This window comes from Lutra lutra, chromosome 6, assembly GCF_902655055.1.
Source record: "Lutra lutra chromosome 6, mLutLut1.2, whole genome shotgun sequence".
Lineage (NCBI taxonomy): Eukaryota > Metazoa > Chordata > Mammalia > Carnivora > Mustelidae > Lutra > Lutra lutra.
Genome location: NC_062283.1, coordinates 108,389,190 through 108,450,137, shown reverse-complemented (window position 1 = coordinate 108,450,137; position 60,948 = coordinate 108,389,190). Strand labels below are relative to the sequence as shown.

Sequence of the window (60,948 nt, the reverse complement as noted above, 5' to 3'; positions counted from 1 at the left end):
GCAGCCCGAGAGACTGACCGGGTTCAGCGCCCGGGGCTGGCACTTCCAAGCCAGACGGCGGCGCTTTTCTCTCTCCCTCTCTCTCTCTCTTTTTTTTTTTTTTCCGAGACCTTGTAAGGAAGTGGGCGCGGACTGTGCGCGGTCGGCGCTGCCTGATTGGCTGGACTTCCCGGTGATTGACAGGGCCCCAGACTCCACCCTCGCCACTTTATTGACACTAATGAGCAAGTTCTTCCCACCGCTCTCCTGCCTGGAAGTGCTGACAGATCAAGGCAACAAATTTCAATTACAATCCCTAATTTGTGTCCGCAGAGTGTTTTTTACCCAAGTTAGTCCTCTCTGGCGCATCAGTCGAAGCAGATCTTGGAGCAGCAGGAGGAGGTGGAGGGGGTGGGAACGAAGGAGTGCATCAGTAAGAGAGCGCGCGCGAGAGACCGAGGGAAGGAAACTTGGCGGGCGCGTCGCTGGTTCCTCGGATCCCAACACAAGCGAGAAAGAGGAAACGCCAAATTTGTTTTTGCCCGCGGCAGGGAAGGGGACAGATCGGCCTGCGGGAGGCCCCGAGAGTCGTTCAGATTTTGGTGCGAGAGTAGAGCGAGTGTGTACGTGTGCCCGCTTGAGTGTATATGCGTGAGGGGCGGGCGGGCGCCAGGCGGCGGGGATGGCCGAGAAGCGGAGGGGCTCGCCGTGCAGCATGCTAAGCCTTAAAGCGCACGCCTTCTCCGTGGAGGCGCTGATCGGCGCGGAGAAGCAGCAACAGCTTCAGAAGAAGCGACGAAAGCTGGGCGCGGAAGAGGCGGCCGTGGCGGTAGATGACGGAGGCTGCAGCCGCGGCGGTGGCGCCGGGGAAAAGGGCTCCTCCGAGGGAGACGAAGGCGCTGCACTCCCGCCACCCGCCGGGGCGGCATCCGGGCCAGCCCGGAGCTGCGCCGACCTGGAACGGAGCTGCGGCTCCCGCGGAGCCGCGGGTGAGTCGGCCCTTTCCCGCCTAACTTCTTCCCGGCGCGTCCCTCCCGGTCCCGCGGGGCCGCACGGCCGCGGGGAACCTGAACTTCTGCGAGTTTAGGGCGCGCGCGCGCGCGGTGCCCCTCGATGCCTGAGGCACTGCACCACCAGCGCTTTGGCCTTGGGTGTCCGCGCGCGAAGTTCACAGCAGCCCTGGCCGCTATCGCCGCTCAACTCGGGTCGCCCTCCCGACGTTTAAAATGCAGCTCCCAGCCCCGCTTCTCAGGCTGCCGCCGCCCACTCGGCGACCCGCGCCTTCGGCCGCAGCTCTTTGAGGCTTTCGGCGGTGCAAGTCTGTGCCTTCCGCGTCTGCCTCCCTTGGGGTTCCAGCCAATGGGTGCTCTTTTTTCTTTCCTAACTTTTAAAAGCAAGGGGGTGGGGGGAGCGACTGCATAACCCCCCCCCGAAACCGGAACGAATGCCCTAAACAGTTTGGGCAAACCAGGAAGAGGGCGGCGTATTTGCAAACGTGGTTTCCCGAGGGGTAGCTGAGCCCTTCCCTTCCCCTCTGGATTCCCGCTGGCGAGGCCGTCGGCCCCGGTGGGCTTGCTTTTCGCGCTCTGCTCGCCCCTTCGTTGCTTGGCTAGGGAGCTAAGGGCGGTCGGGGAGTTTGGCGCGAGCGGAGGCTTAAGAGTTTTCTAGAGGATGCCTCCTCCCGGGCCCAAGGCGAGGGGCCTCGGACGCCTAACGGGAAAGGAGGCCCAGGCACTTCGCACCAGGGAGCCGGACGCCAGGCGGTTTCTCTGCGTGCGTTTCGGGTGGCCGGTGTGTCGGGGTCTGCAGTGGGGCTCTGGACTCGGGAATCCATCTCAGCCTCAGTTGGCCATGTATCCAAGACCCCGGCGGCGGCGCGAAACTTACTTGGGGCCTTGACCCGGCAGAGGCCCGGAGGAAGGGGTGGACGCGGCCCTCATGCCTCCGCGGTTCACGGTCCTTGGAGGCCTCGCTGGCACGTCGAGTCCCTTCGGCTGGCAGAGCGGGTGTTTACCCCGGGCCTGTTTGTTAGAAGAATCCGAAGGCACGAAAGTTCCCCCTTTTCTCCTGGTCCTTCTTCGTCTCCCCAGCAGCCCTCGGGGGTCAGTCTCCCCACCCGACTTCCTCCACGAGCCCTCACCGTTACCCCTCTTTGCCTTTGCTGCCCAGGCGGCTGTGAGGACGGGTTCCTGCAGGGCGCTTCTCCGTTGGCGTCCCCGGGAGGATCCCCGAAGGGGTCCCCAGCGCCCCCCCTGGCACGGCCGGGGACCCCGCTGCCCTCGCCGCAGGCCCCGCGGGTGGATCTGCAGGGAGCAGAGCTCTGGAAGCGCTTTCACGAGATCGGCACGGAGATGATCATCACCAAGGCGGGCAGGTAAAGGGTGATCTGTCGCCAACGCCCGGGCCCTGATCTCACCTTACCCCCCCCCGCCCCTCCCCCCCACCATGGGTTAGGAAGGAGAAGGGTCTGCAGAGCTGTGGAGTCTCTGGTTAGCATTTTTGGACAGAAAAGACAAGGCCCGGGTTGTGGTTCACTTTTGAGACTGGCGTTGCCCGCCTACAGCAGAGTGAAGTCGGCGAGGGGCACGGCCCCGCGGCTGTCTTGGACGTTAGGGGAAAATCCGCGTGGCCGCAGACGCGGCTACGCCAGAGGCTGCGGCTGATACTCCGTGTGCTGTGTAGTCTCAGATTTGTGGTTATGTATACGTCCGTCCAGGCATGTGTTTAGGCTCTAGTTATCTTTTCTGGAACTACTGAACAGATGACTTCCCTTAACCTTCCCCACCCCTTAAAAAAAAAAGAAACCTCAGTTTACTCTTTAGAAAACTATGGTTTGTTTTTTTTTTAGATTCCAGACTTCCAGGCTGGTTCTTTATCAAAAGATTTCCTAGCAATGTAAGAACGTGATGTCTTGTGCTATTTTGATATTGTACTGGAATGAAAAGTTACTGGAATCATCAGTAATACATTATAATCCCTGCAAAAATAATTACCCGTTTTTTAAAAAACCATTCCGTTTGTAGATCCGGTTACGTGGTTATATATATATTTTTTTCTAAATGAAATCCAACACATTCGTCTCAATTTGCTGAAGAATACTAAGAAAAATTGTAGGAAGTTATATGTATTTTTTGAAATTGTGAAATTTGCACATTCATTAGTTAGTAAAAAATAGATTTGTTGGCCAGATACTATTAATCTGAAGGAAGCACAGAAATATTTGCATTTTAAAGTTTTCAGTTCATTTAGTGCAGTGAAATCTATGAATAATAATCTTCCTTAAAAGGAACTTTAAAAAGCACAGCAACTCTTTCAGGGAGTACACATGGCAAAAACCTGGATAGCATAAAAGTATCCAAACTTATTAGAAATTACAAAAACATATTTTATTGAATCCATATGCTACCTTCTACGTTTTCACAGAGCTTTTATTAATGATCCAAATTCAGTCTTCAACAACACAAAGCAACAGTTGTCTTATAAAGGATGTAGTTAAAGACCTTTACTCTTTATCTTACAGGTGCACTGAAATAACACTAAAACAGCCAGCATATTAAACTGTTCTCATGCCTAGTTAGGAATAATGGACTTTCTTTTCTCTGGAAGTGGTTTTTAGTGGCATTATTGTTATAGAAAAAGTTTTTGATAAATAACAGTGCTAAAATTTGTGTTATAAGGTTAAATTAGCAAAAATTAAATTAACTGGAAGGGTCCTAGACATAAATCATTAGATGGAAATTAAAAAAAAAAAAGAACTGCTCTATTTGTTTTTCATATACAATAATTTGCTGTTAGATTCTTGCTACTGCATTCTTTTTAAAAGATAGCCCGTGTACTTTAGCATCTCCTTTGATACGCAACTCTGGGAAGCCTAAGGAAATGCAGATTTTTATTTGTTTTAATTAGCAAAGTTTTGAGTAAGTGTGGTTAAATAGGAAAGTATTTCCAGGGTATAGTGGGGGGAGGAATGATTTGGTAAATATACATTGTGTTTAGTTCTGCTTTCAATAAAGAAGTTTTACTATACCTTTCAAATTTAGAGCAACTTTTGCACTTCACCTTTACCATGCTGCAGACAGGAAGTCCTGTCTCAATAAAGAACATATTGTTTGGTTATAGCATGGCACATTGGCTCCTTGTGGTTTTTTATAACCCTTTTAAAATTTCACATTATAATATATTTTATCACTTGTACAAATTCAGATTTTCTATTTCTACTTTGGAACATTTTTATCATTTGTATTATTGAAGTAAATATGCTCATTGATTTTTATTTAAAAAACAAACTGCTTTTTTTTCATGCCATTACTCCTTCAGTATAAAATTCTTTTTAGCTGTACTGACATTTCAGTAAACACAGTGCATGACAGGGTACAGCAAATTACATTTAAAAGCCTCAGTTTTGATGCATCCTGTGTTCTGATTCTTTGAATTAACGTTATCAAAGTGAATGCTATAAATTTGTCCATATGAAAAACAGAGGTTTCCAGGGGTTTCTTCGCTTATTCATTCTCCTTGCTTAGTCACAAACAAAAACAAAACCCATACCCTCTTTCCTCCCCTCCGTGTGCATAGGCGCATGTTTCCAGCTATGAGAGTGAAGATCTCAGGACTAGATCCTCACCAGCAGTATTACATTGCCATGGACATTGTGCCAGTGGACAACAAAAGATACAGGTACAGTGATCCGATGGATACAGCATGATAAGAATACTCTAGGATTTTCCAGGCTGTGCCTATTTCATCTGTGACAACCCTGATGTTTGTTTCCAGAAGCCTGTAGAATTTCTAGATCTATAACCCAACTCCCCGACAGTTCCAGTAGCCCACGCGGTGCCTTCTCTTGCAGTAAATGTGGAAACTTAATTATTGTTTTGCTTCTAATGGATACAGAAATGTCCTTAAAGTATTGAGAACTTTAAATAGAGGCTAGTTTAGGGTTGCTAAACTGTGTCTTTTAAAATGATTCACTCTTCAATTAGAATTTTGGAGGAAATGTTAAGTTTGTAGGTATAGGTAATATTCAACGATATGTTTCGTTTTCTTTGTGATTATTTTGAACTTTAAATAAATTCCCTTTTTCTTGTTGTGTTCAAAAATCGTAACTGTTGGCAGGCTCTTTTACTTTAATTTTAGGAAATTCTTGAATTTAGAAAAATAAAATCTCATAATTCATTAAGCTATTAGGACATCTTTAAACTGGTAATGAATTTGTTAATTTACTGTTGGTTTTTGGTTAGTAGTTAACACAGTAGATTAAAAAAAAAGAACATTGTAAGATTTAGATTTTGAAAGAGGATGTACTATCTGGATATCAAGTAAAGTTGGAAAAGACACACATTCTTCAGTTTCAAACCAACCTTTGCTCTTTTTCTTTTGCAAGTAAGCAAATCAGCAAATTTCAATGGACAATGCTTTTTACTTTCCTGAGGAGTTAAGAATGCTGACATTTAAAAAGAAATTTTGAGTAGAAGATCAGAAGGTGCTTGCTTTAAATTTTGGTCTTGTTTCTATTTTTTCTTTCTTTCTATTTTTTTTTTTTTACTTTTTATAAACAGCTAGAGCAATTAGTAAGTTTTTAAATGAAGTCAGATTTGATTTTTATCACTTTTTAAAACTTAGGGAGGTCCTTGTTTGAAACAGGCTTACCAGTGTCAAAAGTATACAGATTTAATTAGTACAGGCACATATGGAATACTAAAAAAATGGGTAATAAAAAGACAGTTTTATTGTTTGTGTTTTGTATTGTAATTGCTTATTTTAATTAAATAAGTCATTAGAGAGTTTGCTAAAATTATCTATTACAAGGCAGAATCTAGAAGGCACTGTTTAATCTTGAAATATACTTGGTTTATAATCTTTATTCTAATCTGGGTTTCGTGTTGTGAAAGATAATGTAATTCTTAATGAGCTTAGACATTAGTCCTTTCTCTTCCAAATTTCTTTCCTGTTTCTCCAAATATCTTTCATGTATTTTGGATGGTTTATTTTACATTGTTGATTCTTATTATTCTCACATAATGCAAGAAAAATGTCAAGTATTGGTATTAAGATATCAGATTTTAAAAGAGCAAACTGTAAATCATAAATTTGTTTTCACTTATAATGCTTTCCAAGAAATTTGGTTTTAGCAATTGTATTTAGAAAGTTTCACAGAGAATTTGTAACATGTAGCGTTTATTCTCTTGGTGGGTATGGATTTTTGAACTGTTGAGTATGCATACTTTCTCAAGGTTTCGATAGAGCATATTACTCTGTTTATTTTGGGAATAACTATAGTACAGTTTTTCCTTGCATTTCTAAGATTTGCATTTTAAATTTTTAAAAACATTTTAAAAACATTTTAAAAACAAAAAACATAGCAGAAAACAGGCAAAATAAACTTTTAGCTGTAGTAAAAAATAAGTTTTTGGTTTATTCTGTGCTGTCAAAGAGTGGTATTTGGTCAAATTAAAAGTGCTTGTGATTTGTTGTGAGGCAAAATTAATATTCACAGGAGCTCATGCACTTAGGAACTTATACCAATTCAGGGAAGCTTTTTAAAAAATTATTCTCAATTTTGTGATTATGTATTTTTTCCCAAGAAGAGGAATTAAAGAATAGAAGGGATATTGAGCTCAAAAGAGAGTGAAATATGTGACATTAGTTGAAACAGAGGGCCTCACCAGAGATGTTATGAAAATGTTTCATGCTGTTTTTTAAAAGAAATTTGCCTACTACGTAGGCATGTAGAATTTTCTGAGAATATCTACAAATTATTGCTTTAAATTGTATGTCATGTCTTAAAATACAAATGGAAGGAAAACACCTAGGTATATAACTTCATTTTATACCCTTTTCTAAGTGAATCGTCATATACTAGTTTCTAGCTTTTGAATTAGTGAATTTTAAGTTAATAATAAATGATAACCTGAATACACGATTAAATATTACGATATTACCTGAAACATTGTTATTTAAATGTATTATTCTTGTAGAGTCAATATATTTGACACATATAAACAAACAGAAGAGGATGTTTAGTCCCTTAATTAGAAAAATAATCAGATATACCTTCATTTTCAAAGTTTGACGTATATTTGATTAGTGATATTTGCAAACTAAAGACTTTTCTTATAAGTGTTGAGAAAGAGAAATTTAGGAGATAAAGACCTACATTTTTGGATTATACAAAAATGTTAAACTTAATGTATTATCTCCAATTTTTATTTTAATAGTATCAGAAAAATATTCTAAATGATCATAGCTAAAACTCTTTTTCTAATAAAATGAAAGTTATGGAACTTTTGACAATTTCCCCTTGCCTTTCTATCATCTACCTAATTCGTTTGTACATTGCCTAAAATGGAAAGTGGTCTTAAAGAAGTGGGACACTTAAAGGTATAACTCTCAAGTATTTTTGAGATTTACTTAAAGGTGAGCTTGACAACTTTAAGCTCGACAGCAATAGTTTCTTCATGTCAATGGAATATCCAGATGTAAAATGGAAAATACCAGAATTCAGATGGAATGTCTAATGTGAATAAGTGAATCATAAGAATTAAGGTACTTGAATTTATGGAGGTGATAGTGTGCATAAATCCTTAACACAACACTTACTCTGAGAGGTCAGAAGGCCATTGCTGCCCCAGAGAGTTTTTGAAGAGTACTTGAAATCTTATTTTATATGTATTGGATGTAAAGAGCAAATTGTTGTTTCTCAGACTTAAAAATAAAAGATACACAGTTTGTCAGATTCAATGGACTTGGAAATTACCAGAAAACAATAGTCTGTACACTGAGCCTTGTCATTGCCTTGTAGGTATGTTTACCACAGCTCTAAATGGATGGTGGCGGGGAATGCGGACTCCCCTGTGCCGCCACGGGTGTACATCCATCCAGACTCGCCTGCCTCAGGAGAGACTTGGATGAGACAAGTGATCAGCTTTGACAAGCTGAAGCTCACCAACAATGAACTGGATGACCAAGGCCATGTGAGTAGATGGCCTCCCTCATGTGCCCCCATGGAGGGGGGGTCGCCAGACCTATACCCTGTTTGACCAAAGGGCATGAATTTCTCTCTGAAATTTGTTGATCAACGTGTGTCTAATCTGTGCAAAATCAAGGTTGTCGTCACAACAGAGACAATGACTGTTGCCAGAAGCGTCTCCTACGAAACGCGTGATAGGTTAAAACTAGATACTGCGTTTGTATTGAAACCATAGAATCTCAGGCAGACATTGTTAGCCAAAACATTTGTTTGAAAGGCTATGAGGTGCTAATTATTATGCTCCAAATGTGAATACTTGACAGTTGGGTTAACAGGGAGGATGGTTTATTGTGTCCTGCCTGCATTCGGCCCTTTTCCTAGTTGAAGCTCATTGCTTCTCAGTAATGGCCCAGGTTTACACTATTTGTGAATTTCATCTGCATGTTCCCTGCTGTTTTGTGATGGCATCTGATGTGTTTAAATATGTTACAATAACAATTTCTTTTAGTCTTAAACCTGCTGAAACATGATTTATAAGTCAAAGTCAGTCATTCCAATAATACAGTGATTTTTAACCCCTTATTGTTTTGCAATATTATTCCTAGGCAAAATTTCTACGTTATTATTTTAATATAAGTAACTCTGGATACACGCTGATTTCCATCATAAGCCAGCATTTCTATTAGGCTTTTGTTATTTGAGAGGGTTTTGGTTGAGGCAGGATTGAAATGCCTTTTGTAGAGTTAGTGTACATCATACATGCCAATTAGTTCATTTCTCGAAGGGTGACATAGTATATTTATGAGCAAATCTTTTAAAACAAAAATGCAAACTGTCATGAACTAGTAATAAAGTTATGATGGGAAATGATTTGCAAGTTGCTAGACAGTATCTTAAACAATTGGCCTTAATAAAAACATCTAAGTATGAATTTCATTGTGGTACAAATTCAGTATCTGGATTTTTAAGATACATCTATCTTACATTGCTTTTGTCTGTTGCCTTTTATGATTTAAAACAAAATCACAGAAGTATCAACATAGATTTCATTTCTGAATCCAACTCCATGCCCTATATTTTAGTACATTACTTCATTTCTTTTTTTTTTTTTTATTCTTTATGTACATAGTCAAGTAGTAATAGTTGCTTTTCACTTGACTTCAGGGAAGGAGCACTAGTTTCTACTGTTTCATTGAGGGAGCTGGCTGTACTTTGCCAGCATATTCATTCTTTTGTTTTTGGAGTAGAAAATTTAAAAATAATGCCATTAAGTGTGACTTATTTTCAAAAGCTTAAATATCCTCTACTTTTCTAAGTTCTACAGTTTGAGGACATATCTTCTAAAGAGGTAACTGGGACTAAAAAATATACCTGTCATAAGTAAGGTACACTTCTTTAAATAATTTAAATTGGGGTGCCTGGGTGGCCCAGTTGGTTGAGCATCTGCCTTCCACTCAGGTCATGATCCCAGCATCCTGGGATCAAGCCCTGCATTGGGCTTTTAGCAAAAACAAAAAACATAGCAGAAAACAGGCAAAATTTAGAGAAATGTATCATCTATCAGTTAAATTTTTCTTTTAAGGTTGTGGTGCAGGTTGTAATACTTTAATACAGGGAGGTAATTAATGAGTGTAGAAACGAAGAGACAGATATATACCTGTCCATTTTGGAAGGAAGAAAATTGCTTTTACACCTGGTGAAAATGTATGAATCAGTTGATTCTAGAGGAGAATATAGGAGGAAAAATGCTCTTTTCAATTATTTATTTAAAACATGTATTTTTTGAGACTTTGTAAAAGGTAGTATAACATAAAAAGCCATAGTTTCTGCCGTCAGTGATCTAGTCTAGATGGGGAGAGAAGACGTGCACACAGATAATCCTGCTGTTGGCTCAGAGAAGTACTGACGCCACATTACCCTAGCCAGGAGAGACTGGGAAGGTTTCATGAGGAATGTGTCTGTTGTATTTATTTACACCATTTGATGACCCCCAATGAGGTTAGATTTGAGACTAGGAATTTGTTTCTTAGTCCACTGTTGATATGATTCAGCATCTAGGAAGACAGTAGTCCTCTTCTGGTGGGATTTTCTAATTCAGTTTTATCATTTCCTGATGTGGAAACCTCTCAGGGACTCACCCCTCTGCCATCATATGGTTGAGGGTCTCCTGCCCCCCGATATTAAAGGAAGCACCACTAATTTCTAATTAATCAAGCTGTAGACTCAAATGAGAAGTGATTTTCTAATTTACTTTCTAACTTGCTTTCTTACTTTTTTTGGCCTCTCAGTTCCCAGTTCTCAGCACCTGGGTGGCTCAGTCAATTAAGCCTCTGACTTTTCATTTTGGCTCAGATATGATCTCAGGGTTGTGAGATCAAGCCCCATGTTGTGCGAAAGATACAGAAGCATTAAAATAGTGACCTGAGAATGGCATGCAGACATGGGATTTTTATTAAACAGATGTGTTTAATGTAGGAATCAAGTCCTCACAGGGCTGTGACTGGACCTAGACCTGTATGAAACATGAACTTACAAGCCATTGGGTTTCCCTCAGTGTGACTTCATCTTCCCAAATACCAGGGATTGCTTAGAGAGGAATATTGGTGAGAATCTCGAGTGGAATGCCCTATAAGTCCACAACTAACCACTGAATGTTGTAAAGTGGTTGATCATCTCTGCTTACTCCTTGGTGAGTCTGTAGTCCGCTTTCTGTTGGATTGTATACAATCTAAGCCTGGTCCTTGGGCTACCAGTGTACAGACAGTTAGCATGCTTGGGTAAGCTAGCTCCTTCTGATCGTGTGCATGCTTCCCTTTTCATCTGGAATTTGTTGTCTGGAGGGAAACATTTAGATGAGCGTTTCCCTAAGAAATTAGTAAGGGTGCCAGGGTGGCTCAGTCAATTAAGCATCTGACTCTTCATTTTGGCTCAGGTCATGATCTCAGGGTTGTGAGATCAAGCCCCATGTTGTGCTCTATGCTCAGCGGGGAGTCTGCTCAGAATCCTGTCTCCCTCTTGAAGCCTCTATCCTCCCCCCACCCACACTGTTCTCTCTCTCTCTCAAATAAATAAATAAATCTTTAAAAAATTAGAAGACGTTTAATGGTGTCTTTTTTATTTTTTTTATTTTTATTTTATTTTATTTTATTTTTTATTTATTTGACAGAGAGAGAGCACAAGCAGGCAGAGAGGCAGGCAGAGAGAGAGGAGGAAGCAGGCTCCCTGCTGAGCAGAGAGCTGGATGCGGGGCTCGATCCCAGGACCCTGAGATCATGACCTGAGCCGAAGGCAGCGGCTTAACCCACTGAGCCACCCAGGCGCCCCTAATGGTGTCTTTAAACCTTGGCAGGGCTCATAGGGCTCAAATACAGTGCTGGGGTGCTTCGGAAGGAAGCATGGCCAGTCTACCACAGTCAGGGGACTTTCTCAGCTGCTGAAGAGTCAGTGACATAGAGTCACCCCAGCTCTAAGTTTGTCCTCATTGTCTTCCCCTTTCTCCTTGAGAATCAGGGGGAGAGGGATGGTATCACAGGGGGGATTGCCAAGATCTCCTTGATGGAAGGAACTTGGAACAGCTTGGAGATCCAACATGTTTATGTTCATGAGCATATCAGTTTGTGTCTCCGAGGCTTGGTTTTCTCATGTGTTGTGTTAGAACCAGAGAATTCTGAGTGAATCAGGTGAGCTGATGAACTTGAACATGCATGTGTATAAGGAGTGTTTCACACACAGCGCATGTGAAACAAAACCAAGACCATCTTGCTACGGAGCTTGTGATCCAGTGTTACTGTCTTGACCCCTGCCATTTACAGTGAGTCAGCACCAGGTGTCATCAAGAATGCAGGGAGCCAGGGAGCCGCTCCTCCTTGGCCCTTTGCTTGACTTGTTCCCACACCAGCATTTAGGACATCTAGAAAATTTCCAGAGTCAGGAGGTGATGTTTCCTTATTGAGTTGTTCTGTAAGGCACAGCTGGTTTGTCTGTCAACTTCAGGCACTGTAGGCCCTTCACATTAAACATAAATAATATCAGGGCGCCTGGGTGGCTTAGTGGGTTAAGGCCTCTGCCTTCAGCTCAGGTCATGGTCTCCGGGTTCTGGGATCGAGTCCTGCATCGGGCTCTCTGCTCATTGGGGAGCCTGCTTCTCTCTCTCTCTCTCTCTCTCTCTGCCTGCCTCTCTGCCTACTTGTGATCTCTCTTTCTGTCGGATAAATAAATGAAATCTTGAAACAAACAAACAAACACACAATATCATACTTCTTTTGACTCAAAACTAGTGTCTTTATAGTGGATAAAATATGTATTGACCTGCATATGGGACAGCATTCTTGTGTTTATAAACATTAGTCTATGTGACTATCTGTGTTACGAGGTAATGCCAAAAAGAAAAAAAAAAATCCTCCTTTTAAACGGAACAGAGAGCATGGAGCATGCAGATCAGAAAAATTATTTGAGTTTCAGTGTTATCATTGTGGTCTCCTTATTTATAAGGCCAGTAGTTCTCCTAGTTCTACTTGTTTTATTAGATATGTTATTGACCACTCATCATTATAAGTTTGATGGATCATTAAAAAGCAAATAATGTCATTTTATACAGGAGAACTGAAGCTTGCTTAGCATTCCCAGAAAACATCCGGGGGTATAATAAGTTCCAATAGGTAATATTGAAAGCCTGTTATTTTGCTGGAAAGATCCCCAGATTACTGTCCGCAGTTGCCCTTTAATGTGCAGACGTAGGCATACATCAGCTATTTCTATACTCTACCCCAGTATACCCCAACTTATGTCATTTTGGAAATTCTGTAAGGATAGAAAGAAATAAAATTTAAGTATATATAGCTATATGGAGAAATCTGCTTGAGAGAACAAAAACTTCATGAAACAAGAACCTGTGTTCATTGACAAGTAAACAGAAACCAAAGTCAGTTTTTGTTTCCCTCGTACCAAGTCAATTTATTCTAATTTTCTGAAACTAGCTATGTACTTATTTTTGTTTGACATCAAGTAGCTTTCTCCACTTTCTCTTCTACTGTGGAATTTGCTGATCACTAGAATCATCAGAATAAATCTTACACCTATGTTTTTGAGACTTTTTAACCTGACTCACGTAACCAGATGTTCATGTTACATTATGACCTGGTGCAAACACACACAAAGAAAACAGATCCTGTTCTGCAAAACAGTACTTATCCTGGGGCGCCTGGGTGGCTCAGTGGGTTAAAGCCTCTGCCTTCAGCTCAGGTCATGGTCTCAGGGTCCTAGGATTGAGCCCCGCATCGGGCTGTCTGTTCAGCAGGGAGCCTGCTTCCCACTCTCTCTCTGCCTGCTTCTCTGCCTACTTGTGATCTCCGTCTGTCAAATAAATAAATAAAAATCTTAAAAAAACAAACAGTACTGATCCTTACTATAAGGAACATGCTTTATGTTTCTACTTTATCATTTTGTTTATTTAAAAAATTTCCAGTGCAACCTTTTCAATTGATTTTTATGAGCCACTAATGGTTTAGTGAAGTTCTGTCCTTTTTTTTAGACCTGAAAAGAAACTTCTAGAACTTCCACAGTCATGTGTGTATCCACAGGCGACCAGGAGGGCTATTGTATTCTCTTATCCTTTCCTTATACTTGTGCTGCCCCTCATTGAGCATGGTGGTCTGTTGTTTTGTTCTTTTACCCTCAAATTTTCTATTAGTGGAAGAGATGCTCGCATAGCAGATCTAATGACAGTGCCCACCAGACCTGCGTGATGGGGAGGAAGACATCCTCTGGTGGCTGCAAACACATTCTCCAGATATAGGGTTGTTTTGGGCCTGACCAAATATTCAGAATTTGGCTTTGTGAAACTGCCCAGATCCTGAAAAACACGAGGTAGTTCAACCACTGTGTTTTAGATATCTCCTCAACACTCCCACCTCCCCAAACGTGAATTCAAGTCGTGTAACTCAGGGAAGTCACAGCTCCATTAACTAAACTCACTGATGAATACCTCAGTGTGGACTCCCAGCAGCAAATAGACAGTTTCACTGGGTAAGGCTTTTTTTTTTTTTTTTATTCCATATTGTATACCTTGAAAACATAAAAAGAAAAAGAAAAAAAATTCACCCATTATCCCATTATCTAGAAATGATCACTGTTCGTATCTTTCTGTGGGTCCTTTTTACTGTCTTCATGTCATTGCGATTGTTTATAAACAACTCGGATCACTTAAAGTTTAAAAAGAAGCATTTTATTTTGTGGTTAAAAATGTCCCAAACTGGGGCGCCTTGGTGGCTCAGTGGGTTAAAGCCTCTGCCTTCGGCTCAGGTCATGATCTCAGGGTCCTGGGATCGAGCCCCACATCGGGCTCTCTGCTCCGCAGGGAGCCTGCTTCCTCCTCTCTCTCTCTCTGCCTGCCTCTCTGCCTACTTGTGATTTCTCTCTGTCAAATAAATAAAATCTTAAAAAAAAAAATGTCCCAAACAGCACTTAGTAATGGCTGAATAACATCTCTCCCACTGTGTGGATTTTCAGTTACTTAGCCAATCTACTCATGTAAGTGGTTTATAGTTTCTCCACTGTTGTAAGATGGTGCGCTGCCCATCTCTCTGCATCGAGTGCTTTTTTGGGGGGATTTGAAATATGTTCTTGGATAAATTCTCAGAAGAGGAATCATGGGGTAGAAAGTAGTCAGATTTCCCTAGAAGAGTTGAGTGCAGTAGTTTTTCCATGCTCAGGTGCCTGGGTTTGGGAAGTTTCCCTCTGATGCGGACATGGACACTGGGTTCTCCAGGCAAACCAGGGATGTCATAAGCCACATACAAGGCAGACCTTGGGTATTCTTAGAATTCCTTTTGCCCTTGAATAGACATGTTGTTGTCACCAGTGGAGGAAAAATGTTCTCTGAAGAAACCCTTGGTGCACAAATGCTTGTTTTTAGGTGATGGGTATGGTGGAATTTAAATAATCATTTCAATCTCATTTTTAGTTTTACTGTTTTGGACTCTTAAGTTCCATGTGGTTCACTGTAAATAAAATACTGATGAATTTATTCTTATATTTGCATAAACAGAAAATTAGATGTTAAGTTCATGGGTTCGTGGTTGTACACAGTGTTCCACCAAAATAATGATTTTTTTCCTTTTGTATTTTCATGCATATTTTACAAATAACTTCTTAGCTCTCCCTTTCCAATTTTGACATACTTTGTTACATTTGCACTTTTACATCCTTGGAAATTTTCATTTCCAACTGGGATTTATTTTACACATTAAATATTTAGTCATGGCTTTGAGATTGGGCAGAAGTTGTTGATATATTTGGCTTTCTTTCCTTGATACAGATCATTCTTCATTCTATGCACAAATACCAACCGCGGGTCCACGTCATCCGTAAAGACTGTGGGGATGATCTTTCTCCCATCAAACCTGTTCCATCTGGAGAGGGAGTAAAGGCATTCTCCTTTCCCGAAACTGTCTTCACAACGGTTACTGCCTATCAGAATCAGCAGGTATTGTTCTCAGAATCGCTATCTTTCTAGACATTTTGTTTCAGGTGTCAGTGGAAAGCTAGCTATCCTTTTCACTGTATCTAAATATTATGAAGTGTCATAAAGTAAAGCATTTGCCATATAAGACATCCAGGATGTGTGTGTGTGTGTGTGTGTGTGTGTGTGTGTGTGTGTGTGTATAAACAATTTTTTTTATTTCATGATTCTCCAAGTAAGGTACTTCTAGTGAGAATTTCTTTAGAAAAGAATGTGTCTCATGATGGATAGTATAGGTTTGCTTTCCATTTTGGGATGTCAAATCATGATGTCATAATTAAGATTAAAAATCATGTGGGGGCTCCTGGGTGGCTTTGTTGGTTGAGTATCTGACTCTTGATTTTGGCTCAGGTCGTGATCTCAGGGTCTGAGATTGAGTCCCGAGTCAGACTTTGCACTGGGCATGGAGCTTGCTTAAGATTCTCTCTCTCCCTCTTCCTCTGCCCCTCCCCCCCCTCTCTTTCATTACAAAAACAAACAAACAAAAAACAAAAAAAATGTATATTGCTAGGAAATAGATATGTAGAATATGAAACCTGGATTGTATCAGAGAGCATAAGATTTGATAATTCACATTGTCTTAAAACTATAACCCATGTATTATAAGAAATATTTCAGAAGCATTTATCTTACATAGTAATTTTGGTATATATACAAAAATGGCTATTTCTTCAAGATATGCTCTAATTGTGGGAGGATGACACATATGTTTATAGCCTGAGAGATCAGCAGTGATGGAGTAAAAAATTAATAATAATTTCAAAAGTGAAATATTTCTTTCCAATATATGTAAGTGTATGTATTTCTTTAAGGCTGAGTCAAATAGGTGGAAAATTGATTCAAGGCAATTTAGTCCATGCAATTATGGCCAGTTTTCATAAAAAATACTGATGTAGTTGAGGCTGATGTGGTCTGTGGTAGACTTTTTTTTTCCTTTTTTTTAAATTTTAGTGGTCAGGAGAAGTATTTTAGGTTCTCCACTTCTCTTTATATTTATTTACATCTCAGTTAAAATTTAAGGCTTTATAATCTCTCAGCTGTGGTTTTTGTTGTTTTAAAGCTTATGAGGAGATTTGGATCCAGTCCCCTGCGTCTTCCTTGGGGGCTGGGAGGCGCATCTGCCCTCATCCATGTGGAGCCGCCAGCCCCACAGCTGAAGCCGTCCTGTCCTCTCACTCACATTGTTATGCTTTTACATAGACTTTGAGGAAGGAGCATGAAGTTAACCTTTAGAAGGATTGGATAATTAGGAAAATATTCTTAAAATATGTTAGATGCAAAAATGATTTTTTTTCTTTGAGGAAAAACATAACACATGAGGAAAAAAGAGCAGAGACGGTCAGTACCTTTTAAGCAACCTCAGTTTATCTGTCTCTTTTTTTGTCTCTCAAACACAACAGATTAACAATGTCAAATGTGTATTTTTCTCCTAGCCTCTGTGATATAATAAACGAGATGCAGTGGGCTTGTTGGTACATTTTGGTGACTAATACCAATGGACAAACTGACAAATCGATTAATAGGGTAAAAAAATTAGAAGGAATATTGTTATGCTGAAAAAATTAAAAAATTAAAAAAATTAAAAAAAAATTAGAAGAAGGGAAATTGATAATGACCAAATGCAGTGATGTTCATTTTTTAACTTCCTGGCTCCTATTTTAAGAACTCAGGGAAAATTGATAAGCAGCTTAGCTTGGTGGTGTTTAACAGCATGGGGATTCTGAAGCCCAGGGTCCCAGCCTAGGTGTATGGACAAGTAACATTATGATCACAGGAAACTTAAGCCTTGGTTTAAAAGAAAACATAAGATTGGGATAATAACTACATGAGAATAAAATGAAATATGCATATAAAATTCTTAGTCAGCATACATAGTATGCACTCAGTAATAAAAATAATGGCAATAGTAACACATCTCTATTTAGATAAGGCACCATTATATAAATCTCTACTCTTTTTTGAAATCCTATTTTATTTTATTTATTTTTTTTTAAGAATTTTTTATTCATTTATTTGACAGAGAGAGATCACAAGCAGGCAGAGAGACAGGCAGAGAGAGAGGAGGAAGCAGGCTCCCTGCTGAGCAGAGAGCCCGATGCGGGGCTCAATCCCAGGACCCTGAGATCATGACCTGAGCCAAAGGCAGCGGCTTAACCCACTGAGCCACCCAGGCGCCCCTGAAATCCTATTTTAAACGAACACTTAAAGTATTTAATGTTATTTAAATATTGTTTAAATGAACAAAGAATGAAGCTATAATGAACTCACAAGAATTCCTTTGGGATAGTAGAGGGGGATTATGAATGAGTTTTCAGAGATACCCTTTCTTTTCCTTAGTGTTATCCAACAGTGTTCATTTGTACTAAGCCAAAATGGCACTGTCAGAAGTATGTTCATTAACTTTGTAGATTCCACTAAACCAAAGAGCATAGAAAACAAAGCATGATGTACTTCTTAGAGAACAGGCTGTAACTTCCGTGGGGCAAGGTGGAGATCTGTCAAGAAATAGATGAGATGTCGGGGCGCCTGGGTGGCTCAGTCTTGTGATCTCTGTCTGTCAAATAAATAAATAAAATAAAAAAAAAGAAATAGATGAGGTGTTATTAGTGTCAATTACAAGATGGTATAACTAAAAATATCTTTTAATGGAGATGATTAGACCACTTGTAAAAATCCCACCCCCAGATTTCTGTTTAAATTAAAACATTTATTTCTACTACATGAATAAAATTTAATCTCATTAGCGCCTTCCTGTAGTTGTTAGCTCTGGTTAGACATTCACTGTAGGGCTCTGACCAGGTCAGAACTCAACAGAAAACAGAGGAAAGAATAAAATTTTCAGATGAGAGCCATAAAGATGATCCAAAGAGAGACAAAGAAAAATACAGAGGCAGAAAAGTTAAAGAAGTGTGTATTACCTAAATCTGAAGAAGAGAGGGATGCATAGGGGCTTAATGGCATTCAGGTGTTACAAGGAACTTGACAAGGTAGAAGTTGGTTATTAGCTGTTACCCATTTCCAAGAGGAACAGGCATTAAACCATGTGACAGCGTTAAAGGGAAGAGCTTTTAGTTCAGAGGGATTGTCAAACAAAGGACAGGTTATCAACAGATGATTCAGAATTTCCTTCTCTAGTGATATTAAATGCAAAACAGATTTAATTATAGAGTTTAAACAGGGGTGGGGAATTTTTTTTCATAGCAGATGAATGTCTAGGTGATTTCTGAAATTTTCTTCTAGCTTTGCAGCTAAGATAATAAAATACCTGAGAAATAGGGGAGAGGAACACTTTTATAATTTTGTAATTTTGTACTTACTTGTAGTTCTTCCACCATTTCTGTTTTAATGGCCTTACTTGACATTTATAATATTTGATAAGATTTTTTTTGTACTCTCCAGATTACTCGCCTGAAGATAGATAGGAATCCATTTGCCAAAGGCTTTCGAGACTCTGGGCGTAACAGGTAAGACTTAGTGAAGAACATTCTGGTTCTGATAAATACATTCGACTTCTTGTTGTGAATTTTCCATTACAAGGTAAACAGTTAACCACTGACGTGGTTTTGAAATAATTTTCTGATGAGGATTAAAATTTGTCGGTACCGCTGGGCCTTGGATGTACCTTATTTTTTAGCTTAGTGCCATGGCCTGCCCATTTCTAAGGTGAATTTTGATGTGGGATGCTGGGTGAAAAATGCAAGTTCTCTGGGTGCACAGTGCATGCTACCTCTGAAGGGACCTTAAGGAAACCTGTCTTTCCGGCCCCGGGACTTCGATATTCCAAGTCAGTAGCCTCACTACACCTGCTGTTGTTCTTTAATTTACTTAGTGATGTCACAACAATCTATTGATTCTGTCTTCGGAATATGATGGGGTTCCGTTCCCTCAGATTTCCAACTAGAATATGAAACTAATGCCCCATTACCAAGGGAGCTGATGTTCTTTAGTTTCCAAATTTGTCTTGGCTGCGCTGACAGCCACACACTTGTTTATTTTCTCTGTGTCGTGTTTTATGGTGTTTGTACAAGGAGGGAGAGCAACCATAATGAATTCCACTCTGTTACTTTTATCAAAAAGCAGATCACCGTTGTCTGTGTGCCATGGGTTTTTAATTTATGGATGTGATTCTATTCCAATAGAGTTTGGTGCAATATTTTCTAAGATAAGTATTGATAGTAATAGAGAGTAATAACAGACTAACGTTCTCCAGATGCCTTTTCAGGGTAAGACTTTGACTTAAATGTTTTTAAAGCTTTTAAAAAGAAATATTTGAGAAGTTTTTATTACTGTCCTCCAGAAATTATTCTAAGACTTCTTGAAAATTTGGTATTCTCGAAAACTTGGTATAGGCTACCTCTATAGGAAGTTGAAAGCCCCAGTTGTTTTGTTTTAGGGACAGTTTGATTTAAAATTGTAGAGAGAGAACAGTCAGCTGGTAGTCTAGATTTTTAGTCTTCTAGCCGATTATTTGGGTAAAGCTGGTGCAGACAGAGATCTTTTCTCAGAACACTGCCAAGTGCTTGCAGAATATTCTTGTATGCAGGGACATTGTTTAAACACCACAAAGCATGAGGACTCGAATGCAGCTGAAATGCATTGAGAGTAGAGTAGCCTTTAATTTAGTGCAGGTACATCAACAAAACGATTAACAATAGCACTAGTAATTCCCCTGGAATTCTTTATTCTGTAGGAAGATTTGCAGTATTCCTATAATACCTGTTGTCTGATATATTGAAATCATTGTCTTTTTAGGTGTTTTTGATGTGAGAACAACTCTGCATGGCTTTTGTTATGTTCCATTGGCTCTTGGTTAACTTTGCTGTCCAGAGGCATTTCTAAAAGCTGAATAATTTAGTAACTGAGAAGGTCACTCCTGAGGGACTAATGGGAGCCTTTGGGGTGACTTCTTTTCTACCTTGAGAAATGCTTTGATGGAATCTTCTTGTGGTTTTGGTGGTAGCAGTATAGTATTTGTTAAGGGTCTAGCATTTCTTTCATTTCATTATTTTTTTTAAGCAGCGAATACATTTATAAAAATTCACTGAAACTCCATGAAGGCAGCTCTGAGGTTTGAGGAATACACAGCCAGGAACCGTGTCCAGGCTCTCCTGTAGGATTGACCTAGCAGACACCTCACTGCTCTTGACACTAGGGGAATCTTGGATATGAGCCCCACACACTGCTTGGATACCGTGGGTTCAGTTTTGAAGCAATACGTTTGAAAATATTTTAAAAGGTGTATTTGGATAGACACCAATAGTGAATAAACCTACAAACAGAAGTGAGCTGATAAGATGCATAGGAGAAGTTTTCAGGAAGAATTCTAGAAATGTCAGCATAATGAAAAGGCATTTGAATATGGTCAGTGAAGAGAATCAGTGGGATTGGTGAAAATAAACTACTAAGTCCCTTCTTGGGTATCATGAGGTCAGAATGCTAGCTTTCATATGAACTTTTTCCTTCCATTTGTTTTACAAGGTGTGGCATCTGTGGTTTTTGCTACTATTCTTTCCTGACCCTAAAACTTTTAAAAGTTTTAATGGACACACAGAACATAGGAATTATGTTTTAACATTTTTTAAATTTTGTTAAATTTTAAATTTTTTGCCCTGCTCCAAATGTTTAAACAATATCATAGTACAAGAAAATTATGTTGCCTCTATATAGCTTTCTTATTAGTGAAATGAATAATTTTACTTTTTGTCTCATTAAAGTTAGTTTTCCTGCTTATGATAGACAGGTCTTCAGTGCTCATTTTGGAAGGCTAAATATTTATATAATATTTGTATACAATACTATTTAGAAAGCTAATTTTCATATTTTCCATTGATAAATGCAAAAACTCATGTATAGAGAAGAGGGAATTTGGTCAGCTTTACAGATTTCTAACTTATGTATTTTCCTTAAAAAAAAAAAAGTTTAAGTGATATGTAAGACTTGGAGGGTGCATTGGTGTTGCAGGCTTGGGAAAGGAGTGATTTTTTTTTTTTTTCATATAAATAGAGAAGAAAGCCCATGAGAAAAAGTTCATTTTATTTCTTTAATACCCCTGGTCTGTTGTGTGATTGTTACTATTTTTCAATATAAACTGTTTTTATTTTTCCCCATATATGAAATAAGCAAATTAAGCAGCACAAGAAATTAACATGGACTTGTGATTTTTTTTAACTTTATAAAATAATTTGCTTTAATTAAAAATTATCCCTTCCTGGTTATTTATGGTTCTACAGCCTGTTTTATAGGAATCAGTAGCTTCAGCCCTTAAAAGCTCTCCTGCAAGACATTTGCTACGTGAAAGAGAATTTATGTGCTGAGAATAGTTTCATTCTTCAGTTAGGCCTTAGGTTTGACCCTATAAAATTTTTTACTCAGGAAGGTACAGAAATTTCTTTGCTTTAAATACTTCAGGAAAAACATAACCATTTTACTAAATAAACTTGGCCATTTGATAGCATAAATTAGGGTGGTGATAAAATGTGGAAATTGTTCAAAGGCATCTTGTATAAATTATCGCCTTGGCTGCACTCCTGCGGGAGGTGCCTTTTATCTTTCCTTTAACTAGATGGGAAAAGTCTCTATTACTGGAGAAAATGAAGGTCTTTTTTAAAAAGTCCAGATTCAGCTACTAAATATTTTATAACTGTTTCCTGCAAAATATCTGAAATCCTTTCTGGAACTTGCAGCGTGAAACAGCAGCCTCAAGAAAACTGTCAGTAGCTCCAAGTTGGATCACTTGTAGATATGTCATCTTCAGAACCTTCTCTTTAAAGCTGAAGGTTACATGTTTGTGGTGATCAGTAATGTCTCCTCAGGAATTGGGTGTATGGATTTGTCTTTGAAGCATAATGGAGTTTACACTGCTAAAACACATAATGCAGTAACGCTCGTCTCCATAGTTAATGAGTGTCTAAGTCTAATGGATGCTTATTAATTACCTCTTAGCAAGCTCCCCTCGAGACCACTCCATGACCACTTTGGTATCCTTAATATTTAAATCTAGGATTATTAAAACTCATCTATGTGGTAATAAAAACATTCTGTAGCATTTAGAAAAGCTTGTTTCTAGAAAGTTATAAAACCTGACACAAACTAAATAAAGAGCGATCAGATAGATGGTGCCCAGCATTCATCAGTTGAGTATTAAACATAACCTGCAGGAAACATGGGGTTTTGGGACTGAACAAGCGGCCAAACGGCCCCCAAATCAATACTTTAATGTGCATAATATATTGTTGAGTCAATCTGGCTTGCATTTGGCTCATAGTCAGCCACAGATATGATGTCTGGTTTTGGAAAAATCACTTAGGAGCAAACAACTTTAGAGCTAGGAAAGGATGCAGAACTTTCGTAGTCTGCTCCTGACTTTGTGGGAGACTGAAGTCCAGGGAGGTTAAAACATTTACTTAGGGTCATACAGTGAATTTTAAGAAGTTGGAGCCACACCCCAGTTCTCCTGACCCCCAATCCAGTGTTCTCACCATGGAATAGTCCTCTCTCCATAGATCACTGATTACATCCAAAGCTAGATTCTGCACTTTACGCTCCATGCAGCCCAGGTGGAAGGCAGGTGCAGATCCACTTTGTGCCCTGCTCTCCCCTTTGGCAGCCCCGTACTAGCACCTGTGTGGGGCTGGTGATGGCTTTTGCAAGTGCTCCCACAGCAGCACTCCCTGAACTTGTGATTTGAGAGATGAGTCAGGTCCATGTGTCGACTCCTACGAGGGCAGTGTATGTATGCACACGAGCTTGGGCGTGCCCTCAGTACCACCCCCCACACACATACACTGCTGTCTCCTTCTAGCACTAAGTTGGGGTAGTGACGCTCCATGGAGTCATGAAGGACATTAGCACATCAATGGAGTCTATACTCTGAACATTCAGCATGTAAAACCTTAGAACAGTGGGCCAAGTTGTGTAAGGTGGTTTTATCTGCCATATCACTTACTTTGAGTATCTGGAGAGTTTTCACCATGCTGTGTAGGTGGTAGGACTCTGGGGCAAAAGGGTTCCTCTAGCCTTGGGCTCATAGTTCTTGATTTAGGGATGCAAGGTACCCAGAGGAGGTAGCAAGTTGAGTGCAAGTGCTTAAGGACCTGCTCTTTTTATTCGTTTTTTAAAAGATTTTATTTATTTATTTATCTGACAAAGAGAGAGATCACAGGTAGGCAGAGAGGCAAGCACAGAGAGAGGGGGCGAAGCAGAGAGCCCAATGCAAGGCTCGATCCCAGGACCCTGAGATCATGACCTTAGCCGAAGGCAGAGGCTTAACTCACTGAGCCACCCAGGCGCCCCTAAGGACCCACTCTTGAACATTTGCCTTAAAAACAGATTATCTGTGTTGAATAAAACTGTTTCTAACAATCACAAGAGAAGTCTGAATATTGTTTGATACTCAGAATGCAGATATTTTCTACAACAGAGCTGTATGTTTTGTGAAAATCACAATGTTAAGATTAACAAATTGCTTAGGGCTTTGGTAGTTGAGGGAAGACTAACGAGGTCTTAAGAATGGGGCTAGTTGAGTGAAATGCCTCAATTCCAGAACCTAGAGGACTTAGTTTTACTTATATATAAATATTATATAGTGATATAAGGAAAGGCACTCTGGATCACTTATAGGAAGAGACACATACATTTATATATGCAGAGTAGTTACCCTTGTTTTCAAACATATATAGATAGATAGATAAATAGATATAGATAGATATATAGATATATCTGTATATATCATATAAATAATTTACAACCAACTTATCCTGTCTCTTTAAGTATCCATTCACTAAGTGTATGTAGGGACCAGAAAAGAATGTTTGATGCTAATACCAGAGCCATACATGGTATGGTATGCCGGCATGTGAGATCACCTTTCTATACTCCTCCTGCATGTTGGGCTGAGAGGTCAGTGCTGCCCCCCGACCCGCCTGGACTCCCTGTTGCTGAAGGGAGAGACTATCCTGGCAGCACTGGGTGTGATGGAGATTGTGCCCCTCCCCAGAGAGAAGCTGCTTTTCTTTGGATGAGAGCTCTTCTAAAGCTGGCTACCAAGGGACCAAATGATGGACAGAAATGTCTCTTAAGAAAAAACGGCTTTACAGGGTCAGTCTTTTTGTGGAGAAGCCTTCCGCATCAGAGAGAGAAGTAATGTTATGGGGGAGGGGTGGATTCCAGATCACACCAGAGCCTTGGACTCCCATCAGCTAGGATGGGCCTCACCTGAGCTCCTTAGCACAGAGCGACAGCTTCTTCTTCTCCGAGGTTGGCTTAGTTTTCTGAGAATGTTAACAGCATATCTTGGGTGGTTTCCATCATCCTGTGCCCTGGTGACAGAATGGTAGCCCATCTCTGAAGCTTTTCTTTCTGCCTATGCCAAGCTCTTGCCCTACCAATGTGGGGGGACACTGTCAACAACAGTGAGGTGTTCTGAGCTGCTTATTACTGCTGAAAGCTCCAACTGCTCCTAATGAGGCTTCTTTTGTCCACCTCCGTCCCAATTCTTCCATTTAGAATGGGTTTGGAAGCCCTTGTGGAGTCATATGCATTCTGGAGACCTTCACTACGGACTCTCACCTTTGAAGATATCCCTGGAATTCCCAAGCAAGGTAAAACACAAAGTCTCTGGGGTCATAGATGCAGGCGGTTCTTGACTGGAAGCTCAGGTGCTGAAAAATACGCTTGACGTCATTGGCTTCTGCAATGGCGACCTCATCACCAACATCCTTTTGTTACGGGATCCATCTTTTTTCTGTGAGGAATGGGAATGGGGACCAGAAAAATGGCTCTTGTGGTCATAGGTTAAGTCTTGGATGTTTCAGACTGTCAATATATTTCAGGACTTTTACCTCACCCTTAAATCTCTTGTTAGAATTAGAGCCAGACTGTGGGCTCTTGTGCCAAGCCCACCTCACAGGGAATCGCCCGTGCTGGTCCCAGTTCACCCTTCCTTGCCAGCTTCTGTCTTCGCTTCCTTCAGCAGAATGGCCTCTAGGCAGGGTTTGCCTGTTGGATTTATGCTGAGGAGGTCAGGCACGCTCAGGCAGACTTTCCTGGGCTCACCTCTGAGTGATTCCCCCAAGCTCAGGCTACTGGTTCCTCAGAGGGAGCTGCATGCAAAAAGGATGACGCTTCCTCCTCTGCTCAGTAGGTAGGACCCTCAGCCCATTCCTGCACTCGGGCTTTTTACGCCTGATCCTGCCCAGCACCCCAGTGACAATTAACATGCTGGGCTTTAGATAATTATCATTGACTGGATTGGGCTTTCTGATTATTTTGAGAAGCTGTATAAAACACAGTTGCTGGAGCAATGAAGGCTTTACAACCTGTCCAGTCTGTTGGAATTCTCCTCTCCCCCTAAGTTCTGTCAAGTTTGCAGACATCAATCTGCCAGTGAATCCAGAGAGTGGGAGATAGCCACGACCATCATTATTGTTTGGACACAGGGTCAACCACCCTCTCCATGTCACAGGACTGTTTATCTGGCAGGCGTCTGCTCTTGCACAAGCTTGTGATTCACCAACCTGTTTCTGGTTGGAAATGAGAGTTTTGAAGTTCTAGACTATTGCCTTCTTGTAATAGCCCCGTGTGGTCTAGCCATTGAGGCACATAAGCTTTCAGTGGGCAGCTGAAGATAAGTTTGAGGCAGCGTGTGTCTTTGACCAGTTTGGCTCTTCCTTTGGAATTCTTTCCATTTTCACACAAGAAAACATATTGATCCAGAGCAAGGTCTGCTGAAGGAGTGAAATACGGAAAGAAGAGAGGTGATGGCTATACTTTTGGAACAACATACAGAGTAAGATGTAAGTTATAAAGATGCTAGGGAAGTCAGTGTTTGTAATATTTATTATAGAAAATCAGAGAACTCGAGGAAAACTAATGGAGGGAGAAAATGTGAAAAATCTATGAGGCAGTGTCCTGATACCTTCTGCAATTAAGAAAAAAAAAAAACAGTGATTGCCTTGGTCAAGATCATATGCCTTGGAAATATTGAGAGGATTTGTGTCTAAGATATTTCAGTCTGAATTCAGTTAAATTGTAATTCCTTGAGAGCCAAGACCCTCTCCTCTTTATCGTTCAATGTAGGCTTCCTTGTGACAAGCTGGGTCTAGCTCATGTTCACCAAACTGAAAGGAAAACAGGACTGTGGAGTCGCTGCTCTTTACATTTCAACTTCTTTTGTAGGAAATACAAGTTCCTCCACGTTGCTCCAAGGCTCTGGGAATGGCGTTCCTGCCACCCACCCTCATCTTTTGTCTGGCTCCCCTTGCTCCTCCCCTGCCTTCCATCTGGGGCCCAACACCAGCCAGCTGTGTAGCCTGGCCCCGGCTGACTACTCTGCCTGTGCCCGCTCTGGCCTCACCCTCAACCGATACAGCACATCCTTGGCCGAGACCTACAACAGGCTCACCAACCAGAGCGGAGAGACCTTTGCCGCGCCCAGGACTCCCTCCTACGTGGGTGTGAGCAGCAGCGCCTCAGTGAACATGTCCATGGGTGGCACAGATGGGGACACTTTCAGCTGCCCACAGACCAGCCTGTCCATGCAGATTTCGGGGATGTCCCCCCAGCTTCAGTACATCATGCCTTCACCCTCCAGCAACGCCTTTGCTGCTAACCAGACCCATCAGGGTTCCTATAACACGTTCAGGTTACACAGCCCCTGTGCCTTGTATGGATATAATTTCTCCACATCCCCCAAACTGGCTGCCAGTCCTGAGAAAATTGTTTCTTCCCAAGGAAGTTTCTTGGGGTCCTCACCGAGTGGGACCATGACCGATCGGCAAATGTTGCCCCCTGTGGAAGGAGTGCACCTGCTTAGCAGTGGGGGTCAGCAGAGTTTCTTTGACTCTAGGACCCTAGGAAGCTTAACTCTGTCATCATCTCAAGTGTCTGCACATATGGTGTGATGAATCCTGGAAGTTAAAGCATACTCAGATTGGTCTAATGTATTTCCTTTTTCTTTTTTTCTGAAAGCAATATGAAAAGAAACTTATCAGTAGCTTGTAAGATTTACATATAGTAGGAAATGAAGGCTCCCTGAGTGTTTCGACTTTCTCATGGTGAGACTGTAATTATCTATGGTATATATGTAGACCGTACATAGCACGTGGAGTTTTGCAGCCTGCAAAACCACATCCTCCCTCTTTTGTCCCCCCTATTTCATTTAGTTGCACAGAGTATTGGCATAAGTAGTACGCTTAACCCAAATTCTCAGACTCTTTTAAAAACCAAGCACCAAACTTAAAACTTGGCAGTGATACTAACCAGACCAAGACTTATAACTTAATTTATCAGAAAAATGCTCTACACAGTTTCATACTTGAGTGTTGATAACTAACAGTAAAACCAGCACCCAGAGTCTTGTGATTTCTGTTACTCTTGGGCACAGTGTGAGAGCCTAAAATGCCAAAGCCAGCTGAAGTCTAAGTATTAGTTCTGAGCTATCTGTAGTCATGAAGGATTAGCTTTTGTGTTCCTGCTTGCTCTTGTCTGTCACAGGTATTAGATGATCTTGGTTCTGTAAAAATTCTTGACCTATTATTATTTACTTAGGTAAGGTGGAAGAGAGCCTTGTACCTTCTTTCCACTTTCCGCTGGGTATGTAAGAGGTATTTATTCATCTGCAGAGAATAAATGTCCAGTATTTTGGATGTTTTGCTCATTTTATTTAGTTAAAGTACACCGTTAAAGAGAGTTCTGTAAAGATTTTTAAATTCCGGTTTTCACCGGGGAGGGAATATATGATATGAGTGGAATGCCAAAAAGAAAATAAATCCACCTCAAATTCTTTGATTCCAATGAGAAATGTCTATCTTTTTAAATCAAGAGGAATGATATTGTCAGCTTTCCCTTACATTGTTATAATGTGGTTTTTCATTGAGGATATTTTTTACATTTTGTTTTGAGATTCCTGGCCTGCGGTCTATAAGGAAAAAGGCATTTATGCTACTTATTTATGTCTCCCCACTCCTACAAGTTGAAATCTCCCCTCCTCCTTAACCTTGTTTCTCTGTCTGAGTCTTTCCTGAAACAAATAGATTCTAGGCCTTTATGGTATTAAATAACGCTGTAAGGAATTTCAGGGGGTTATCTGCAGCAATCTGTCTTTTGGGGGTTGTAGTGCAAAGGCCAAAGCCCATTACCATAAAGACCCTCTTAGAGGATGAAGGAGGAAGATACTAATTATGATAAAGGATCTATAAAACTTTTAACCTCAATAGCATTTCAGCCTCAAAACCAGAAAAATGAAAGGTAGATTAATTTTTGGAAAAATCCCTAAAATAATGTATACATGGTTTAAGATTTCAAAACAAGTACCTTTGATAGCACATTAGGAGATGACTAGGAAAGGCTAAGAGTGCGTGATAAGGAGCATTACCATATGTCTGTCGAGAAATTAAAAAAATAGTATGTCTGTTCGTTGACTCATTACCTTTCATATATCTGTCAAGCTAAAGCAGACTTCCTTTCCAAGCTAAGTGAGATTTCCTTTCAGTGCTAAACAGAGTTGCTTTAACTCATCTCTAGTTTAGACGGGGAAATGGTGTAGCTCTCATTTGCTCTTTCCTTTAAAACAGCACGGCTGTTAGATATTTAGGCAGATAACTGTTTGAAAAGTATTGGCGCAGGATGTGACTTTTGTTTATGGATATTGATAAATATCCTTGTGGATTTTTTAACAGCTCATCAGTTTTACATTGAAGATTAGCATAAAGGGACATAAAATACTTCCAGTAGGTCGATCTGTAGAAGATGATTTTGTATGGTATTAATAGCTTGACACAAATTTGGGAAAAGTCCTCATGAGCCATGAGCCATGAGCCATGGGAAAAGTCCATCCGAGCCTCAGTGCTTTCTACAATTCTAGAACAAAAGAGTTGTCTATCTTGAGAAAACATGGAAAGTAATGATCTGTACTCATATGTATTAATAGAGAGAGCATTTTCCTTTTTGCTGTTGGTGATTTGAAATGTTACAAAGATATGAGTAGAACTTATTAATTTTTTTGATTTAGCAATATTGTACAAATTGCTGTTTCCTTTAGGTTTTACTGTAAATATTAATCACTGTCACTTCAAAGACTAGCCTTTTATCGTTATGTTAAATGACATACATGCATTGATAATTATAATTATATATGTGTATTTTATTAAAAAGCGCTTAAGAAATTATATATTAAAGTGTGTTACTAAACCCTTTTATGACTTTGGAGGGTAATCATTTAAATTGTCTATAAATGTTGTTCTAAGAATAAGCACACATAGGAACACCCCAAACACAGATTTTGTGGCTTTCGATTACAAGGCATGGAGAAATGGGACTGGCATTCATTTTTCATGTGTTAAATATAATTTCTTGGGGCCCTGACCATGTCATTGAAGGTGAAGCCCTGACAAATGTTGAACACATGAAAATTCAAATGTAAGAAGAGGAGGCCTTGGTGTGGTATGTTTTGTTTCTGGTCCAGGGGAGAAGGGCAAGGATACAAGAATGAGCTGCTTTTATACCACTGACCGGTGATGACAGATCACTTCTAGACCCCTTGACTGGAAAACATTCCAAGGGACATTGTGATGAGGTGAGGTTGTTGCTATCACAGCCAGTCACATTTTGAAAATTAACACTTGCTTCTATACAAGCTCCTTTCCAGAGGTCAACAGCTTTTCTTAAGCAGGGCACCCACTTGCTGACCCCTGATTTCTGGAATGTAGGGGGTCAGGAGACTTTCATGGCCCCCAGAAGAGACTGAAGCCCAGTGTTGTTGATGCAGCAAAGGATCACACTCACTCCTCACATGAATTAGTGAAATTCTGAGCAAAAGAAACCTCACCTTTAAAATGTGAATTCCTCTGGAGACATCACTCCCCAGATTTAAACCTATCAGCAGCTCACAGCTTAGTATGAATTAGATAAACAGAAGATTTGGAGGTAGTTTGATGAGAAGAAAAGAGTAATTTTTGGAGTAGGGCAATTTTGGGACTATTTGGATGGGAAGGATGAGGTGCAAGGGGAAGGATCTCTAAGCCAACCTGGTGTAAAGCCATTAAAAATAATCATTTCATGAGCTTCTTTCAGGAGTCATGGTAGAGTTGGTGGATGCTATGCTGAAGCTCTCTCTAATTAGACAGCTTTGTAAAGAATCCTTTCAAAGTGCAATCGCGCTGGGTTTCCTCATGGGGAATTTATTGACTCATCTACATGGAGGTTTTCTGAAGCCTTCCACTGGAAATTAAATAATGTTATTAAGTTATTACCACTCTGTTTTAATACCCTTGATAATCATTCTTTGAAATATGTGCTGAGACAAGTTGAGAGTAAGTTAAGTAAGTTAAGTAAGTAAGTGAACAGTTAAGTAGACATGCATGAATGCAGCCTTCTGGGAGCTCACTATCAGTGATGAAAAAGAACAAATAATATATATTTAAGTAGAGAAATATCCAAGAGGTATATAAACTTGTATCCATTTACATGCTGATAGACTTTCAAGTAATTCCTTTCCTTTCTTTCTTTCTCGCTCTTTTGGTATGGTGAGAACATCATTTTCTTGGGAATTAGGCAGCTTGGTTTCAAACCACGACTTCCCAATCATAATTTTGGACAAAAACTTAATCAGTTTAGGTCTCAAGTTTGTTTTTTTTTTTTTTTAATGTGTGAAAGGAGTGGCTGGAATCAAAAATTTTACATTCCTTTCAGTTATAAAATTCATATGACACGTATAAATAACATTCAGCTTAGTAGGAAAATAGCTTCATAAAAATGTATCTTGGGGCGCCTGGGTGGCTCAGTGGGTTAAGCCGCTGCCTTCGGCTCAGGTCATGATCCCAGGTCCTGGGTTCGAGCCCCGCATCGGGCTTTCTGCTCAGCAGGGAGCCTGCTTCCTCCTCTCTCTCTGCCTGCCTCTCTGCTTACTTGTGATTTCTCTCTGTCAAATAAATAAATAAAATCTTAAAAAAAATGTATCTTTATAAAAATAGGTCTTTTGGAATATGATATAGATAAATAGCTAAGCATATGTATGTGTATATCTGTTTTTACAATGAACATACCATGACCTTGACCAGGGTTATTGATTATTTTATATTTATTGGATTTCTTAGAATTTATCTTTTAAATGGAACTATGCTATATTATTATAGTATGTAGGATATACTTTAGTAGTTGGAGGAATCTGAACTTAATGTATTTGCTACTTTATAGTGAACAGAAAAAAGATGTTAGTAAAATTTCTTTTTCATGATGCTCTTATTGAATGGCATGAAATTATTTCACTTTGGAATAAGCATGGCATCTAGTAAAATATCTAGAGATCATTCCAGGTACATTCAAAATACATTTAGAATGTCATCCAGAAAACACTTGAATTTGTTTTTTTTTGAAGGGTTTTATTCATGCTGAGACTCTGATAACAATAATATAAAATAGTTGGTTATTCTGGAATTCATTGAATTTATACAAGGCTGGACCTTCATACATATTCTGTGTCCACTTTTTGAAATTATATTAATCAGATGACTAGAATAATTTAATGAGGCCAAAACATTTTTCTGAATGACAGCTTTGTTGAGACATAATTCACAAACCTTATAATTCACCTATTTAAAGTGAGAAATTCAATTTTTTTGTATATTCAGAGTTCTACAAGTTTCATCACAATCAATTTTAGAATATCACCCTGCAAAAACCTCTGTGCCCATTAACAGTCACTCCACTTTTCCCTCCACTCCTTCTTTACTGCAATGTCCTAGGCAACCACTAATCCACCTTCCTTCTATAGATTATTCTGGACACTTCACGTAAGTGCAATCATACAATATGTGGTTCTCTGTGATGGGCTTCTTTCACTTAACAACATTTTCAAAGTTCTTTTTTTTTTTAATTTTTTATTTTTTCAGCATAACAGTATTCATTATTTTTGCACCACACCCAGTGCTCCATGCAATCCGTGCCCTCTACATTACCCACCACCTGGTGCCCCCAACCTCCCACCCCCCACCCCTTCAAAATTCTCAGATCGTTTTTCAGAGTCCATAGTCTCTCATGGTTCACCTCCCCTTCCAATTTCCCTCAACTCCCTTCTCCTCTCCATCAAAGTTCCTTTGTGTTGTAACATGGATCAGTATTTAAATTTTTTAAGTTGCTTAAATTTTTAAAAAATAAGATTCCACTGTAGGTAATTTCCACATTTCATTTATCCATTCATCTGATGGACATTGGATTGTTCCCATTTTTTTGGCTGTTATGAATAATGCTGTTAAAAACATTGGTGTACAAGTGTTGATGTGGGCATATGTTTTCCTTTCTCTTGGTTATAGGTCTAGGAATGAAATGCTAGGTCCTGTTGTAATGTTTTGTGGAATTTCCAAACTGTTTTTCAAAGTGGTTGCACCATTCTACATCCTGACCAGCAATGTGTGAGGGTTCTGATTTCTCCACATCCTTACTAACAGTTGTTAAGTCTTTTTGATTATAGGCATCCTAGTGGGTATGAAATGGTATCTCATTGTGGTGATTTGCATTTCCCTGATGACTGATGATGTTAAGCACCTTTTCATGTGCTTTATTGGCATTTGTCTATTTTCTTTGGAGGAATGTCTATTCAGATCGTTTGCCCATTTGTCTTTTAACTATTGAGGTATAGAAGTTCTTTATATAGTCTAGATTCTGGTGTCATTAGATATATGATTTACAAGTGTCTTCTCCCATTCCATGGGCTGTCTTTTAGCTTTACCGATGATGTCCTTTGCCTTACAAAAGTTTTTAATTTTGAAGAGATTCAGTTTACCTATTTATTTTTTTTGACGCTTGTGCTTTTAGAGTGAAGGCCAAGACATTTAAAAACTTTTAAAATTTGCCTTTTCACATTCTTAGTAGAAGTAGTAGTAATAGAACTACATTTTTTTTTTAAAGATTTTATTTATTTATTTGACAGACAGAGAGATCACAGGCAGGCAGAGAGGCAGGCAGAGAGAGGAAGGGAAGCAGGTTCCCCGCTGAGCAGAGAGCCCGATGTGGGGCTCGATCCCAGGACCCTGGGATCATGACCTGAGCCGAAGGCAGAGGCTTTAACCCACTGAGCCACCCAGGCGCCCCTAGAACTACATTTAATTTAATTTAATTTTTATTTTATTTTATTAATATTATTTTTAATTTAAATTCTAGTTAGTTTACCTATAGTTCAATATTAGTTCAGGAGTAGAGTTCTGTGGTTCATCATACAACACCCAGTGCTCATCATAAAAAGTGCCCTCCTTAATACTCATCACTCTCCTATCCCATCCTCCATCCGCTTCCTTCCATCAACCCTGTTTTTTCCTCTGTAGTTAAAGGTCTCTCATGATTTGTTTCCCTCTCTCTCTTCCCACTCCTAAATGTTCATCTGTTTTCTTTCTTTTTCTCTCTTTTTCTTTCTTTCTTTCTTTCTTTCTTTCTTTCTTTCTTTCTTTCTTTCTTTCTTTCTTTCTTTCAAGATTTGTTAATATACTTAGAGCGAGGGAGAAAGAACATGAGCCAGGGGAGGGGTAAAGGGAGAAGGAAAGAGAATCTCCAGCAGGCTCCCCACTGAGAACAAAGCCTTTTGTGGGGCTCAATCTTATTACCCTGAGATTATGATCTGAGCTAAAAATAAGAGTCAGGCTCTTACCCAACTGAGCCACCCAGGCACTCCTCATCCATTTTGTTTTTTAAATTCTACACAAATGAAATCATATGGTATTTGTCTTCCTCTGACTGACTTATTTCACTTAGCATAATATACTCTAACTCCACCCACATCATTGCGAATGACAAAATTCCATTATTTTTGATGGCTGAGTAGTAGTCCATTGTGTGTGTGTGTGTGTGTGTGTGTGTGTGTGTGTGTACACTACATCATCTTTTTCCATTCATCAGTTGATGGGGATTTGGGTTCTTTTCCATAGTTCAGCTGTTGTTGATAATATCCTGCTATAAACATCCAGGTGTATGTACTTCTTTGAATGTATTTTTGTATCCTTTGGGTGAATACCTATGGTAATGCAATTGCTGGGTCATAGGGTAGCTCTATTTTTAGCTTTTTGAGGAACCTCCATACTGTTTTCCAGAGTGACTGCACCAGTTTGCATTCCCACCAACAATGCAAGAAGGTTCCCCTTTCTCCATATCCGTGCCAACACCTGTTGTCTCTTATGCTATTGATTTTAGCCATTCTGACCAGTGTGAGGTGGTATCTCATCGTGGGTTTGATTTGCATTTCCCTGATGATGAGTGAAGTTGAACACCTTTTCATGTGTCTGTTAGCCATCTGGATGTAGAAGTGCATTTTAGTAGTGACTTTTGGGTGTACAAATTCAATAGTACTTAATAAATTACACCTCCTCTCAACTTACCTGAAATGTTGTTCTTGGGTAAAGAATTATTCATCCTTCAGTGTCTTATGAGTAAGGTAAAAGATCAGGAAATTTTTATTATCATAGCAATAGTTTTGCACTTTCAAAATTTTTTCATCAGTAAGTATTTATTGAACATCTTCTGTTTGCTTGGCATTAGATGCCGGTTAAAGCAGTGAAAAAACTTCTGGTGTCTTCAAATGCCTTGTAAAAGTTGAAATGCTGGTTTCCTGGAAAAACCTTCTTACAAGAACATATCTGAGTTGGCAGGAGCGAAAGTGTTGCCTCTTGGCTCCTCTATGAGTTGGTGCCCTTGCCCTTATTACAATGTTACAGATCCCAGATGGTCACTGCAAAATGCTTTCTCCTGTGCCAAGGTACAACAGGGATGCATTATCGCCTTAACTCTGAGTTTGTTTTGTGGTTTTCTTTGGAAACCCTAACATCATTTAAATGCAATTTTTTCAATTTGGCTCTGTTTACAGAACTGTAATAAGATATTTCTCTATTAATAGCAGGAAGGGAAAACCTTGCTTGTTTAGGGTTTTGGAAAACTCCTGCACATTTTTCTTAAAGGCATTTGGTGAAATGGATTGAGGGAGATTTGTGGATTCCTTTTTCTTAATTTGCCTAAATGAATTTCAAGGAAAAATTAGTCAAACTGTATGTTTCTCAAATGAAATAGAAGCTTTCACTCTGCAACAATAAAGAGAATCTTAAAGGAACTTCCATCAAGGAATGTTACAAGGCTCCAGTAGTGCCTTGCCTTAGGGAAGTTTGGCTCAGAATGAATGAACATCAAGGTGGGTCCCTTATAGCTTCTGCTCATTTTGTCTTTCTGAAGTTGATAACCTTGTTGTGTAGGGAAGAGAGAAACTAGTAATTGTCTATGTTTAAATGTCTTTTGTCTGCTCAGTTTTACCTTAAGGAAATATAAAGACATAGAACCAGAAGAGCCTGAGAGTTCAAGTAGGAGAGTTGTGTGTGGAGAAGCCAGTGACCTTCAGGGGTAACGCATGTTGTCCCACCCACAAGCTTCGGACTAGACATTCAGCAAATTCAGTGGTCATCTCCAATGTCAGCAAACATTTTCAAACTTCCTTGTATTTTCTTCATGTTTTTCCCTCAGTCCTGAATATCCTTCAAACCTACATTCTCATTTTTCAAAGACTTACTCAAGTCTTTCTTCAGTGGAGCTTTTCTAATTTCCATTCCTTCCATCATCCTTTCCTCAGTGGAAATAAACTCTCCCTCTAAAATATTCTCACAGCACTCTGTGCATACTTCTTTTATTTTTTATCTTTTTATTTTATTATTTATTAACATATAATGTATTATTTGTTTCAGGGGCACAGGAATATATCTCAACATCTGCTTTTCATGTAGGTCAACTAGCCCAGCTACAATGGGGGAGCCACAAAGAGGAGGAGCTGTATCTCTCTCTTTCTCTTTTTTTTTGGCCACAGCCTATAATAAAGATAAAAAGTGATTAATGAAGGAATAAATACATGAATACATGTGTCAATAAATGAATAAAATAATAAACTTGGGGATTTTGTAGGCCTGGGTAGATTGGTAGATCTAGAGGTTTTGTTTGGTGAGCTGCCAATTTGCCATTATCAATGGAGATACAGAGGACTGTGGCTTCCTCACAAAAGATAAGGAAAAAGATCGCTCTCCCTCTTTTCTCTCACTTTCTTTCCTTCTTTTCCCTCCTTCCTTTTCTTCCTTCCCTCCCTCCCTCCTTCCTTCTTTCCATTTTTCCTTCCTTTCTCTGCTTGAGCTGAATTATATAAAGAGAGGTTTGTAGCTACAACCTAATTAAGATACTGCTCCCCAAACTGTAGGCATTTTATTATGAATATTGTTGAAAACCATTAGGATGTTATGTGAATTAAAGGGGAGATACTGCTAAGGGAAGAATGTGTTACATTCAGCTTGAAGATCACTCAGTGAATGGAGCTTCAGGGACTGAAGCCGTGGTTTCAGGAATTGACTATTTCTGTTACAGGCACCTTCTAGAGTCTAGTCTAGAAATCACAGGAGGGAAGTGAGACTTTCTACATCCTGTCATTGAGCTAGCCACAGACGTGTTGTTGATTGAAGCAAGTTGGTCAGGCTGATGGAGAAGCCCAGGCTTTACAGGAGATGGGCCTATTATATCCTGGGAGTCATGGGTCCAGTGGCTTTAAAGGGATTGCTGTATTGGGTTACTAACATGCTTACTTCCAGGTTATTAGTTGTATATCTATGCAAGTGAGTTGATATTGTGGTAAATATCATTTCGTCTAGAAAAAGCCCTTATTTTATAATATAAAAAATAAAATTGCAGAAGAGGACCTAGAGATCTCTCCATCTCCCATGGATTAGAGGTTTGTGTCAGGAAAAAATATGTTTTATCTCTTGGTGGAGACCCAAGACACTTTAGAGAAAATCTTTGCTCTGAGAAAAACCGTAACAATGGCTATTGACCCAGCAGCGTGTGCCATCTTAGGGGCTGGCAGTTTAGATGAGTGAGACACCGCATATTGGGGCACACATGCTCCTTCTTGCTTATCTGTCCATTCCTCTTTCTCTGGAGTATAAGAGAGTACTTCAGCATGTTTGTTTGTTTTCATATTCTAGTGGTGAGCTCCACCTAACAGGTTGGGGGCAAAATAGGAATCAATGGGGGGAAAGAGTATCCATACAGAAGGAGGCCCTACTGAGTTCACAGGGTATCTCTTACCTGGCTCTGCTTTGGGGCTACCAGATATCTGCCCAGATTGATAAAACTGAATTTTGTGTCTTTTTTTCCCTATTTTCTATGTGAATGTGTAATGCATCTTTCTGAACCCCAGGGAGAAGGTTGTGAATGACAGCCTGAGTTCCTAACCCATTTGTTGGATTATTACATGAAGTCTACTCATTCATTCATCTCTGGATTTAGAATTTGTTGAGCACTTGCCCATGACTGATTCTGCTGCAAGAGATGTGGTGATGAGCAAGAAATAGTTGTTCTTTTGGGGCTGGTTCAGAGCCTCATCAGAGGGTTACATGTTCAAACACATAGTCAAGATACAACATAGTAAATGTTAAAATACAGGTAGTACCAAGAGTACTAATTGGTAGTACCGAGTACCAGGAACATTGGAGGATGTGACTAAGATAATATGGCAGGGAGGAGAGGGATCAAGGAAAGCTGTGAAGGCAAGGTTCTACTTGACAAAAGTTGGGAAGGCTGGGGAAAATGGAGGATGTAAGTGCTGAATCACTAAATTCTCCTGAAACCAATATTTCACTCTTTGTTAACTAACTGAATTTAAATAAAAACTTGAAAAAAATGGGTAATAGTCCAAAAGAACTTTGTGCAACCACGTAAATACTTCATCTGCATTGTCCCATACAATAGTCACAAGTGGCTAGCGCTTCAAATGAGGCAAATACAATAAAAGACTGATTTTTAAATTTTACTTAATATTATTTATTTCAACTTTAAATAGCCACATTTGGCTAGTGGCTACCATTTTGGACAGTAAGCTCCAGGAAACTCAGCAAGGCAGAAAGTAATGCTTGTCCTAAAAGAAGTCTGGATAATGAGCAATGGACAGAACAGCTTTTGCATGGGGACGCCTGGGTGGCTCAGTGGGTTAAGGCTCTGCCTTCGGCTCAGGTCACGATCTCAGAGTCCTGGGATAGAGCCCCGCATCGGGCTCTCTGCTCAGCAGGGAGCCGGCTTCTCCCCTTCTCTCTCTGCCTGCCTTTCTGCCTACTCGCCATCTCTTTCTCTCTGTCAAATAAATAAAATAAAATCTTAAAAAAAACCACAGCTTTTCAGTACATAGTTCACCTCCTGTGTGGAAGGTGCTTCTGGAAGGTTATTGTGAGTAGGTGGTGACTTTGTGGTCATTAAAATTTGGCTAATGCCATGTGACTCTGCCAGGCAACTCATTCATGAACCCCTTTGCAGTTCTCCTTCTGTCCTCCAAACAGCTGGTCATCTTATACAAGCACCCAGCAATGACCCAGGCCTCCCATTGTTCCCCTTCTCTCAGGTAGAGAGGCCAACACCATAATTTCTGGGGAGTGTACACATTGTAATTCCCTTTGACAAGGTTTGCTTTGGGAAGAGCACTTATTAGGTCTCAAGCAGAGAGGGTTGTTTGTGGGCTCAGTCGTCACCTTCCAAGGTGACGGCCACCCTGGACCCTTTCTTGCCCCTACCCTACCCCCCCCCCACTCTCTGGGCACTACCCGCCATTGAACTACAGGGTAAAGTGTCATATCATCTCGTCATCTCCTCTTGTCAAGCCAGACTGAAGGGCAGGTAATCATTTACTATGAGTCTTTCTCCTGTTTTGCTCCCATCAAATGAGTGAAGAAGGCACTCTCAGGGAAAGGTAGGGATGAAGCAATGCAGAATTTTCCTCCTGTGAGATATAAAAAAACAACTAGAGTTTGTGCAGCATTTTCTAGTACATACTGCATATTCACATACATGATTTCAGTTACAACATACATGATTTCTTTACAACAATCCCGTGAGATGCTCTGCTCCTCAGTTTATAAGTGAAGAAACGGGGCTTGGAAAAGTTAAGGAGTCGCCCATGGTCATCCCTGTCCAGTGACCAGCTGGGGCTCAGCCTTAGTCTTCTGATGCTTAAATGGGGTCTGACAGCACGTGGAAGAAAAGAGATCAAGGCAGTAAGAGCGATTGCGGAAAAATCCTTACTGGGAGGGGAGAAAGGGAAGGAAGGGAAGAAGGTGCTTCTTGCTGATTTTAACTAAAACACAAAGCTCCTGTCAGAGAAAGCAATTGGTTGGCAGGAGCAATCACCAAAACATATCCTTCAACACAACCTCCTCTTTCTACCTGCTTCCCATGAACAGGCCCCACCATGAATGGGTAACCGAGGGATTTAGAGCTGGGGAGAAGCCAGTGGGAAAGTCTCGGTTATATTAAGAGTAGTTAAAAAGATAAACTGAGACATATTAAATATCTTAAGAGTTTATCTGAGCAAAAATCAATTCTGGATGGACAGTACCAAATTGGAAATGGTTAGGGGCACTCCGTGGACAGGAACTTGGGGACAAACATTTACAGAGGAGAGGCATAAGCCAAGAAAGGAAATTATTGATTGAATGTAGCTTAAAGCCTATGGGCTGTTTTTGTTTGGTTGTCCTTAGTGTTTTGATTTTCTAACTATAGAGCTTTACAGGCTCAGATTTTGGTCTGCTGGTGTAGTTTGGCACAGAATTAGGGCCACGTCAGTCCAATGGTCTCTTTAATCAGCAGAGTTTACTACTAGAGATTGGAAAGAGGACAAATGAAACTGTCAGCTGTCCCTCCTATGATCTCCCTGGAAACATGTATCCAGAACTTCTAAATGCTATGGGAAATGATTGCTAAGAGTCAGGTTTTCATTTGAGAAGATTGTTTTTTCCACACCTCTTAAAAGAAGTAGAAAATATATTGAGAAAGTGAAAAATCAGAGAAGAAGAATGATATCAACTTGTCTCTTGAAGGAAAAGTTTACCTTGTACCAAAGTTCTCTGATCTTGGAACTGTCTTAGCTGAAGGAAGACCCTGTCAGCTTGAAATTTAAATCTTAAGATGTTTGATGTCATTGCCTAGTATTCTGATAGCACGAATTGTGATACCAAGTCTCCTTGACATGTTTTAATTTCCAAATTAACAAATATTCATGGCCATCAGTTGTGTGGCGGGCATCTTTCTGGGCACTAAGAACACTGTGGTGAATAAGACACAGGATGTGCTGAACACAGTGTCTGATTGAACAGAGGAAACAGACATTCACCAACTCAAACAAATATAAAAATCACCACAGTGTAAGTGTTCTCCATGCAAGGGGTATCGAGGGTTCTAGGAGAGCATATTCTAGGAAGAGTGCGATTGAAGAAAGGAATACTCTTGGTCTTGATTTTAAGTTTTAGGCTTAGACCTTCCACACGCATACACTTGTACCCTGGGCACACTGTACTGCTGCCCCTAGTACAGTGTGGGTTGTACGGGCTTCCTATGTCTCTTGTTTCAGCAAACCAAGTACATTTGTGAGACTGCTTTGCCAGGAAAGGATGGGGAACATCTCTTGTGCAACGACCAGAGGGTGGCATTAAAAACACGAGCCTGCTCAGAAAAGGAGACTGACACACAGATGCAACTGGTATGTGTTTGCTTCTCGCCTGTCTGTGAACTAGCAAGCCTCTGATTCTCCCGGCAATCATGACAGCCTCTCAATATTATTTAGTAAATCCCTCTGGTCTGTTAGAACTTAAGTAAGGAAGAAGGGAAGATTATTTTATTTACTGGCAAGAGGGTGCAGTGAGATTTCATCATTTCTGTAACTGAATGTGGTTCCCCTATAAAAAACCAAGTGATTCATATTTTAAAACTGTTATTTAAATAAGGAAACACTTAAATTTCATCCAAGCATCCTCTGTGTTAGAAGGGAAAACAGGGGACAACTTATTATTTACCAAGGACAAGGAAGTCCCTTAGGAGCATATCACTGGGGCCCAAAATAAACTGAGGGCACAAGCTCTTTACTATCTCTCTATATCCCACATTCTCTCTGTCTATCTCTATCATCTATATCTATATTTATCTATATCTATATCTGTGTCTATATATAGATGTGATGATATGTAATTTTTTGGAATCAAACATGTGTTATCAGTTTTGGAACCACTAAGTACGAAACATGATACTAATTAAATGTGATACAAGGGTTTATCCATGGTCTTGTGTGACACACAAGTCAATCACACTAGTTTCTTGTTGCTTTGCAATTTCTTCGGTCACCCATTGCATTGTTTGGCATGCAATAGGCTATGTTTCTTTTCAGAGGGAGAGAGAGGGGTAGGGGAGGGGCAAAGGGAGAGGGAACAAGAGAACCCCACACAGGCTCTGTGCCCAATGCAGAGCCTGGATTCGGGGCTCATTCTAATGACCCTGAGATCATGACCTGAGCTGACATCAAGAGTCAGACACTTAACCTACTGAGCCACCCAGGTGCCCCTTTGAACTTGTCTTCAACAGACTCTAAAGTGGCTTCTTCTACTTGTTTAGTCCCATAAAGCACTTGGTCGTTGCTTTGTAAGGGCATGTGAAATTGATGTCATTCGCCCACTGATGACTTTATACTACCAATTTATGCCCACACCTTTCTGTCCCTGTGCCTTTTTACATGCACAATAGCCTTTTGTTTCAATATTGTATCCTTATGTACTCTTCTTAAAAACATAATATTTTGCAGTTAAACTCAACCCTTGTTGTACCAACAGTGCACTCAAAGAAAGTGATTAAAGTCCAACCAGCATGGCGGAATGGGCACACAGCTCACAGGCAACCTTAATAGAGCAGCTCCCTCCGGAATGCCATCAACTCTAAGAAACAGCTCGGTTTGTAAGACATTAAAAATGAAGCAAAAAAGTTACATATCCCCATATCTTTGAAATATGGTACCTTATAAGCTACTTAAAATATTTTATAGCATCTTTATGGAAAATCTTCTATCTGATGAAAGTTCAATGGAAATGAAATTCAGTGTGGTATCTGCTCTCAGTTTGCTTGTGCCCCCCAGCCCTCAGCCTCCATGCTCTTCCTCCGTTTTGCCTCTCCATCTTTCCACAACTTCTCTTGCCTTCTAAGAAAGTGGAGGCTTTGCAGATACCTCAGAGGTGTTGTCATGTCCCTAAACCTGTTGCCCAGATTTTTAACAAAGCTCAGGGAAAGAGGCACCTCCAGTAAATGCCGAACAGCTTTCCTTCCTGCTCTGTGAACACTTGGCAGAAGTGTTGATGACAGTTGCAAGAATGTGAAGCACAGCAGTATTCTTTGCAGCAGTTTAATCTGTGTCATCAAATCCCCAGAAACCATGATTAATAGCAGCACTTGAGTTTGTTCTCAAGTTGTATATATGGCAGCAGTGAACTTTGATCTACGGTTTCACTTTAAAGAATCGTTATGACACAAACTTTTCTGTAATCCTTCCATCTAATTAAGCTCCACGCAGATACCATGTAAGGGAGCATTTCGTGCCATTGCTGTAAGCTGTGTGTTTATTACAGCATTTTAAGCACTTTCGTAAGGGGAGGGGGTGTGCGTGTGTCATGTCCCAGGCGTTGGGTAGTCAAGGTCTCACAGAGCAATCTCATCACTCAGAAGTAGCCAGTGCACTGTTTGGATTAGGAACAGAGACTGGAAAACGAAACCTTTAGGGAATTGTGAGCCAGTGATTTGATCTCAGATAAAATTATTTTCCTTTCATGTAGTTAGATGGGCTAAATTTTCCCCTCCTCTATCTTTCTCTCCCTGCATTCCAGTAGAAACTAGTGTAGAAACTACTCTTTTTATTCTCTTTATAATTATTCTCTAGAGCATCGCTGCCCAATAGAAACATAAAATGAGCCACATATGTCAGTCGAAATTTTCTCGTGGCTAAATTAAAAAAAAAAAAAGAAACAGGTGAACTTCATTTTAATAAAATATTCTATTGAACTCAGTATATCCTAAGTATTATTATTTAAATATGCAATTAATATAAAAATTATTAATGGGAGATTTTACTTTTTTTTCTTTTTCTTTTTTTTTTTGACTAAGTCTTAGAACTCCACTATCGATTTTATACTTAACAGCACATCTCAGTTTGGATGCTAAATTTTCAGTGTAGTTCTTCCAAAACAATAATGTTTTATTTAATGGAAAAATTTTACATAGCTTCTGTTTTTAAATTTAAACTTAAAAGTTTGAGTAAAATTAAAAATCTACTTCAGCAATAACTTTAGCTACATTTCAAGTGCTCAATGGCCACAGGTGCCTACTGGCTACCATATTAGCATAGTTCTCAATCAGTGAGAGCCAGAGCCCTGTGATTTGGGGATTTAATTTAATTCTGTTACATACGTGAGTGGATTCAGTCTTATTCCTGAATTATTGGGAAAATGAGGAGTATGAGCATTGAGATCCCTAGGAGGACCTGTATGGGTCTTCGAGCTAAAAGGGCATTTTTTCTTTAGAAAGTAAGGACTGAAAAGAGAAATTCAGAGAAGCAGAACACAGGATCACTCTAAGCAGTTACTTAAGAAGTAATAGCCATTATTATGAATTTGGTAGCTTTATATTGACCTTATGAATTAAAATCCTTGAAGTCACAGAATGGGACTAACAACCAACAGGTACATCATATCCACTGTAGTCAGCTAAAGGATAAAAACAAGTCATTTATACTTATGGGCAGCTAATGGGTGTGACTCAGGATAGATTTCCATAAAGACAACCATTGGATAATTATTGGAGAAAAGAGGAATTTCTTTTATATTTTATGAAAATGATTATTGGTTTATGATAAGTCTTAGGTACATCTGGTGTGCTAGAGTTGAATGTATTTTGAACAGACAGTTGAAATTGGATTTTGGATTTATTTGTCATCGTAAGAGAAGTGGAGGGGGTCTGGATGGGGCAAGTGGTATAGAGGCAAGTAAAACTGACTCGTGGAGACTTGTGTGCAGCCCATGGAACAGTTCTGAGTGTGGCTGGTCCACTGTTGCTTGGACAGTAGAGCTTTGTTCCCAGCCTGAGTCTTCCCAGAATGGATGTCTTTGGCTTCTCTCTCCACCACATGGATTTAGATGCAGTCCAGGCTTTCTGAGAGGGCACCGTGCCAAAGTTTCTAGGCTGAAGGACAAGATAGCAACTTCTGATGGAAATGTGCCTGGTCTGCGTGATGGAGCGAGTTAATTAAGGATGTTCAAAGTACTAAACTACCATTGGCTGTAATGGTTACAGAAACCGAGTCTCCATGAAGAACATTGAAGTAATGGAAATCCAATAAAAAGCAAAGTTGAGTTGGCATTAGATAAGGGGGAAAGGGAGCTATCAAAGAGGAAGCTGGACTTCATGTCTGTTGAGCTGACCCACCATAAACTTCAAGAAAAATCTGTTGGGCCCTGACACCATTTTTCCTCCCAAAGTGAAAATAGGTTGGATAAGAAGGATTATCACTGTGGTTTCCAGAGATTCTGATCTCTTTCTGCTGTTGCTGAATTTCGAAGAAGAAGAGGGAAAAAATGCGCTGTTGCCAAAGTGACTCATTTATGGGCTTCTGCATTGAGACGATTCTGTAAGTTCCTGAAACGTGAACTGAACTGTTCCACCAGGATGAGTGTTACTTTGAGAGATCGGAACAAAGGCAATAGCCCTGTAAGGATTATAGTCCTGTTAAAGTTATTCTTTAATTCCTCCTGCTCTGTTGGTGTCTTTACCTTGTCATTTTCAGGCACAAAGAACAGCGTTCATGGACCTTTAAGAAAACAGTGTTTTCTTCCTAAGTTCTTAGAAATTTGGTCTTCATGTTGATTCCATTATAGGTATGTCTCTGTTTTCCTGAGTAAATAGCCTGGGGTTTCTTGTTAGCCCACCCCTCTTCTATCAAGCAATGAGGCTTTGCAGGCACTGTTAAGCATCTGTGGCTTGGAAGGAAGAAAGGCAGAGAGCTGGGAGGTTTCTTCTCTTTCTTCTTCCTGGTGCGGGCCATTCCTTCCTCACACTCCTCCCTAACTACTGGGCGGCCAGTGTTAATAATCACAACTGCTCTTTGTCACCCACTCCCCACGTTGCAGATAATCTATTAAGTCCTTTACTTACTTTACATGGTATTGTTTATGTCACTGTGCTAGGAAGGAGGCAATACTGGACTCTCATGATACCTTTGGGGAAACTCAGACTCAACCAGATTAAGTAATTTCCTAAAGTTACACAGCTAGCGAGTACTCAGGACAGAACTCATAGCAGGTATGATTTGGCCCAAACCCACTTTATCAAGGGTTCTTAAATGTTAGTTAGCACTAGGACGTCAGAGCCTTAATTCCAGGACCCTCAGCCCCAGTTCACTTCTCTCTGCTGAGTGACTTCTCTCCAGGCTCCCAGGCTTCATTTTCTTTTTCTATTTTACAGGTACTTTGGGTTCAGCTGCTGCATGTGTTTTGAGAGTAGAACGCTTCCAAACTTTGTAATACATAAAAGGTTGGCAAAGGAATCTTATGTTGATTAAAAGTTACACACAAAGAGTTGGAAAAACAACTTTCGAATCAGGGAGTCCAGGAAAGAGTTTGGCTAAGTGAAGGCTGAAAAGAGAATGATGCAGAAATAAGAGTGGGAAATTTCGGTTTTCACATTTGATGGCTTCGGCTCTGAAATAACATCTTTTGAGTGTGTGTGTGTGTGTGTGTGTGTGTACGCGTGCGCACGCGCATACATGTGTTTTAAAGGAGCAGTTACTTACATAATACTTTCTGTGTGCCAAGTAGAATTCTAAATGCATGATACATAATTTAACACATTTGCTCCTAACGAACCTCTGTACTAGGTTATTAATGCTATTATTATCACCTCCATCACCTGGACACTGCATATCGAAGAGGGATTAAATAATATACCCAAGGTCATACACCCTGTGGGTGGCAAAGTCAGGATTTGCACCCAAGAGTTCTGGCTTCAGGAACCACGTTCCTCGTTATCCTGCTCTTCTGCCTCTTGCACTAGGCTGGAGAATTTTAGAGTTTCCCCAGCGCCTCATAAATGCTTTCCAAAGCATCTGAGCAGTAAGTGAGGCTCCCTTACCACCAGTTCATTTCCCAGACCTTCTCTCTGTCCAGTACTCTGTCTGTTCTATGTCACACATGGTAGTTTCATAGTAATATTTGTTGAACAAATGAATATTCTAGAAGGGAAATGGAAAAAGTGTTTTGAAACATCGTGATGCTGGAAATTGTTACTGGGAAACTGTGGCACTAGGAATGGATAGTCTTAATTCTCAGCTATAGGACACAGTCTTCCCACTCCTCGCTACACCCGCACATACAATATGCTATTTTGTTTCCAAATGGCATACTACCCAAAACCAACTGATAAGTGTCAAGTTCTTGCACAAATGCCTCTCTTGAGAGTTTCTTGCTGAGAAAGAATAAGTGTCATGTTCATGGATTGGCAAGAGGCATTTCTTATTTTTATACTCTTTGGGGGGCTCACCTGCCCAGGCCCGCAGTGCAAATCCTCAAAGCCCGAGTGGACAGAGAATGACGGTCCAACAGTGTCCCTCAGGTTCCCTGGCTGAATGGGGCCCTCTGCGGTGACCAAGGATGAAATGTGTGAGCCAAAACACATGAGCTCTGAATGCAGCCTGTTTCTTTCCCCACAGCTCTGTAAAATCAAAGTTTGAGGCACCGCAGGAGCTCTTTTTAAATGTCCTGGCCAGCTTGCTATAGCCCAGATGTTGTTCCAGTCACTGCACGACAAGCTCCAATAATCGCATGACTTGTGCCCCCCGGCTGCACACGCACTCATGTCCACTGGCACGGCTCCATAGATGTTACAGATGCCACAGCTCATTTCTTTGAAGTCAGGGTGTTTTTTAAAAAAACACCTCTTTCGACAGATTTGGCCCAACTTCTCATTATATAAGCTGATCTGTTGGAACATCTGTCACCATTGCGGCTCCAGCCCCCATCCTCCCCTGAAGTATAATAACTTGACATTAATAAATAATGAGGCAGTGCTGAGTTTAACGCACATATTATGAGGCATGGAGGCTAAAATGGCAGGCTTTCATCTTTCAGGAAGACCAAAAGCCCAGATTAAGCAAACAAGGGAAACACAGCTAGGGCCCAGATGAAAACTTCCAACTATGGCTCACTCAAAAAAAAAAAAAAAAAAAAATTATAATGTACCTCACATAATTGACTGTCTCTTAATAATACAGATTGACACAAGGTTAATGGGAAGGGCTGGAGTTTCATAGCTGGGTACAGATTATAACACGGTGACTTTCATTCTGCGCCCTCTTGCTTACCACTTCTCTAAATGCCTTCTTCTCCCAGAGAAAGTGTTTTCTTAGCAGCAAGAGCGATTATAATTCAGTCTCACACGTTGACCCTACCACCAACAATAATGCCGTAGAGCTATTATACGCTTAGGTAACACCAGCACATGAGAATCTCGTTGGTGCTGTGAAGGTTTGCTCTGTGTTCTTCTGAGGGGCGTATCTCCTGTACCTGTTATGTGAATACCTTCTGGGCATATGGGAGTGAATGCTCTTTATGCAAGTAGAAAAGGAGATGGAATCTGGTTATGCTGTAGTGTGAAATCCAGAGGCTTTGAAATTCAAATATATTTCCGTATATTAATGGCCAGAGCTCACCTAACATCAAAGAAAGATGGCAAACAAGATGTGGTTTCAGCTTTTGGTCTTCAGCGCGTGCGCGTGCGTACACACACACACACACACACACACACAGTCATTCACTCACACAAATATTCACTCTCCGGCCCTGTACTTATGTACCGAGATTCTGCCTGTCTTTTGCATCATGAAAGCTCTCTAAAGCCAGAGACAACGTCTGTCTGGTGGAGCCTGTACAGCTCCAACTCTGTGTCATGCATGTGACACAAATATTTAATGACAAAGGAAATGGTGCTGTAAGTGCGGACGGCTGCAATTATTCCCACTTCAGAGATGAATGAATGGAAGGAGAGAGACGAATTGCCTTGTCTTGAAGCCCACACGGCAAGTCAGTCTCAAGATGCAGCTCAGGAAGGCTGAGTCCCTGGACCGTGCCTGGGCTCTGCCGTTTCTTCGGATATGGGCATGGAACACTTATCTTTGGGGTTGGCTCAGAAGCATGCTAAACTTAAACCCCACAGAACTCTGGGAGCTTACATTTTAAACAGAAGATAGTGCAGAAGCCAAAAGTAAAGTTACCAAAAAGTGGCACCAGCCCAAATGGGTAGACACTGGTGACAAAGTGGAAGAAGGAAGGGAAGCTTCTCCGCTGGTGCCAAGCCCAGGAAAGACCTTTCCCTAGTTCCTTTAAGGAATGCTGTCAGGTGTTTCAGTGTACTTATGAAAAAAACTCCCATTTCCTTCTCCCAGCAACAGTCCAGCTTCACTTACCAGAGTTCTTAGAGAATGTGACTCACTCAGGTCTTGGACTGGGTCGCAAAGACAATTGTTTCCATCCATCCTCACCTCTAAAGTTGACCTATCTGAAAGCAACTGAGAAAATTTTTTAAAAATACCACCCTTGCGTTTATTTTCCATTTTCATGCAGATTCTCACATAGAAAGAGATCTATATCAGTTCTGATTCTTTGCCTGCAGACTGAGGCTATGCAAATATTGGTGTGATTTTTGCTTGACTCAACGCAAAAATATCAGTCAGCTTACTGTGCCTGGGCTTAAGCTGTTTGCTAAAATGTTGGATAATTTTGATATTAATTTTTTCCCCCTGAACTAAGTTAATTAGAAAGAATAGCTAAGTAGTCAGGGTTCTAGTACCTTAACCCCTTTGGTGTATCACCTTCTGTTTCTTAACAGTTCATGATTTGGTCTCAGAATTCAGAAAGGAGAGCATAAAGATTACAAAACATATTTATATTTAGATGAAATGGTTTGGTATAGTTGATACCCCATCTGTCTAGGGTTGGCTTGCTATAACAAAATCCTCTGGAATTTCATAGGCTACTCTACAGAACTTGGCTCTGCATCATTGTATTTGTCTAACTTGTCACCAAAGTACATCGTACTTCTTGGAAGTATTGGTTTGGGGCTCTTTGGGAGACACTGCAATTCGCCTACCCAGTAACCATCCTCCCTTTCCTCTTCACTGTCAGAACTGCAGTTGTCCTTTGGGAATTAGTTGCCTTCCCGAATGCCTTTGCAGCTGTTGGTGGCACTGTGAACACTTGAGGCCAATAAGATATAAATGAATGTGCTTCAGGGATTTCTGGCAACATTTTTGTTTTCCTGGTACAGGTACCACCTTTCATTTCATATTCCCTTCCACGTTCCTTCTCACTTAGAATAGAGATATAATCCTAGAGGGGGAAGACCCATTCTGTGAGCATCCACATTGAGACGCAGTAAACATAAGCTTGAAATTGAAGATCTGAGCCAGGCGCAGAGCACCTTTTATGTCAGGCCATGAACCCTGAACTTTTTCCAGTGGGCCACGCAGAGCCAGCCCCTGGCAGATTTTAATCATAAGAGTGGCAAGAGTAAAGTGGAGTGTGGGGTCAGTTGTAGAGAAGGAAGATTCTCTACAGACTTGCAGATTAGAAGCAAGAACATGAGGGGGCTGGGCTTTAATTAAAAGATGCTAAAATAGTCTCCTGAACCATATTACAGTGAACTACTGAGTCAGTATCTAAAACTGGGCTGGGGTCCACTTGACATGAAATTGAATGTTAATGGAATCTGGTATCTGACCTTTAGGTAGAGATGAAGGGTTTAGCTAAATAGTCATTATCTATGAATATCCTGTTTTTAATTCCTGCCTTCCCCCTCCCCTCTGTTCTTCCCTCTCCCCCTTTCTGTCTCCCTCCTCTTTGTCTCCCTCTCTGTATCCCTCCCTCCTTCATTCCTGTTCACTCTCTCTATTTGTAGCTTTCCTCCAATTCAGGAATGATCATCTTTGGGGAACATAGAGGTTTCATTTTGTGTGTGTTGGCACATGCACACATCTAGCCATTGAGCCAGGGGAGAATCAACGGAGAGGGCTGTTGAAGAGCTACTATCCCAGGGCAGTAGGGGGTTATGTTAAGGAGGAGTTAATTACCTTTAGCTTGCAGTCCCCAAATCTCTCTTCTTGGTCTGCAAAGTATAGCGAACCTCATTGTTGGAGGGAAGCATAACCTTGTGAGCCCACAGTGGCAAAAGCTTGGCCGGGTAACTGGTAGATCTTGTGATCTGCTTTCTAAAGCTGCTGTCTTGTCTGGAGTGGGAAATAACCTAGATGTGCATAAATTAAACTGAATACTACTTCCTGCCCTCACTCTTCACCCTCCAGATTAATTTTGTTTGTTTGTTTGTTGCCTGCTGCAACAGGCTGTTTGTTTGTTGCTTCCTGCTGGAAGGTATTGGATTCCTTCCTGGTGAGCATTCAGTTCGTCATTATTTGGGGGTGGGCTTGGAAAGTGAGAACGTTGCTGTTGCTCTTTCTCTAGACAGCCTGAAACAAACAAACCAAGAAAATCTATAGGCTCCTAACAGATGGGTTTTAAAAAGTAGGTCATGTTTTGAGCCCACCAACTTTGATGACATCCCTGTAACAGAAACTGGATTCCTAAGTGTCAGGACAATATAAATGAGGTTCTAAAATGGTCTCTGGATCTGTTACAGCTTCCAACTACAGCTGGGAAAAAAGTTGTGGAGGGAGGTCTCTAAGGATTCAGGAAAGTAAAAACCATGCTGGGAAACCCTGAATTCATTGCTCGGTCTCACCCCGCCCCCCACTATCCGCCTCGAAGAGATTGGGATTGACTCAGTCCTGAAGGAATTAAGATGATATGGAGATTTCAGGGGGAAAAAAGTGTGTGTGTGTGTGTGTGTGTGTGTGTGTGTGTGTGTGTGTGTGTGTGTGTGTTAGATGGGATGAGGTCCATTTTACTTCTTTTCAGTGAGAAACTTACTCAAACAAAGCATATATAAAAGCTAAATAGACAAAGAGATTGTTGCTGCTTTACTTCAAGATGGCCTATTTCGGGTACCTAAAAAGCTAAAAGGATGAGATGTGTGGCCTATGAGAAGGGGCGAAATCCACCTATCTTCTTCCTGGCCTGGGATGTATATATCAGGGAGCTCTTTTTGATAATAGAATTATGTACAGATCAAGTTGATGAAGTTGAAGCTCAGAGGAAGAAGGTTATATGTCTATGAGAATTTGCAAGACTAAGATAGAGTGCCCTTGTGTATTTTCCACTCTACAGCCCTGGAGAGGGGAAATAAAATACCTTCTTAGATCCAAATATCTGTGGTTTCCCAGGCTTCATGCCTCATTGCTGAGTGAGAACAACAATTGGAATCCAGGAGGCACATTTATACATCAACACAGTTTTGCCTCCAGCAGAATGAAGGACGAAATGGCCTCCCCTGATTACCCCTTGTTGATTGTTTGGCTGACCCAAATACTAGTCCATCAGAAATCTATTTCCTGAGCTCAACTCCCTCAAAAAGTTGTTGAGGTAGAAATACTTTTCCGTTACTTTCTGTCCTTTCTAAAGAATATTTGCCCTGCCTCCCTACCTCATGATCCACCCATGGCTGAGATCCATAAATATTTCTTCTTTAATAGCTTTGTCATCTTGAATATAAATTTTCTCTGGTGTAGAAATTCAGCATTATAAACTGTTTACCAGGTGTTGTTCATACTTGTTGCTTATATTTTGATTTTTGCACTATTATCTTCTATCTTGATTCTTTTATAGAATAGGTCTATATTTATGAAGATAATGATTTGAGCCTTCCTTTTCCAGTCAACCTGATTGGGTGTCAAGGACTCATGTTTGTATGGGGTGAGAAAATAAAAAGCAAGACAGTATAAAACATTAACAATAATAATGATTGCATTTAGTTGAAAAATATATACATAATATATCTTGATGGTATTTGAATGCATGGCATTATTCCTAAGCACACCCATTCTGCCTCTTTCCTCTTACATAAAACTATCATGGGGCAGAGCTTTATCGGGTGTGTGGAAGCTATTGTCCACTTGAGTGGAGGTAGTCTGTCATATCTGAAAATCTTAAAGTATAACTGCAGTTGTGTCATTGGCTCTTGAACTTTGAACCACAAAACTACTATTTAGGCAATAAAAATGCCAGCAAGAGGAGGTCAGCGAGAAAATCACTGTCTGGCATAGAGACACCTTCTGGGCAAACTCAAGCTGCTCAGCCATAACATGTCTTGTGACTTTTTATGAAGAGAAAGAATCTAGAATGAGGGTGTGAAGACTGGATGTCCAACAATTATCCATTGGGGGAAAGTCTATGCTACTTAATATGTAGTCACTCAGGATCCATTCTGTAATAGTTGTTGGAAGAGTAACAGTGATAGGAGATACTTGATTCCACCCCAGCTTTTAACAGGGGAGGTGTATTTTGTTTTTAACTTCTCATGGATTCTTTCAGCTTTCCTATTCTCATAAATAGAGAATAGAAATCCATGAAGAGGGGCGCCTGGGTGGCTCAGTGGGTTAAAGCCTCTGCTTTCGGCTCAGGTCATGATCCCAGCAGGGTCCTGGGATAGAGCCCCAAGTTGGGCTCTCTGCCCTGCAGGGAGCCTGCTTCCTCCCCCTCTCTCTCTGCCTGCCTCTCTGCCTACTTGTGATTTCTCTCTCTCTGTCAAATAAATAAAATCTTTAAAAAAAAAAAAAAGAAATCCATGAAGAGAAGAAAAATTGAAGAAAGTTGATAGTCTTCATAACTTAAATTCTCCTGAGCTTTGACTTCCTTATCTGTCTTTAAAATGACCTGAGTTTATCATTTTTTGGTTCTTTTGGTTCTATAAGTACAGAAGAAAACATTTGGTTTCTGTATCACATTCTTATGAAAGGAACTTTGTGCTGAAATTTCAAGTGCACATTAGGGTCCTGACGCGTTCTAGTTTTGAGGCTTTACGTAAATTCTCTAACTCCTCTGAGCTTCAGCTTCTTTATCTGTAAGAAGAGGACAACAATAGTACCTACTTCACAGAGATTTGTGAGGTTAAATCATCTCAGATGTGAAGCAAATAAACAGTGCCCGGTACATAATCAGCACTATGTAAGCACAGCATTACTAACTTAAGTGTATACACTGACCAACAGGATTTCCATAAAGTAGAGGTTTGGGTGCCATTAGACATGAATTATTTATCAAGTTTTCTAGGGTATCTGATTAACTAGAATTAGGGCAGAAAGCTGCCAGTATACCAATTATAAAGTATACAGTATGGAAACTATTAGATCTGAGGCCATTGTAGCTTCATTATAAAGGGTATTCATTAGTATATCAATTTGCATTTGCACATTCAAATATGGAGTGTACCTAAATATTATCTGGGATGGCTTAGATTCTATACATAGGTGGTTAATAAGCATGAGAGGTGGAGAGACATACAACAGTAACCATCTTTCTTACATGCCCCATTGTCATATTTCTTGGGGGTCCAGCAGATGTATTATGAAAAAAGCTCCAAGGTTCAGTCTGATGGGCTGCTCCCTCAACATCTCTCACTCTTTCCTCCTAGTTCTAGTTGAGAGTCCCTGGGAAAGGTGACATGCCCATTAGATCTCACCAGATCTGTTCATTACTTTACTTGTCACTTCCACTTGCCACTGTAAAACATGAAATGGAATTGAGCTTTAAAAATGGGAAATAACCTAATCAAAAAAATGTTTGGCTCCTACGTTCCAAATGGAGTTGTATTTGATTCTGTCATCTTTGCCACATTGGTACATAACAAATTGGTAAGATTACTTCAGTTTCCTTTTTTTTTTAAAGATTACTTCAGATTCTAACAGTGTGGAGATTCCTCAAGAAATTAAAAATAGAGCTTCCCTATGACCCTGCAATTGCACTACTGGGTATTTACCCCAAAGATACAGATGTAGTGAAAAGAAGGGCCATCTGTACCCCAATGTTTATAGCAGCAATGGCCATGGTCGCCAAACTGTGGAAAGAACCAAGATGCCCTTCAATGGACGAATGGATAAGGAAGATGTAGTCCATATACACTATGGAGTATTATGCCTCCATCAGAAAGGATGAATACCCAACTTTTATAGCAACATGGACGGGACTGGAAGAGATTATGCTGAGTGAAACAAGTCAAGCAGAGAGAGTCAATTATCATATGGTTTCACTTATTTGTGGAGCATAAGAAATAGCATGGAGGACAAGGGGAGATAGAAAGGAGAAGGGAGTTGAGGGAAATTGGAAGGGGAGGTGAACCATGAGAGACTATGGACTCTGAAAAACAATCTGAGGGTTTTGAAGGGGAGGGGGGGTGGGAGGTTGGGGGAACCAAGTGGTGGGTCCTAGAGAGGGCACAGATTGCATGGAGCACTGGGTGTGGTGCAAAAACAATGAATACTGTTACACTGAAAAGAAGTAAAAAATTAAAAAAAAAAAGATCACTTCAGATTCTGTTTCACAATTCAGCCTCCTTTCTTATTTTTAAGAATGGGATCAATATGAAATTAAGTTTCCTCCATTCAATGAGTTGGACATTTCAGTATAGAAATGGTTATATATCTTTTAAAGAAATATACCTAGACATGGTCATTAGCCATACTTCTGAAGATTTTGACATCAAATATAGAAAGTTTGCAGAATTAGAAATCCAAATCCATCACTACTGGAAGTGATAGACAATATTTGGAGGGTCCTAATTACTAGGTTCAGCTTTTAATGGCTTTTAATTGAAGGCATACTTTAAATTTTTCCATGCAGTACATCAACAAAATCAACATAAATGAAGACTGATATTCAATTTAGTAAATATTTATTGAGATATATCCTGAAAAAAATAACAATCTCCTCCATTCCTTCCACCCCAAAAAAGCATTAATTTAAGAAAACTGGCAACAAATCAGTTAAGGAGGATTTGTAAAGCAGGTGCAACATGATAAATCCCAAGCCTTAACATTCATTTTGATATGTTTTGGAACTTGACTGATCATTCTTAGATTCATCCCACCAAGATCTAGTAATTGGTGAGTTTGTATATTTTTATAATAAATAATTAGGTAGATTGTAGTCACTGAGAAGGCAAATCTGAGTGAAGTGGAAACCAACTTTCTTTCCCTTGGGTGCTCTCTTTTGTAAAAACTCTAAACTATGCAAATGATCATGGTTTTAAATTTTGTGATCATCATTTTCACAGTAGTCCAAAGACCTTTTATACATAAGCAGTTATCCAGCATTAAAACATGCATCCAACTTTATAGACCATAAACATTAGTGTACAAAGCTATTTGCTTACAAAGACCTAAACATACTTTGTTTAGACATAAAGCAATAATACTGCATGTTATTTATTCATTACTCTAATCTTATTAAATGAGTAATGAATATTAGGCTTTCTACTATGGGCCGGGAATAGAAGGAAATGATTACTGCCTCCAAGAAATGTATAATTTAGTACTCTAGGAAACAACTACAGAAATAAAAGTTTGGAAATACTGTGAAAAAATGCATGTGGGATTTAGTAGGTTTCAAAGTAGTAAGTGATAATTTGGTCAAAAAAAGTTTGGTTGAAAACAAATTAAGTGTGTATTTAGTAAAATAATGAATTGGTCAGAAACTAATATTCCCAATTGCTTCTCTTTAATGTATTGGTAATTTTGTTGTACATGGGAGCAGTTTTTAAAATTTGTTATTGGTTATGTATAGTTGCCCATAATTTTTTGAGCATTTCCTCTTCTAAAACAAAGTAATAGCAAAAAGAAGAAAAAACAAAAAAAAAAAAAAAAGAAAGAAAGGAAAGGGAAAGAAACCACCTCAGAGTGAGGAGAGAGTAAATCCTAAATCCCTTTGGGGTAAGTAGGGACACAATAGTCATCAGATCCTTCCTAGAAGAGATGTTTAAGCTGAGTTTTGAAAAATGGTCAGTGCTTTCCAGGTAGCTAAGAGTCAGGGATGGAGTGGGAGTAGGAAACCATTTTAGGCAGAGGGAGTTGCTCTTTGTCCAATTTAATGCATTTTTTCCTTATATTATATTTCGTTTGCCTATCTTAAAACACATAGCAAGAACAACCCGATCTTGGTTCAGGGCAGCCAGAAGACTTGGTGAGGCTGGACCAAGATGAGGCTGGGTGACTGAGATCAAGACTGCTGAGGTAGGGATTAAGGCAAGAGCAATAGGGGAGTTGGAGAAGCAGGGTGTCTGTGCAGTAGGGAAAGTGCTATATTCTGCAGATAGCTGAGAGGAATGTGTTCCTATACCTTAAAGCCTATGTTACTATAGCAACACTGTTGTGAGGATACTAAGCTTTGGAATAGTAGTGAGAAGTTGAAACTGGATCTCTAGCTCTGAGCTAAAACTCTTTAGAAAGGCAGAGGTAGTTCTAGGTTTTATGTATCCTCTGATGACCAGTTGAGGCAGAATCAAACTTTCTCTGGAGGAATGTTTTCCCAAATTAGGGCTACAGGAGTTTCAAAGAATAATATCAAGCTGTGAGTCCACATGCAAAGATTACTAAGCACACAAGAAGGAAGACCACTGTGAAGGAGACTTGGTAGAAGGAACAAACAACAGATTTGGACCTCCATGGGCTGCTAAGTGTTAGATATTTAAAGACAAGAAGAATAAAATTACAAAGCTAACCATGCAGCAAAAGACAACCAAAGAAGGATAAATATTTAAAAGTACATTTATTTCTAAAATCCCGACGGATCAGTAAAAGAGCATGTTAAACACAATTGAAGGAAGAATTAGTGAACTGGAATTACATGAAAAATCTACCTAGAATACAGCAGAGGTACAGTAACATAAAATTTGTTAGCAAAATTGAGAAATGCAGAAGATAGAAATAGATCTTACACATGTTGAGTAGGGTTTCAAATAAATTAGATAGAATGGAGGAGAGGGAATTTATAACAAGGAATAACTATAAATTTTCCAGAACTAATAAAAAATTATGATGGCATACCTCCAAGGAGCACCATATAGCTCAAAGAGAATGTAGAAAAAAGAAACCTATCCTGATCGTATCATAGTAAAACTTCAGAACACCAAGACAAAGAGAAGATCTAGAAAGTAGCCAGAGAGAAAATGTGGGTCATCTATATAGGAACAACAATTGGAATGACTTCAGTCTTCTCAACAGCAACAATGGAAACCAGAAGACTGTGGAATGTTGTTTTTACAATGTTGATAGATAACAACTATAATTCTTCCCCCTTACCCAAAAATTTCATCTTCCAAAAATGAAGGTAAAATGAAACTTTTTACAGATAAACAAAAATGTGAGAGAATTTACTACCAAGGATTTTGTTCTAAAGGAACTCATAAAGCATGTATTTCAAGAAAAAGGAGAAAGATCTCAGAAGGTATAAAATGAATGATGGGAATTAAAATGATAAGCACGTAGGTAAATTTAGACAGTGTATAAAATAAAATAACTATGTAATTTATGGTTCTGCAAAAGAAGACAGGACTGAAATATTGGAAAATAATAGTTTATAAATTTAATGGGAGCAGACTAGTTGTTCTAAAGTTTTCTATTGTTCAGAAGGAATTCAAGACTTAATTTTATATTTTGTTAAGTTAATTATGCTTACCAAAATTTTGAGCATAACTGCTAAAAGAAAAATATAGTGGTCATGTGATAAATAGTGTAACAATTTTCTCTCTGAAAACAAAGCCTTGATTTGTGGCATTTGCCAATTTCGGTGATGTAAATACTCCATGGCCAATTTTAAGCTACCAGGGTGAATTTCACTGTACTTGAAGTTGGGAAGAGATGTGCACAGTTGATTCTCATGAGTTATTGCAAGCCAGCTTGAGCTCATCGTTGAATGGAATATATAAATCCCAAAGCCATATATTGAGAGAAAAGTGAAATGAGGGGAGGGAATAACCAAAAAGCTCATGTGAAAACATTCAAGAGAAGAATAAAGAAATAGAAAAAGTGGTACAAATGGAAACAAAAAAGTAAGATGATTAAAAGCATACTTGAATATATTAATGATGATAATAAATGTAAATGGACTGAAAAACTGAGCTATAGGCTATCTATAAAAGACATAACTAAAGCAAAAGTAATCACAAAATATACCTCGGACAGGCCAGTGAGATAAAAGGAAAACCAAGAGAATGTTGTATTCTGGAAGTCAAGTTAATGAAGTGTTTGAAGAAGGAGAGAGCATTCATTTTAACAGAGGCCAGTAGTGTTCACTGAATATCCGTGTTTATTTCAAGCTTTTCTATGTCCTGTAGGCACTGTGACTGGAATCTGGCCAGTAGGATGATATCATAGCTATTCGTGCTCTCCATTCATGCTCCATTCATGCTCTCCATTCATTAGGAAGGACAAAGGGGGGCGCCTGGGTGGCTCAGTGGGTTAAAGCCTCTGCCTTCGGCTCAGGTCATGATCCCAGAGTCCTGGGGTCGAGTCCCACATCGGGCTCTCTGCTCAACAGGGAGCCTGCTTCCTCCTCTCTCTCTGCCTGCCTCTCTGCCTACTTGTGATCTCTGTCTGTCAAATAAATAAATAAAATCTTAAAAAAAAAAAAAAGGAAGGACAAAGGGCTCCTGAGATAGAAGATTCCCACTGTCTAGTGAAGTCACATAGGACACCAACCAGTATCTACTGAATGTCTACTATATCCTGGGCACAGTGACAGGTACAAGGAAAGAAACACTGAATAAATTAGGCATGTTAATGCTTTTGTAGGCTTTTACTCTTGTTTTAAATGTGTTTAAGTCACAAGACCATGTATCTTGCTTCTACAAACAACTACTTTCATGGTGTAGTGGTTTTTTTCCCAAGAAGCATTCCTGCCGGTTACTAAACTATAGCAATCTGTGTCTGGCCCCCACTCTGCCTCCTGTGCATCAGGCAAACACAGCCCCAGGGCATCCAGGATGCTCTTCTGGAAAACTGATGCCTTCAGTATTGAAGGCCATTGGTTTGTATTGCTCTGTTTTACTATAGTCAGTCACATTGCACTTTAGTGCTGGCTGTGTGCATAGGTCCTGTATGGGGAGAGATGAAAACACAAATACACATGTGCATTAATACACATACGCATTTTGGTGGTTTCAATGCACATAAAATAGGTTTATACTGAATAGTACTAAATGTACTAATATCTGGATGGACCCAGAAGGTAGGCTGATCAAAATGGTGCTTGTGCATTTCACCAAACTCCAGAAGGCTAGAATTAGAGAAAACCTATGAGATCTCCTAACCCAGCACTTATCAAAACTTTTTCAAAAACACAATATACATGGAGGATTTTATTTCTTTTCAAATATTTTATTTATTTATTTGACAGAGATACCAAGAGATAGGGACCACAAGCAGGGGGAATCGAAGAGGAGAAGTAGGCTTCCTGCTGAGGAGGGAGCCCAATGTGGGGCTTGATCCCTGGACCCTGGGATCTTGACCTGAGTCAAAGACAGACGCTTAACAATTGAGCCACTCAGGCACCCCGATGGAGGTCTTTATTTAACAACTCATGCACACATACACACATACACAATCAAATAACTGAAATAAAATTTTATGAAACAATATGTGTATTTTTAATCCTATCCTATCCTATTTTATGCTTGTAAAAATTACCTGTTGAAGCTCACTAAATTGATTTTCTTTATCCATAATAACTACAACTCACAGTTTGAGAACTACTGTTTCAGACCAACCCTCTCATTTTCTAGAAGGGGAAACTGAACCTCAGAGACACAGAGTTACCAAAGTCATGGAGTTATTGCAGATCTGGAACCAGAGCTCACGTCTCCTGGTGTAGAGGATTATATTCTCTTAGGGCAACCTCTCTTTGATTCCCCTGGAATAGGGATCAGTATAAGCAGAACATACACTTATGGTTCTGCCTTACCTTCTCTATTCTTCCCCCCTGGCAAAGATGGCCAGAGAATGAGGCCCTTGGGAGCCAGTTGATCTCTTCTGATGAATGCTGAGTGGTTCTTCAGCTCCCATCCTCCAGGAATGCAGGAACTTGAAGACAGGCTGCATTTTTTTCTAGACAACTTGGTCTCAGGGCAAACCAAACCATAGCCCAGAATGTGAGGTGAGTTTGCCCTGGCGCTTTCATTTATCTTCCTTTAATCAAACAGACGAAACGTTTTCATTGGAGAGAGGAGATTGTTATCCTTGGCTTTCTTGTGTCTCCAGCAGTATTTTTCTTAGGAATGTGTTAATGGCTGCAAAAATTTTAACACGTCTTCAAGTGCCTCTCACTTCAGGAGATTCTTCTCAGTTGTGGGAAAAGTGGTTGTCAGTTTGCCTGGTGTTTAAGTGAAATCAAAATGTTTCTGACAGGTAGATTATGCTCTTACTTTAAATGTCCTGTTTTACTGAATGTGCAGCTGGAAGCTTCAGAGGGAGAGACATTTTTCTTGCCAACTCTGATTCCTTCAGTCCTCATTTACTCCCAGGCACTTGGGCCCCAGCAATGGTTAACTTCAGGGCCAGTGTAGGAAAAGATTTGGGAGTTTCTGATTTCAGAATCATTGGTTGTTTGGTCTTTTTGTAGAGAGGAACTTTTCCCTGCTGATCAAACTTTTTGACGACTTCTTCTTCTTCTTCTTCTTCTTCTTCTTCTTCTTCTTCTTCTTC

The 60,948-nt window shown here is 40.0% G+C and overlaps 1 protein-coding gene across 2 annotated transcripts; it reads left to right on the top strand.

Annotated features, from left to right (window-relative positions):
• Positions 1-243: 243 nt before the first annotated feature.
• On the top strand, positions 244-29,632 carry TBX18 (T-box transcription factor 18). Of its 2 annotated transcripts, none has more exons than XM_047733864.1 (8): positions 244-968; positions 2,149-2,353; positions 4,555-4,656; positions 7,781-7,952; positions 15,264-15,431; positions 18,867-18,931; positions 24,972-25,066; positions 26,643-29,632. In XM_047733864.1, exons 1-8 carry the CDS (start codon positions 662-664, stop codon positions 27,365-27,367), a joined length of 1,839 nt encoding a protein of 612 aa, XP_047589820.1. In that variant the 5' UTR covers positions 244-661; the 3' UTR covers positions 27,368-29,632. The 2 variants fall into 2 exon arrangements, with proteins under 2 accessions (XP_047589820.1, XP_047589821.1); XM_047733865.1 differs by lacking the exon at positions 244-968 and adding an exon at positions 1,003-1,297.
• The last annotated feature ends 31,316 nt before the right edge of the window (positions 29,633-60,948 follow it).

Excerpts from the sequence above, each read along its gene's own strand:
- TBX18 (XM_047733864.1), top strand. The coding sequence starts at position 662 with ATGGCCGAGAAGCGGAGGGGCTCGCCGTGCAGCATGCTAAGCCTTAAA. Across the intron at positions 969-2,148 it reads CGGCTCCCGCGGAGCCGCGG|GCGGCTGTGAGGACGGGTTC; the intron begins GTGAGTCGGCCC and ends TTTGCTGCCCAG. Across the intron at positions 2,354-4,554 it reads ATCATCACCAAGGCGGGCAG|GCGCATGTTTCCAGCTATGA; the intron begins GTAAAGGGTGAT and ends CCGTGTGCATAG.